Source organism: Cottoperca gobio, unplaced genomic scaffold (genome assembly GCF_900634415.1).
Source record: "Cottoperca gobio unplaced genomic scaffold, fCotGob3.1 fCotGob3_272arrow_ctg1, whole genome shotgun sequence".
Taxonomy (NCBI): Eukaryota; Metazoa; Chordata; class Actinopteri; order Perciformes; family Bovichtidae; genus Cottoperca; species Cottoperca gobio.
This window is the reverse complement of record NW_021166888.1, coordinates 115,120-185,303: the sequence shown is the minus strand read 5'-3', so window position 1 is coordinate 185,303 and position 70,184 is coordinate 115,120. Positions and strand designations below refer to the sequence as shown.

Here is a 70,184-nt window from a genome sequence, read left to right as displayed (position 1 = left end):
CTCCGTATCACCGCCGTCCCCTTGGGTTGGGCTGATGTGTTTATATAATATTCTCCATGGGTGTAGTAATAAGTGGAAAGTCGTATAAAGCAGGGGAATGAAGAAATTGGATGAGCAAAGAGCCCTTCATCTTTCCATTCCTCCACCTAGCTCTATCTTTCTGTCTTTGCCGACACTCTCGCACACAAACTCATTAAATTACCGGCTGCTGCTGCGGCTCAGTGGAGGACGCACATCAACCTCTTGACCACGGCCAAGGTTAAAAAAAGTTAATCATGAGGTGGATGCTGGCTTTCTCACATTTTCTCTATATTTCCTTCCCTTCAAAGAGAAGAGCTTATTCAAACTTTCTTTGATGAAATCTCATTTGGAGCAGAGTGATAGATACATGTTTCGCTCTCTTTGTCAGATAATTATATTTATGTTATTCAATATGTGAATAAAGAGGCGATGCCCCTTTTGATGGATCACCATGGGACTTTATTTCGGAAAGAAATACCTACGGTACAATTTTTATGATCCCGTTGAAATTGTGCCAAGAATTACACAAATCATTTTGCAAGTCAAGAAAGTTGCAGTTGTTTTAGTATAAGACCATGAAATGACTACACAACTAAAAATCCGTAAGTAACTTTCTCTCCCGCTGAAGCTACGATGCCTGTGTTTCGTATCGGGATTTACTCAAACAATCAGATCGTTCTGTCGCTCGGCTGGCTGAATATCACACATTAGGTGAGATAACGTTACATTTTTGTGTGGAACATCGCTAAGTTACATAGCTAGCGAGCAAGCCAAGGTAACAGCCGCGTTGGTGACGTATATTGTGTGAGATGAGAGCTGTAGCCTGAGTGGCATTACTACGCACCACATACTCTATATGTGTACTATTGTTCTACATACTTTTGTGTAGATAAACCTTATTTGAAATTGTCAATGTACATAGTGTCAACAGGAAACATCAGAAGCTACCGACGAAGCTTTGAGAAAATTAAACGAAAAGCAATGCTGAACACAAAAAGACAACAAAAACCAACCAAACGTAAAATAAATATATTATGCCTTTATAATTGTTGTTGTTATGAATTCTGTCGCCAGTACTGCATTGCATTGTGGGATATAAATGCCGGCGTTGTGTCCAGTATAAATAGTATGCATTTGGAGTTTCGCACGCAACTCAAATGATACTACGACAAAGTGCAACTTTCTTGACTTGCAAAATTAATCTTTTTCAAACGTCATATGTGTAATTCACGGCACAAAAGCATCAAACATTATTTGTTATCATGTTGAATAACGGTGGTACCAGAGCACCCTAGGCACCCTAGGCCAAAGGTCAATGATCGATTTTGTAATCGTATCATCTGATCTGAGGCCGCATGTTTTGGACACTCGGGTGAAGAGAGGGGCGGAGCTGTCGACTGATCACCATCTGGTGGTGAGTTGGATCAAGGGATGGGGGAAGACTCTGGACAGACCTGGTAAACCCAAACGGGTAGTGCGGGTGAACTAGTGAAGCCCATGTCCTGGGGATCTTTAACTCACACCTCCGGCGGAGCTTTTCAGACATCCCTGTGGAGGTTGGGGGCATTGAACCTGAGTGGGCGATGTTCAAAACCTCTATTGCTGAAGCTGCGGTGATGAGCTGTGGTCTCAAGGTCTTAGGTGCCTCAAGGGGCGGTAACCCTCGAACACCGTGGTGGACCTCGGTGGTCAGGGAAGCCGTCCGACTGAAGAAAGAGTCCTTCCGGGTTATGTTATCCGGGAGGACACCGGAAACAGTTGCAGGGTATCGAAGGACTAAAAGGGCGGCAGCTTCTGCCGTGTGAGAGGCAAAGCAGCGGGTGTGGGAGAAGTTCAGAGAAGCTATGGAGAAGGACTTTCGGTCGGCACCAAGGTGCTTCTGGAAAACCATCCGGCACTTCAGGAGGGGGAAGCGAGGAACCATCCAAGCTGTGTACAGCAAGGGTGGGACCCTGCTGACTTTGACTGAGAAGGTTATCGGCCGATGGAAGGAGCACTTTGAGGAACTCCTGAATCCGACTAACACGCCCTCTATGGTAGAGGCAGAGCTGGAAGCTGATGGGGGATCATCGTCAATTTCCCTGATGGAAGTCACTGAGGTAGTCAAACAACTCCACAGTGGCAAAGCCGCAGGGGTTGATGAGATCCGTCCAGAAATGCTGAAGGCTTTGGGTGTTGAGGGGCTGTCTTGGTTGACACGCCTCGTCAACATTGCGTGGAAGTCTGGGACAGTGCCTAGGGGTTGGCAGACCGGGGTGGTGCTTCCCCTGTTTAAAAAGGGGGACAAGAGAGTGTGTGCCAACTACAGGGGTATCACACTTCTCAGCCTCCCTGGTAAAGTCTACTCCAAGGTACCAGAAAAGAGGGTTCGGCCAGTAGTCGAACCTCTGATTGAAGAGGAACAATGCGGATTCCGTCCTGGTCGTGGAACAACGGACCAACTCTGTACGCCCATCCTGTCTACATGTGTTTTGTGGATCTGGAGAAGGCGTATGACCGGGTCCCCCGGGTGATACTGTGGGAGGTGCTGCGGGAGTATGGGGTGAGGGGGTCACTTTTGAGGGCCATCCAATCCCTGTACGCCCAAAGCGAGAGTTGTGTCCGGATACTCGGCAGTAAGGCGTGATTGGGAGGAAGGGCCTCCCTGATCTAAACCCGAACGGTCGTTTGTTGTTGGACTTCTGTGCTAGTCATGGAATGGCCATAACAAACAACATGTTCGAACATAAGGATGCTCATAAGTGCACGTGGTACCAGAGCACCCTAGGCCAAAGGTCAATGATCGATTTCGTAATCGTATCATCTGATCTGAGGCCGCATGTTTTGGACACTCGGGTGAAGAGAGGGGCGGAGCTGTCGACTGATCACCATCTGGTGGTGAGTTGGATCAAGGGGTGGGGGAAGACTCTGGACAGACCTGGTAAACCCAAACGGGTAGTGCGGGTGAACTGGGAACGTCTGGAGGAAGCCCCTGTCCTGGGGATCTTTAACTCACACCTCCAGCGGAGCTTTTCAGCCATCCCTGTGGAGGTTGGGGGCATTGAACCTGAGTGGGCAATGTTCAAAACCTTTATTGCTGAAGCTGCGGTGATGAGCTCAAGGTCTTAGGTGCCTCAAGGGGCGGTAACCCTCGAACACCGTGGTGGACCCCGGTGGTCAGGGAAGCCGTCCGACTGAAGAAGGAGTCCTTTCGGGTTATGTTATCCGGGAGGACTCCGGAAACAGTTGCAGGGTATCGAAGGACTAGAAGGGCGGCAGCTTTGCAGGGGTTGATGAGATCCGTCCAGAAATGCTGAAGGCTTTGGGTGTTGAGGGGCTGTCTTGGTTGACACGCCTCGTCAACATTGCGTGGAAGTCTGGGACAGTGCCTAGGGGTTGGCAGACCGGGGTGGTGGTTCCCCTGTTTAAAAAGGGGGACAAGAGAGTGTGTGCCAACTACAGGGGTATCACACTTCTCAGCCTCCCTGGTAAAGTCTACTCCAAGGTACCAGAAAGGAGGGTTCGGCCAGTAGTCGAACCTCTGATTGAAGAGGAACAATGCGGATTCAGTCCTGGTCGTGGAACAATGGACCAACTCTGTACGCCCATCCTGTCTACATGTGTTTTGTGGATCTGGAGAAGGCGTATGACCGGGTCCCCCGGGTGATACTGTGGGAGGTGCTGCGGGAGTATGGGGTGAGGGGGTCACTTTTGAGGGCCATCCAATCCCTGTACGCCCAAAGCGAGAGTTGTGTCCGGATACTCGGCAGTAAGTCGCTTCCAGTGAATGTTGGCCTCCGCCAGGGCTGCACTTTATCACCAATCCTGTTCGTGATTTTCATGGATAGGATATCGAGGCGTAGTCATGGAGGAGAGGGGTTGCAGTTCGGTCACTTGAGGATCTCATCGCTGCTCTTTGCAGATGATGTGGTCCTTATGGCATCATCGGTCTGTGACCTTCAACAGTTACTGGATCGGTTCGCAGCCGAGTGTGAAGCGGTTGGGATGAGGATCAGCACCTCAAAATCTGAGGCCATGGCTCTCAGCAGGAAACCGGTGGATTGCCTACTCCGGGTAGGGAATGAGCCATTACCCCAAGTGAAGGAGTTCAAGTACCTCGGGATCTTGTTCGCGAGTGAGGGGACGATGGAGCGAGAGATAGGCCGGAGAATCGGAGCAGCGGGGGCGGTATTACAGTCACTTTACAGCACCGTTGTGACGAAAAGAGAGCTGAGCCAGAAGGCAAAGCTCTCAATCTACCGGTCGATCTTCGTTCCTACCCTCACCTGTGGTCATGAAGGCTGGGTCATGACCGAAAGAACGAGATCACGGGTACAAGCGGCCGAAATGGGTTTTCTCAGACGGGTGGCTGGTGTCTCCCTTAGAGATAGGGTGAGAAGCTCAGCCATCCGTGAGAGACTCGGAGTAGAGCCGCTGCTCCTTTACGTTGAAAGGAGCCATTTGAGGTGGTTCGGGCATCGAGTAAGGATGCCACCTGGGCGCCTCCCTAGGGAGGTGTTCCAGGCACGTCCAGCTGGGAGTAGACCCCGGGAAAGACCCAGGACTCGGTGGAGAGATTATATCTCCTCACTGGGAACGCCTCGGGATCCCCCAGTCGGAGCTGGAGGATGTGGCCCGGAGAAGGGAAGATCGGGGTTCCTTACTGGAGCTGCTGCCCCCGCGACCCGATCCCGGATAAGCGGTAGACGATGGATGGATGGATGGATGTTGAATAACGAACATATTTTTAAGGAAATAAGGAATAAATGCTGCGTCCTACGTTTCTCTAAAAATACAGTGCAATTAATAATAGTCTATGAAATAATGAGTCACATGGTTCCCACGGGTCCTTACAATTCTATTAGAATTTTAGGAGATTAAAAAATGCCTTTGTACATTTTTAAAAATGGGTCACTGAAAGTGCTATAATTTATATATTTTGTGCAAGAATCGATTTTTAACTTATTTTCTTTACTTAACGTTAGTAAAAAAAGGCTACGTCCCACAGTTGCAGATCCCTGTCTCAAATTATGGTTAGGTCCTTGAATTTCAGGGAATTAGGCCTGGAAAGTCCTTGAAAAGTCCTTCAATTTGATATTTAAGAAGGTATTGTAACCCTGATTACAGTGCATTTCCTATATACGGACTTACATGTACATGTGCTTTGGCAACATGTTTGTTGATGACACATCATGGACATAAAGCTCAACTGAATTGAGACACTTGTGTCATTATCCCCGCAGGCTTTTATAATTTCCACTGGCTGCTTGACTGTTTGAAACACAAACAGGAGGCTTCCTCCTCCTCCTCCTCTGTCACGTCCTTTTGTACCATTTTCTCTTTGTAACCATCTCTCTCTGTGTAGTGGAGGACTGAGGCATTTCCCCCTCTGGGAGCTGAGGCCCTTAAGAGTGAAAGACACCTCCCCTACAGCTGAGCTATTAGGAAATACCGTCATAATGGTACAACTGTGTGTGTACCTCTGTTAAAGCTCCATACGACCTCAGCCAGTCCTGCTTTTATATCTCCTCCTCTCCTCCGAGGCCTTTCCCAGCGCCACATTCAGACTAAATGATGCTTCAGAGGAGGATAAACCACATTTCACTCATTAGAGCATCAGATAAGATAAATCGCCCAGCCTGGAGTGTGTGTGTGTGTGTGTGTGTGGGTGGGTGCAAACTCGCCCTCCCTAAAATGGACACCTGCGAGGTGCCGCGTCACGGAGGCCCAATTTGACACAAATCCACAGAGCTTTGCATCAAAGCCATTTCCAAGCAGTGTCTCCCCTTCAAAGTCTCCCTAAATAGGAAGGCAGCTCCGAGGTTTTCAGAGTCACGCTGGATGGAGGCTCGTGCCCCCTCTTTGTCTTTTGCCCGATGACGATGATGAACGTCAGAGAGTTGAATCATCTCCTGACCTTCTCTCGGCCCCCACCATGTAATCACCAACACATAATTGCGGCTCATTATTTCCAGAGAGAACGATTAAAAAACAACGTTCTCCTCCTGCTGTTTTCCAGAAGGTGGTTTGATTCAGTGTGAGCGGAGGTGAGGAGGCGGTGAAGCGATGTCCCCCAATACAGCCACAGAAGCCAACAGAGAGATATGTGCACGTGCAGAGCACATAACTGGATGGAGATTAATGATGCAGCTCCTCTGTTCTCACTATATTGAGTTAGCGGTGGTCGATTATTGCTTATTTACACCGCTCAATTGTCTCATTATCGAGCCAAAAACAGGCGTTAATCAAAGAGTGGGTGTTTGTAATTAAATGACATTGCTAAGAAGCTGCGACTGTGGCTCAGGGTATTTGTGTTCCTGTTTCTGAAAAGCCATTTAAAATGTAATGAAAAATATCTTTGTGTTTCACGGGGTTTCCCACACCTTCTTAAACAGCAAATTCAAGGACTTCATTCAAGTGATTAAGTGTGGATACATGACAGTGTTTTAATATTTAACATTGCGTGACGGATAAAAGACACAAGCGATCAACTCGCCTGTGAATATTATATGTGTGGGGCTTTTATTGTGAAAGGTAAGAACAGAAGGAGGCTGACGCCTTTGTCGATGTTGAAAGGAGAAATAAAGTTTGCCGTCTTGGTTTGGACTTCAGAGCCTCATTGTTGTAATATAATAACAACAATCCTTCATATGTTTTATATTTCTTGTTCCAGGGTTTAGTAGATTCCTCCCGACGGGAGCTTTGCTGAAGTTCCACGTCTTCCGCTGTGAAATCATTTCAGAGCAGCTTCCCCAACACTGTTGTTTGATGCCTTTATTCGTAGTGCAAAGAGCTCATCATTTTAATATTCCTGTTCTGTGTGAAAGTATTCAAAAACAACAGAACAAATAACGTGCGACTTAATGGCACGGAAAAATCCGTCCCCGGTGTGAAACGGGCCGAGAAATGTTAATATTGAGACTTTAGTCTAAACTTCCTCTAACGTCTCCGCAGGATGATTTACATCACGAGCTGGGAGTGTGTGTGTGTGTGTGTGTGTGTCGGGTCTACAGGTTGTTATATAATGACCTAGATTCTAATAATCATGGTGTATTATTAAATGCTAATATGACTCTTAGTGCTAATTATATTATACAACCTCCTCCAGCAGCCCTGACATTTACACAGGAAGTAGATAACAAGCAGGCAAATGAACCGTCATGCTCCAGAGGATTCCTCTTCTTCTCCTTCCTCTTCTTCTTCTTCTTCTTCTTCTTCTTCTTCTTCTTCTTCTTCTTCTTCTTCTTCATCTTCATCTTCTTCTTCTTCTCCTTCCTCTGCTCTCCTAAATGTTGTGTTATGTTTTATTAGCACATTTGAAAAAAGAAAGAAGGTCAAACAATGAAAGAGTAAATATAAATAAAATCAGGTAGAAACCTGCATGTTACCTGCCTGTTACCTGCATGTTACCTGCATGTTTCCTGCCTGTTACCTGCCTGTTACCTGCATGTTACCTGCATGTTATCTACCTGTTATCTACCTGTTACCTACCTGTTACCTGCATGTTACCTACCTGTTACCTGCATGTTACCTGCATGTTACCTGCCTGTTACCTGCCTATTACCTGCCTATTACCTGCCTGTTACCTGCCTGTTACCTACCTGTTACCTGCATGTTACCTGCATGTTACCTGCATGTTATCTACCTGTTACCTACCTGTTACCTACCTGTTACCTGCCTGTTACCTGCATGTTACCTGCCTGTTATCTGCCTGTTACCTGCCTGTTACCTACCTGTTACCTGCCTGTTACCTACCTGTTACCTGCCTGTTACCTGCCTGTTACCTGCATGTTACCTGCCTGTTACCTGCCTGTTACCTGCCTGTTACCTGCCTGTTACCTACCTGTTACCTACTTGTTACCTACCTGTTACCTGCCTGTTACCTACCTGTTACCTACCTGTTACCTACCTGTTACCTGCCTGTTACCTAACTGTTACCTACCTGTTACCTGCATGTTACCTGCATGTTACCTGCCTGTTACCTGCCTGTTACCTGCCTGTTACCTGCCTGTTACCTGCCTGTTACCTGCCTGTTACCTGCCTGTTACCTGCCTGTTACCTGCCTGTTACCTGCCTGTTACCTGCCTGTTACCTACCTGTTACCTGCCTGTTACCTGCATGTTACCTGCCTGTTACCTGCCTGTTACCTGCATGTTACCTGCCTGTTACCTGCCTGTTACCTGCCTGTTACCTACCTGTTACCTACTTGTTACCTACCTGTTACCTGCCTGTTACCTACCTGTTACCTACCTGTTACCTACCTGTTACCTGCCTGTTACCTAACTGTTACCTGCCTGTTACCTGCCTGTTACCTACCTGTTACCTGCCTGTTACCTGCCTGTTACCTGCCTGTTACCTACCTGTTACCTACTTGTTACCTACCTGTTACCTGCCTGTTACCTACCTGTTACCTGCCTGTTACCTGCCTGTTACCTGCATGTTACCTGCCTGTTACCTGCATGTTACCTGCCTGTTACCTGCATGTTACCTGCCTGTTACCTGCGGTTTGTGGTTTCAGTTTTATTTGTTACTTTGTGTTTTTGATTCAGCTTTGTTTAATTAAAGGTTTGCTTTGTGTTACTACCTTCGTCTGTTTGCTGCATTTGGGTCCTCCCCTGTCCTGAACCGTGACACCCTCGAACAGATTCATATCGTTGTGCATGGCCACAAGATAAAAATGCCTAAAGTAGGACTTTGATTTCATTTACTTCACATTATAGAAAAGTGAACGCTATGTTCTGGAGTCAGCACACAGCTGAATTCCTTTTTAACCCACTGAAAATGAAGCTTAGAACCTGAAGTTTTATCTGTATGAGTTAATTTACTCCCTTTACAAATATACCTTGTAAATCAGCTACAGGTTTCATGTCCAGTTAAAGGGGTGCAGACAGTTCATAATGTTAGAAAATACAACATGTGCCTGTTTTAACGTGACTTCCAGGATAAACCACGCCTACCTCCGATCCCACAGATACAGATAATGTCTCTGGACATCTTTAAAATCAGAACATTTATTCACCGTATGCTGCCCCACACATTTTCTTTAAACTTCCGGTCCAAACTCTATTGTGTTCGTTCTTGCGGTTCAACACTAGCAGCGTTGTAATCAATGAGTTATATTTGGAAACGTTCGCGGCTACACTGCAGCCATCGGACGGTCTAACATCACCACATCCATCAGCGGCAGGAAGACAGGAAAATGGCCTGAAATCAAATATGAGGACATTTTTAAATACTCCGTAAGGCCTCTTGGTGTAGCTCCGCTTTAAAGAACTAAAGTACTGAAGCGTATCAGCCCAGCGGCTGGGCGAACTCCATACAGAAGCTTTTGTCGACAGTGTTTTTAACATTACTCTCATGACCAGAAGGTCGACAAAGTTCTTGTTAATATTATTTATCTATAGACCAAATTAAATCAACGTGTGTGTGCTCGTTAGACAGCTAGCTTATGTTCGCTGTCTTTCTAACAAGCTATCTATCCAAATCACTGGTTCTGGATGTGAGTTATTGTTATTTAATTCCCCGTGGTTACACCTGCAGTAACTTGTGTCTACACATATTACATAAACACAAAGCTGCTCCTCTCAGCTCAAGAACATAAATTCCCACAGGTGCATTGTTTGGATAAGCTAATCACTTATTGGGAATCTAAATGGTTACTGTCATGCCTAAATATTACCAGTTTTTTCCTTTGCCAAGTAAAGGATGATGAAGCTGGCGACGCGAAGCAAAGTCATCTCAGTCTGTCTCTCAAATGAAAAGTGTAGTAATCTTTACTGACACCAGAAGGATCGTCCAACGCAGCACAGGGATCTAACCAACAGCCATAAACATTCATCAGACATGAGAACATTAAGAAATACAATCCAAATATTATAACAGGGAAACCTTTCATCCATAACTCCCAGCTGCTCGTGTTCATTCAGATAATTAAAGAATATAAATCCTGCAAATACATCCAATGAAATGTTAATAAGGTCATTTCCAGTGGAGCGATTCAGCCGCGGTCTGATTACTTCCATTACTTCTGATTGTCGTACTTAAGTTTTGTTTCCGTGCACTGCTCATCCTTCACTCAGACTCAGTCACCTTGATTCTCTGACTGTCCTCACACACCGGATCCATTAAAGTAATAGCTGTCTGTGCTCGCTCAAAAATTGGATTTGGCTCACGTCGCTCTCAGGCCTGAACTGATTTACAGGTGCAGCGACGTGCGTCGTAATCAGCATCACAAGGTAATTCCCGAGGAACACACAGACTGGGAATGCCAACGACAAGAGGACGGGGACGCCAGAGACGGATGTACGAGGACTTCTTTACATTTCTTGAATAATATTTCAATTTTCAAGTGTAGACACTCGTGTTTAGAGTCGTAACAATATTGTGCACAGACTTGAAGCCCTTTCTGAAATGACAGCTGTGAGGAGGCAGGTCACCATGGCTACGTGGCAACCGGCCATCGAGAATAGTGTTTCTGAGCAGATTTAATTTAGCAATCAACGGTCTGAAAGAGGAACGCCGACTGAGGGAAATAAAGAAGTGAAGTGGAAGCGACCAGCAGAGAACACTGCCGGCTCTGTTGTGACCGTCCAACTGGAAACCAGCTGCTGTGACATTTCTGAACACTGAGGTTATCTTTGCAGATTGTGGGAGGAAAGTAAAAGTGAAGGAGTTACATCATAAAGAGTGTAAAGCTGGTGTCTCCTGGAGTTCATACCAAGCTTCCACCAGCAGCTAGCTAACTTAGCTTAGCATGTTTGTTGCACTAACAAGATCTGACGGGCTGGTTAGTGAGTTTTAACGCTGCAGATTGTGGTTTTTTGCCAGCTGGCTGCTGTTTTCATAGTGGTTGTAATCTTCTCATCTCATCGCTTTTCAAACATCTTTGTTCTTCCATGAGAAAGGTCACACTCAGCATTTATCCCCGGGACAGTCACGGTATTTATCAGTGAAACATGAAACCCGGAGAATTCTATGTGAATATAGAAACTTGTAGATATTATTAAACCAGAAATGACAACAGGGATGAAAAGTGTAAAATTCCTCTCTGGTTATTTGTCAGTGAAGATCTATTAAAAAATGAAAATTTAATCCTTGAATAAATAAATAGCTAAAAACTGAGAGAGCAAAACCTTAAACCCAAAAATGTAGAAACAGGTTTTCAAGACTGGAATAATGTGTCAGTTTTCTAAAAACGTTTCTTTGTAAGCGTCTGTTCTGCAGGCCGAGCGAGCTGCAGGTAGCGCTGCAGGATTAATGAGAATCATGGCGTCTTCCTCTCCTTTCTGTTTGTCTTCATCTGTCCTCGCTGGTGACCGACGGCTGCTTCATGCGCGCTTCGTTAAAGAGCTTTTCTCTGAGGATAAAAGGCTGCGAGGAGCAGAGGGAGGCAGATCCAGATGTGGAGATCTGTTCACACTGACTCTACAGATGTACTCTGCATACACTCGACCCTGTGTAGTGTGTGTGTGTGTGTTTCTGCTCTCCCACAGGTGAGGGCTTTGTGCCAGTGAGCCTTCACTAATCCGACAGTTCACATTAAATCAGTCTGAAGTGTGTGTGTGTGTAATACATTGTGCTGCTCAGTCCAACCTCGCAGGTTCTTTACCATCAGCATGAGGCTCACTTACTGCAGTTCAGTGTCTTTTGCTCCTCCATAGGATCTGTTCTGTTCTCACAGTCCGGTGGAGTCTCTACAGTTTGTCCTGATGGGAGCCAGCAGCTGATTTAATCACAGATAACATGTCAGCGGTAAACGAGCGCTGGCCGAAGCTTTTCCTCCCTGAGACGACCTGATTCATCACCAGCTGATTCTCATGGTGGGGAATCAGGAGGATGTGGATGTGAGAGGAGATTCCTGATTATATTGTGATACATACTGTCTGCACATAGTTGTTGTTAGTACTAAATATGAACTTAAAGCTGAACTCAATAGCTCAGGATTGGATGTTGGAGGTCAAAGGTCACTGTGACATCACAAAACACGTGATATAAAATGATGAAGTCAGACGTGGATATAAAGTGCAACGTGACTGTTTGGCGGTAATTGTGTGTGTTCAGATGAACCGTCTGTGCACACAGACACAGACGTAGAGTAGAACGTGGAACATGGAGCAGCTAAACACAGATACAGAGTCCAAGTCGTCTTTAAATGTCTTGTTCTGTCACTTTAATATAAAACAGAGAAAATCAGCAGATCTCCACATTATGATTAATTACTAATAACAAAATATATATAAATATATAAAATACTTGATACCTTCCCCCAAGCCCAAAGAATATAATATGTTATTAATAAAATGTGCCACAAATCAATTCTTATCAACGAACGCGATTCATTCCCAGCAAGTCGACACTTCATTCCTCAGAACCACAGTTAGATGAACAACAGCAGCAGAGGAACATGCAGAACTCACGTCACGTTACTGAGCGCCGGCTGGGAAAATTTTACAAAAACTGCGTCAGGGTCAATAAAGAGGAATTGCATTACGCAAAACATGCAGGTTGAAAATAACATTTGATGAAGAGCTCATTATGACTCGTTCAGGACTCAATGTCTTTGCAGAGTTAAATCTGATCAGACACAATAAGAAGAACTTCCTGTGTATATGTTGAGCTTCAGCCTGCACACATTCAGACCAAACCTTCACATGCTTCATCTTTTCAAAGTGAAGCTCTCAACAGTTTGCTCGTCGCAGTCTTTTATTTTGGAGGTCGCAACTTTAGATGTAAAATAGATTTGAGCAGAGAAGCTATAGAATACTTCAGCACGGTGTTTGGTGAGCTCTCACTCTTCTTTGTTTTCCTTCTTGTGCCTCCGTCAGCAAAGTGATGGATGTGTTTATATGAAGAGAACACATCATGGGCTCATTTAAATATATATTAAAATAAGAAATATGTATCTTTCGGAAGCTGTGGTTGATGATTAGTCATCTTTTATTACTCAGAAATCATTTGTAGTGATGAAAAACATCTCCGAAGCTAAAACCTTCAGCAGTGCACATCTATTTAAACTAAGAACAGAGATTACACTTCGTCGCCTAAATAAAGAAATTCACTGTTGGTCCGATAGTTGTCGAGATGTGAAGCTGCTGATGGAGCAAAAGAGATTCTTCTGACTTCGTGTGTTGATGAGCTTTAAGTCATAACAACATGGACGCTACGAAGACGTTGTGTTTGTTTCACAGTTGAAGGACGTTCACTTGAACTTTCCCCGTCTGGAACTTGTTTTTCCGATAATTCTGCTCCAGATCTGCTCCAACATGTAGCGTGTTCTTCCTCGGCCCGTGCTTCATCCTTCCACCAAGTGTCACAGAGTTGTGCATATAGTTAACCTCTAACCCAGGGGGGGGAACCTTTTTCCTATCAAGGGCCATTTTTTTTTTTACAACATCCTTCGAGGGCCGTACTAATTATTGAACTCATAACCTCTGCACAGCCCGTTCATTTCACCTTTCTTTATGCTAAATGCAAAAAATCAACGTTTGTATCCTGTATCTTTGTTTTATTATAAATCCTTTATTAGTCCCACAACGGGGAAATGTATCTCGTCACAGCAGAAGAACTTATGAAGTAAAAAGGCAGTAAACAATAATTAAATATAATAAAACATAATATAAGTACCAAGTGATATAAATAAAGTGAGTATTGCACATGGCAGTGATAACTGCACAGCAGTGGTGCAACAGTGTGTTCTTGGTGTGGGGGTCTACCTCTCTATCTGTCCATGTTTGTATGTTCCGCTCTGCAGAGAGCTGCTTGTTGGGCCAAACTCCACCGAAGAGCGTTAACTTTATCCAAACACTCGTCCTCTCAGCTCGTGCAGTTTGACATGTTTCCACACAAACTAGACACACTGGCCTTTAACTTCCTCAAACAAATAATCGTTCGTCCATTTCTCCTGGAAAGAGCGACATTCCACATCCACCTTTCTCTTGTTTACACTCGCCACGCTGCGTTCACTGACGTCCCTGACAGTCTCGTTTAAAATTGTTTACGTTTTTTTACATGACATGACCACGTGATGACACGTTCCGCTCGTGTTGTGTTCAAGGACCCTGACCTTGGCTAGGAAAAACAGTCAGTCAGCGGTTTTTTTTTGCTAGTGGATTTTTTTTGCGTGCGTTTTACGAATTACCTCGAGGGCCAGGATCAAATGGTCTCGCGGGCCGTATACGGCCTGGAGGCCGGAGGTTCCCCACTCCTGCTCTAACCCAACAGACCAAAAACATTATAATCCTCTTGACTCATGAACATTACAGGATCCGGGCAGCAGTTTTCCAAACACTTCACTTAGTTGGACGGACAAAGAAGGGAAGTTAATAAAACAACAAGAGATCAGTTCCATCACTTTAATCCCTTCTGTTCTTTTCTGTTCCTGTTCCTGAAAATGGAGCTTTTGTAAAACAGAAAGCGTCTGTCCAGAATATCTGCTGCTTCATCTTCCCAGAATCCCTTTTGGCTCTGAATTATTAAATCGACCAGTACTTTGGGCAAGAGACTACTTTTTGGAAAACCACTTTTCTTTCAAGACTACACACACACACACACACACACACACACACACACACACACACACACACACACACACACACACACACACACAGATGAACTTTCCACCTGAAAGAGTTTCTAAATGTGTTGTGAAGCAGAGCGCTCATGCAGAAGGTTGCACCGGTCGACCTCACCCTCCTCCCGTCCTCCTGTCCACTGGTTCACTAAGTCCAGCAGACCTGTAACTTTACACAGACTGCACAGAGCACTCACTTCCTGTTAACCCCCCCCCCCCCCTTACTGGGTGCATTTTAACCCGTCGTGTGTTTTCTCCGACGTGTCGCATCGTCTTTTGTCCGGCCCATAAAGACCAGAATGGGCCTCATGGGGACGAGGACGGCAAGCTGCAGCCATGAGGTTCGGACTTCTCAGGCGTTACGAGCTGGAGCCCTCAGATCACCATGGAGACAGATGTTTCTCTGGAAACCTTTGTGGTGCTTTGAGCGGGCTGTCTGCCTGTTAACCACGGAGGTGTCTGTTGATATGAGGCTTTAAAAGCAGCTCTCGTAAGCCGTCACATCACAGCTCGCAGTGTAGATGTGTGTGCTCGGATGTTATCGAGTTGGAGGAAGCTGTTCGTAAAGATATTTATATAAAGCTTCTTCTACATCAGGAACTTAACAACCCTTATCATGGGCTCTGCTTCTGTCTCCGCTGTACTCCCCGGGATATTCTCATGTGCTGTTCAGACCTACGAGAAGTAATGCACTGATGTAAACATCCCATGAAATCACTTTGTGCGTAATCCACAAATTATGAAGCAGGAAGTAAGTGAAGTGAATGAAAAGGTCAAAAGACACCGCAGTTCATGTCCCGTGTGAAACCACAATAGATTCATTAGTCACGTAACTTCCGTTCTGAAACACCACTTCAGTATTGTTATTATTATTATTATTATGATTATTATTATTACTATTATTATTATTATTATTATTATTATTATTACTATTATTAGTATTATTATCATTATTATTTTGACCCAAACCAAGACCAAGTTGCTTCCTGTGAAGTGTATTTTTGAAAAGACTGCATGTATGCAACAAGCAGACATTGACACGTGTTAGTAGAACACACGAATATGAGGAATAACCTTTCTAAAGAAATCATATATTTCGTTGTTTGAAGATACGAAGTCTTGAAAGGCATCAAATTCATCTAAAAATAAGACCTTTAATTCTATTAAAATGTCTTAAATTAATCTTTCAAAAGCCATAAAAATGCCAAGACATTTTATTTTGAAATAATTGGTAACATCGATTTAAAAAACGTATAATTGACTGAATGTCTTTCACATTAACAGTTCGGGACACATCTGGTTTGTTATCTGTGAAATTGATGTTTACTGCATGAAATATAAAGTCGGGTTCGGATCCAGGTTTAGCTGCAATTTTACATTTGTCTGTGCAATCTGATTACACGTTACACGTTTAATTACATTTCCCAGCATTTAATGGGTGTTTTAATAAGTAATGTAACATCTCCAGCAGTGAACTATTTACCTTCGTTCAGAAATAAAATAAAGAGATAAAACACGTCTCTGTTTTTATATGTTCTGTCTGGTGCCGACCAAGTGATGGATGTGTTAATCTGAAAAACACACATCAGGGCTCATTTTTAATATGTATTCAAATGAAAAATATGTATCCTGAGGATTCTGTGGTTGATGATTAATCTCTTCTGCTGCTGCAAACATTCTGCACATTGTTTGTTAAAGGTTTAATTACTTCATGTAACATTTAACACCCACATCGAGCACGAAGAGTTGAGGTGTGTGAAGGTGAGAAACGTCTTCCAGCTCCTGGATGTGTTGAGTGTGAAAGCTTCGTCTGATTCACTGCATTGAGACTACAAACACACAAACACACAGCAGTTCTTGGAGAGAGATCAGGGAGCCAGGAGGGGATTTAGCTGCCAGTCTGCTTCTTCACAAGTTGTCGGATGGGCAAACAGCTTCAGCTCGTCTCCCTGCGCACCTTTCTGACGTCACACCTTGTGACAGACTCCAAGACCAAATGCTCTTAGTGCATCTTTCATGTGCAGCTGTAATCACGCAGCTGATGATCATCCTGAGCAGTTCTCTTTAGCTTCTGCTCTCAGTAAAAGCCTGATGACAGATTCTGAGGGAAGAATTGATTTAGGCAGCGGGTCACCTGGGAACACACCGGCTGGTCTGCTTAAACCTCAAAGTGCAATTCACTGTCCTTCGCTTGTAGCTGCAGAAGAATCATTTTTTAACAATCTACATAACTCCGTAAGGGTTTTTAATATTAAAAAAACGCAATGGACTTAATGTGCTGCAATGTGTTTTAATGTGAGTCTCACTTTTTCTGCTGCATGCACTTCCCTGTCACTGTGGATCAGTGCTGCTCGGCTGCACAGACCCGCAGAGGAACTTTGGATAATTCAAGCTCCCGTCTGTCTCGTGATGGTGAGACAGCAGGAGAGACACCAGTCTGGGGTCGTATGTATGCTGCATGTATACAGAGCGGACCTGTTCACACGGGATGTGATATTTAAGGCCTGAGGCAGGTTGAAGGGCAGCTCCTGTAGTTTATTATCTGTAAACATCTGTAGTTCTCGCAGCATGACCTCATCATCGAGCGCCACGGCTGTCAATTTGATCTAATTCAGACTCATTCTAGGTGAATAACTCACAGTGAGGTACATGAATCTCATTTGGCTCCAATCAGTTTATTATGTTCTTGTGTAATCATTTGCAAAATATTGTTTTTATCAAGCCGGCTGGAGCCTCTATGAGCATAAACAAGAGTAATCAAAAGGGCAATTACAGACCTCCGCCAAGGCCGTTTTCAGAAGGGAAGAATCACGTGTGTATCCGCCCCGTGAGTCGGAAAATGTGACGCTATTAAATATGCGTTATTATCATAAATAAATAAAATGTTGGCAGGTTTACGACCCGTCTACAATTTTGCATACAAACAGACTTTTCTTTTTATCCAGATAAGAACATCAGCAGCGAGATGTTGCTCAGTGTTGACTTGTGTTGTATGTGTTGCCTCTGGCCTCTGGTGTCCTCGACTGCAGCTTCCTGCCATCGTTTGTGTAACCTCAGCTCCTCTTCACATCTCTGAGCTCACTGCTGTGTCTCCGTGAGGTGGAGGAGACACTCGGAGCCTGCGAGGGTCTGCAGCAGCGAAACATAATCAACACGACCAGAGAAATGAAAATATGAGTTCAGGCGTCATTAAGGTGTCAAGCAGCGAGAGGCGAGTAAGAGACGGGACAGGAGGAGTCGAGGGAAAGCATTAATGAGGAGCTCTTCACACCAAGAGACGTAGGAGAAGGTGATTCATAAGAAAATCATAAATGAAATTAATAAGATGCTTTAAGATATTTTCAGTTGCAAAAATTACTTGTGGGAGTTATTTTGTCCCGTGAGGATGTTTGAGATGATACTCAGGTACTGACCAAGAAGACTGTCAAATAAAATACTATACTATTTATAAGCCATTTTTACCATCCAAGTCTTTTTAGTGTTATTTCTCCTGAGTTCACTTCGACTAGTAAATAACATGTTTCCCTTTGTGGTGCGACAGCAAGAGAAAACACAAGCTAAGTGTTTACACTAGTCTCTGAGACTACATGTCTAACAATGAAGGTGGACCACCTTCATTGTTAGCAGCGGTGTATCATGGGGGTTTGATGTGGTGGTGCAGCAGCATTGCATCATGGGAGTATGGTGTGGTGGTGCAGCAGCGGTGCATCGTGGGATTTTGATGTGGTGGTGCAGCAGCATTGCATCATGGGAGTATGGTGTGGTGGTGCAGCAGCGGTGCATCGTGGGAGTTTGATGTGGTGGTGCAGCAGCATTGCATCATGGGGGTTTGATGTGGTGGCGCAGCAGCGGTGCATCATGGGAGTATGGTGTGGTGGTGCAGCAGCGGTGCATCGTGGGAGTTTGATGTGGTGGTGCAGCAGCATTGCATCATGGGGGTTTGATGTGGTGGTGCAGCAGCGGTGCATCATGGGAGTATGGTGTGGTGGTGCAGCAGCGGTGCATCGTGGGAGTTTGATGTGGTGGTGCAGCAGCATTGCATCATGGGGGTTTGATGTGGTGGTGCAGCAGCGGTGGATCATGGGAGTATGGTGTGGTGGTGCAGCAGCGGTGCATCGTCGGCGTTTGATGTGGTGGTGCAGCAGCATTGCATCATGGGAGTTTGGTGTGGTGGTGCAGCAGCGGTGCATCATGGGAGTTCTTCTCCCGTGAGGATTTCTTCAGGTTTCCTGGTTTGATTTCTCACCTGTTATATTTCTTTAGGATTTATTGTTTTGTTTTGCAGAAACCTGTTAACTGTACATAAAATGATATGTAGAATATTTCCATTTGATTCCAGTGGGGCATAATAATAATATGTTCTGCAGGATTTCATCATCTCACTCAGTTTAAAAGTGATGTGCCACATCTCAAGAGTGTTGAAAATAATCTAAGTCTGAAGCTACTGAAGGGAATTTAAAGGGATTATGTGAACATAGGGCTCAGAGACTATAATGGTTTTACAGTATAAGAGATTATTCACCGCTCAAATAAAAAGCCACTTCTGTAACACTGCTGGTATAATGTGAATTGTGTTTTTAATGTGAAGATCAGTGGCAGGTGACAGGTAATAAAACGATCAATCAAACATACTGTCAAACGAATCACCTGTAATACATGTTTCTCCCCGGACTACATGGCAGCCTGGAGAGAATACAGTGCGCCTCTAATAATAACTTAAACATCGAATCCTTTTCTTCGAGCTCGCCCGCTGAGTGCTGTTTTATTAACGAAGGGCCCAACGCACAAAGAAGTCTCATTATTTCTTCATGTTTATCTACAGAGAAAATGAAATCTTCTCCCGCACCTTTCAACCTCACCTTCCCACCGAAGGGAGGAAACAATAATCGGGACGGGAAGCGCGTCGAGTGCTTCATTCACAACTCAGCAGACCTCTCGCAGAGCAGAGAGAAACACAATTTATTCAGCTCACTGAGAAAGTCTTATCTGAGAGGCAGAATAAAAGGGAATTAATGAGACACACACACACACACACACACTCGGAGCCCTACAGTGATGAGCTCCAATCAGCTGGCTCGGACTCTCTGATGTTGCCGCTCTCCGCCACTTTATTCCTCCTTATGACCGTTTTCACAGCAGCTTTAAATCGTAATCATTTGATGAAAGTTTCCATTAAACGGTGTCATATTTTAGTCATGCAATATTAATTCATCTGTAAATGATTTACTGATTAAAATGGCTCCAGACTTAAGTCTAATTGAAAAAGATTTTCTGCTTTTGATCTCTACTTTCAACATTTTATTTGGTATATTATCCCCGTTAGCTGGACAGCACAGCACAGTCATTTAAAAATAACACATAAAGTCCCGAAAATAAAACATTGAATGTTATATTAGCAACCCAAACACTCCTGACAGCGAGAACGATGGCTAGCAGTAAACGTACACCTTTAATTAAACATCTCAAATAACAGTTATGATAAATGTATCTGGAGGTGATGGTCCAAAAAGAGGCTTCGGGAGTCGATTAAAGATGGCTGTTAATATTTGCTGAGTCACCAAATTGACAAAATGTTGGTAGATAAGATGCGTTCAGACCAAACGCAGGGCAAAGTTTTCATGATTACATACGAACTTGATGCAAAGACGCAACTTTGCAGCAGGCGAAGTGAATTGGCACGAGCTGTAATGTATCAACCGACATATTAAGTTCTGATGTGTTTGTTATTCGCTTCGAACCGAGTTACCTCTGACGTTAGCGTTAGCTGCCATTACGACAAAAATACTCCAGCGGCTGTATTCGCGCGAATAAAGACCACCAAACCAATAATGCAAAATACTCGTCTGTGAGTTTCATGCGTCTCGAGATTTCATTGTTGAAGGTAAAATAGAAGATTGTTGTTCCACGCAGCGTGATTGGTTGATGCCTTATTTGCGAAAGCTCAGAAAATCGACGTTGCTCTGAAAAACGTTTTTGTAGTTTTCCAGCAGCGAAGCATTTTCATTCTGTTTGAAAGACGTTGTGACAAAAACAATGTTTGGAAAAAAGATTATTGAAGTTCGGATTAATCGGACGGGAAAAAACGCCTTCATCCATCCATCCATCGTCCACCTGTTATCCGGGGTCGGGTCGCGGGGCAGCAGCTCCAGTAAGGAACCCCAATCTTCCCTTCTCCGGGCCACATCCTCCAGCTCCGACTGGGGGATCCTGAGGCGTTCCCAGTGAGGAGATATAATCTCTCCACCGAGTCCTGGGTCTTCCCCGGGGTCTCCTCCCAGCTGGACGTGCCTGGAACACCTCCCTAGGGAGGCGCCCAGGTGGCTCCTTACTAGATGAACCACCTCAACTGGCTTCTTTCAACGTAAAGGAGCAGCGGCTCTACTCCGAGTCTCTCACAGATGGCTAAGCTTCTCACCCTCTCTCTAAGGGAGACGCCAGCCTGTCTGAGAAAACCCATTTCGGCCGCTTGTACCCGTGATCTCGTTTTTTGGGTCATGACCCTTCATGACCATAGGTGAGGGTAGGAACGAAGATCGACCGGTAGATCGAGAGCTTTGCCTTCTGGCTCAGCTCTCTTTTCGTCACAACGGTGCGGTAAAGCCTTAATGCGAGACAAAATATTCTCTGTGTATTTAATAATTTGAATGATGGCTGCTTTCACTGACTCACTAATGGCTCTCTGGGACACTGAGCCAACGTTATCAAGTTTATCTTTTCTCTTTCTACTGTGACCCGTTAGGAGTCCACTGTTTGTGTCCGGAGGAGCTCCAAGGTTTTCTCCTTTTATCTCTGCTTTGGTCTCCACCAACTCCTGAGGCGGATCTCCGTCTCTTCAGCTGGATGTTACACCTTCCTCGCCAGCGAGTGTCTAACTGTGTCTGTTTATCAGAGCCGGATTGATGGAAATAGCTGGAAACACTGAGACTGAATCAGAAATATGTTCTGAAGAATCTCCGTAAAGCTGCACAGTTTGTGAGAATTGATTTTGGATTCTCTGCCCGTTCGCGCCACTTTCCTGGGGCTATTCCTTCACTGGCCCCTTTTATTTGTAGTTGAGCAGTACATGCTTCATGCTATAATCTATAACTGTTATGCATAATTTAAATATCGACGTTTAAATATTGCCTCGTTGATTTTTTGCCTATGTTTGAAAATGATGTGAAACGTGTCAGGAGAAGGTGTCGGGCTGCAGGTTCATGAAGGTGTCCTGATGTCTGTGGGTTTGTCTCTGTGACTACTCTCACTTTATATAAAGATAGTTTGTTGTCCCAGTTTGATAGCGATTTGGCAGACGATTTCATCTTAAACCAAGAAAGTTTGAGTGACAGCAGAGTAATAATCTAGCCTTTGATTGCATTTCTTCATATTCTCCATTCCCCGTCTGACACTCGTATAACAACAATCAAGAGAAGATGAAAAACACAGGCGCAAATATCCCCTCTCGTTTATTTCACGTGTTGTGTTTGGATGGCCTCTCGTGGGTAAACAGGAGTTTATGGAAACACGGCATCAGGCCGGAGTTAAATGTGAACACCTCATCAGGAAACATCCCAGAGAGAAGCTGCGTCCCCGTCAACTGCCTCACTTTACATTCATCCGCTCAACTTTAACGTTATCTGTGGACCCCGGCAAGAAATCTTCTCCATGTGAGTAACAAATTGAAAAAAGATTGAAATCCAGCAGCAGCAGTAAATGAGTCTGGAGGAATAAACTGAACAGAGAGGAAGATTTCTGACTTCCGTTAAACTGAATATGTGCTTCACTCCATCCGTGTACCTGTTGCTCTGTTCAGGCAACAAGGAAACCATCGGGTTAAAATAACGTAATGTTTCTAATTTAAAACCTAAACACAGAGTGTCATATAACATTTGTCTCTGGCAGAGGGGGAGTGCAGAATTTTTGAAAAGTTTAGAGATTTTCAACCAGAAGCCGCAACTAGTGCTCCGAAAAAACCCTCTATATGGATAATGTCAACGTCTTTTAATTTGTTGTCATTTTTAATACACTGTTGAAGTAGGAGGACGGTTTGTTTATGTCTCGTGATGTTTATGTTTTGTTTATGACCGGGGAGTTCTTCTGAGTTTTATGTTTTGCGTAAGCGATGCTTGGTCATTTACGTTTCTGAAATTTAAGTACAAACGGCGTTTGAGAAAAGTCTGAACTCTGAGTAACTGCTTTCAGCTCGGTGTTTAACCGTAACATGTATAGCTGCATTTTGTACTTACAAGATTCTTACTGTTCAGAGTTGTATCCCCATGAATGTTTGCACTTTTTGTACGTCGCTTTGGACAAAAGCGTCAGCTAAATGAACTGTAATGTAATTTATTTATTCTTCCCTTCCGCTCAATCCTAAACAAAAAAAGAGTTTGTGAAATATAATGACTCACCGAAGAGTTACAGTTCAGGACACATATTTCTGTCCTGAGAGATTAGGAGGTTTTAAGGTTTTAAACACAGACTGTATGTAAGAAGTTGACGTCGTCAGAGTGACATCACCCGTTGGTTTGTGGACTACGTTCTGAAGCCTCGAAATCGGCTTTTTGGTCGCCGCCATCTTGTTCTTTTTAGTAGTCCCTACAGTCTGTAGTGTGCACGTTTTTTAATAAATCCACATTAACTTCTCCCCGGTCCTCTACAGAAGTTTAATCCACGTACACTTCCAGAACAGTCTCATAAATGCTTCGTTCCTGCAGCACACTCTGCAGACCAGCTGTCGTTACTTTTACCTTTACAGAGAGAAAGTTGTCCTGAATGTGTTGAATTATATATTTCTACCTCAGGATCTTTATAAAGGATGATAAAATGATTGCTGTTGTGATAACTCCCCATAGTTCTATAAACCTTAAGCCTTCAAACGCACTGTCCTCATCATCTCACCTGAACCTTTACAACTACTGTTAGACTCTGCAGGGCTGTGAGGATGCAGCTTATCAGACACCTAAACACTGCTCATGGTTTATAATCCTCTGAGACAGGATTTAACAACTCAAAACTATCACAGCGGCAATCATTTCATCTTTTGTTGCAATGATCGGGAGGTAAACAGCAGAATTACAAGGTTCTTGGGATGTGACTGTACCATTTTGATTTAAAGGACATTAATCAACATTTCTGCAAAAGCACCAGCGTCATTTTCAGCTGCAGTCTTTTGTCGAGATGTTTTGAAACCAGTTATAATTTCCTCCTCCTAAATCAAACCAAACTGTGGCAGATCAGGAAGCATTAATAGGAAACTTTTTTGTCAAGCTTCACATGAAAAACCGCCCGTCTTGCCTGTCTGTGGTTAAAAGGCTTTTCCACTCAATAATTTAGTTCTTCTTTTCCTAGAAAATGTTTCATCCAAAGAAGCTCTTGAGAATAAGAGGCAACGCTTTCTGAAAGCGGGCACTTTCTGATCTCTTTTTAAAAATAACATTGTGCTTTTAAATGAAGAGTTTGGACTGTAGAGTCTAATTAATCACATAAAAGCCTCGCAGACACAAAGTGTGAATAACTGATCACAAACCTGGAGTTTGGAAAGTTACTGTGACGATGACCGGAGGTTCTGCAACGTGTGGGAGTCCGGCTGATGCATCAGGTAATTTAAACAATAACTTCAGGAGTTTAGGACAATATGTGGAGGCCAATAACCACCGACAGCTGCGAGGAAACCCAGCAGAAACCACGTAATAAAACAAAGCAGAGCTGATTAATTTACTGTAAAGTCTATATCAGTGGTTCCATAGTGTAGTCGTTATCAAGTCTGCTTTACCAGCAGAAGATCCTGGGTTCAATCCCCAGTGGAACCTAAACTCTGTATTATTACCACAGTCCACAAATGTAAGATTATACCACATAACGAGTGCTATGTGAGTGTTGACAAAAAGATGTTTTCTGCAATAGAGTCCAACCAAGAAACAACAACTGCCATGTTTTTGTAAGACTTTGAAGGCAGCTTCTTTAACTGCTGAACATAGTTAAAGAAATTGGTTCCATAGTGTAAAAGTCATCACGTCTGCTTTACACGCAGAAGGTCCTGCGTTCAATCCCCAGTGGAACCAGACTTTAGTCTTGCTTTTCACCTTCCCTCCTGGTATGGTTGTCTAAACTGTAGATCTGAAATGTAACTTTCCAGGATTATGTCATTGGCAAACAAGATAGTTGGTAACTCCCAATGCCAGTTTCTTTAACTACCAAACAATGTTCAGAACCACAAATATGTCCCGATCGGGTTAGAACTATTTATTTATCAGTGGTTCCATAGTGTAGTAGTTATCACGTCTGCTTTACACGCAGAAGGTCCTGGGTTCAATCCCCAGTGGAACCTGACCTCTGTATTATTACCACAGTCAACAAATGTAGGATTGTACCACATATCCATCCACTGAAAATAACTCATAAAGAACTGTTGTGTAAAGCCCATTTGGACTGGATGTATTGTGTGTCTGTTGATATTTGTCATAGGAATACGAGTGTTGTGTGAGTTTTCACAAAAGAAGATGTTTTCTGAATTAGAGTACAACCAAGAAACAACAACTTCTATGTTCTTGTAAGACTTTGAAGGCAGCTTCTTTAACTGCTGAACAAGGGAAGAGAACTTAGTTCCATAGTGTAAAAGTCATCACGTCTGCTTTACACGCAGAAGGTACTGGGCTCAATCCCCAGTGTAACCAGACTTTAGTCTTGCTTTTCACCTTCCCTCCTGGTATGGTCATCTAAACTGTCGATCTGAAATGTAACTTTCCAGGATTATGTCAATGGCAAACAAGATAGTTGGTAACTCCCAATGCCAGTTTCTTTAACTACCAAACAATGTTCAGAACCACAAATATGTCCCGATCGGGTTAGAACTATTTATTTATCAGTGGTTCCATAGTGTAGTAGTTATCACGTCTGCTTTACACGCAGAAGGTCCTGGGTTCAATCCCCAGTGGAACCTGACCTCTGTATTATTACCACAGTCAACAAATGTAGGATTGTACCACATATCCATCCACTGAAAATAACTCATAAAGAACTGTTGTGTAAAGCCCATTTGGACTGGATGTATTGTGTGTCTGTTGATATTTGTCATAGGAATACGAGTGTTGTGTGAGTTTTCACAAAAGAAGATGTTTTCTGAATTAGAGTACAACCAAGAAACAACAACTTCTATGTTCTTGTAAGACTTTGAAGGCAGCTTCTTTAACTGCTGAACAAGGGAAGAGAACTTAGTTCCATAGTGTAAAAGTCATCACGTCTGCTTTACACGCAGAAGGTACTGGGCTCAATCCCCAGTGGAACCAGACTTTAGTCTTGCTTTTCACCTTCCCTCCTGGTATGGTCATCTAAACTGTCGATCTGAAATGTAACTTTCCAGGATTATGTCATTGGCAAACAAGATAGTTGGTAACTCCCAATGCCAGTTTCTTTAACTACCAAACAATGTTCAGAACCACAAATATGTCCCGATCGGGTTAGAACTATTTATTTATCAGTGGTTCCATAGTGTAGTAGTTATCACGTCTGCTTTACACGCAGAAGGTCCTGGGTTCAATCCCCAGTGGAACCTGACCTCTGTATTATTACCACAGTCAACAAATGTAGGATTGTACCACATATCCATCCACTGAAAATAACTCATAAAGAACTGTTGTGTAAAGCCCATTTGGACTGGATGTATTGTGTGTCTGTTGATATTTGTCATAGGAATACGAGTGTTGTGTGAGTTTTCACAAAAGAAGATGTTTTCTGAATTAGAGTACAACCAAGAAACAACAACTTCTATGTTCTTGTAAGACTTTGAAGGCAGCTTCTTTAACTGCTGAACAAGGGAAGAGAACTTGGTTCCATAGTGTAAAAGTCATCACGTCTGCTTTACACGCAGAAGGTCCTGGGCTCAATCCCCAGTGGAACCAGACTTTAGTCTTGCTTTTCACCTTCCCTCCTGGTATGGTCATCTAAACTGTCGATCTGAAATGTAACTTTCCAGGATTATGTCATTGGCAAACAAGATAGTTGGTAACTCCCAATGCCAGTTTCTTTAACTACCAAACAATGTTCAGAACCACAAATATGTCCCGATCGGGTTAGAACTATTTATTTATCAGTGGTTCCATAGTGTAGTAGTTATCACGTCTGCTTTACACGCAGAAGGTCCTGGGTTCAATCCCCAGTGGAACCTGACCTCTGTATTATTACCACAGTCAACAAATGTAGGATTGTACCACATATCCATCCACTGAAAATAACTCATAAAGAACTGTTGTGTAAAGCCCATTTGGACTGGATGTATTGTGTGTCTGTTGATATTTGTCATAGGAATACGAGTGTTGTGTGAGTTTTCACAAAAGAAGATGTTTTCTGAATTAGAGTACAACCAAGAAACAACAACTTCTATGTTCTTGTAAGACTTTGAAGGCAGCTTCTTTAACTGCTGAACAAAGGAAGAGAACTTGGTTCCATAGTGTAAACGTCATCACGTCTCCTTTACACGCAGAAGGTCTTGGGTTCAATCAACAGTGGAACCAGACTTTAGTCTTGCTTTTCACCTTCCCTCCTGGTATGGTCATCTAAACTGTCGATCTGAAATGTAACTTTCCAGGATTATGTCATTGGCAAACAAGATAGTTGGTAACTCCCAATGCCAGTTTCTTTAACTACCAAACAATGTTCAGAACCACAAATATGTCCCGATCGGGTTAGAACTATTTATTTATCAGTGGTTCCATAGTGTAGTAGTTATCACGTCTGCTTTACACGCAGAAGGTCCTGGGTTCAATCCCCAGTGGAACCTGACCTCTGTATTATTACCACAGTCAACAAATGTAGGATTGTACCACATATCCATCCACTGAAAATAACTCATAAAGAACTGTTGTGTAAAGCCCATTTGGACTGGATGTATTGTGTGTCTGTTGATATTTGTCATAGGAATACGAGTGTTGTGTGAGTTTTCACAAAAGAAGATGTTTTCTGAATTAGAGTACAACCAAGAAACAACAACTTCTATGTTCTTGTAAGACTTTGAAGGCAGCTTCTTTAACTGCTGAACAAGGGAAGAGAACTTGGTTCCATAGTGTAAAAGTCATCACGTCTGCTTTACACGCAGAAGGTCCTGGGCTCAATCCCCAGTGGAACCAGACTTTAGTCTTGCTTTTCACCTTCCCTCCTGGTATGGTCATCTAAACTGTCGATCTGAAATGTAACTTTCCAGGATTATGTCATTGGCAAACAAGATAGTTGGTAACTCCCAATGCCAGTTTCTTTAACTACCAAACAATGTTCAGAACCACAAATATGTCCCGATCGGGTTAGAACTATTTATTTATCAGTGGTTCCATAGTGTAGTAGTTATCACGTCTGCTTTACACGCAGAAGGTCCTGGGTTCAATCCCCAGTGGAACCTGACCTCTGTATTATTACCACAGTCAACAAATGTAGGATTGTACCACATATCCATCCACTGAAAATAACTCATAAATAACTGTTGTGTAAAGCCCATTTGGACTGGATGTATTGTGTGTCTGTTGATATTTGTCATAGGAATACGAGTGTTGTGTGAGTTTTCACAAAAGAAGATGTTTTCTGAATTAGAGTACAACCAAGAAACAACAACTTCTATGTTCTTGTAAGACTTTGAAGGCAGCTTCTTTAACTGCTGAACAAGGGAAGAGAACTTGGTTCCATAGTGTAAAAGTCATCACGTCTGCTTTACACGCAGAAGGTCCTGGGCTCAATCCCCAGTGGAACCAGACTTTAGTCTTGCTTTTCACCTTCCCTCCTGGTATGGTCATCTAAACTGTCGATCTGAAATGTAACTTTCCAGGATTATGTCATTGGCAAACAAGATAGTTGGTAACTCCCAATGCCAGTTTCTTTAACTACCAAACAATGTTCAGAACCACAAATATGTCCCGATCGGGTTAGAACTATTTATTTATCAGTGGTTCCATAGTGTAGTAGTTATCACGTCTGCTTTACACGCAGAAGGTCCTGGGTTCAATCCCCAGTGGAACCTGACCTCTGTATTATTACCACAGTCAACAAATGTAGGATTGTACCACATATCCATCCACTGAAAATAACTCATAAAGAACTGTTGTGTAAAGCCCATTTGGACTGGATGTATTGTGTGTCTGTTGATATTTGTCATAGGAATACGAGTGTTGTGTGAGTTTTCACAAAAGAAGATGTTTTCTGAATTAGAGTACAACCAAGAAACAACAACTTCTATGTTCTTGTAAGACTTTGAAGGCAGCTTCTTTAACTGCTGAACAAGGGAAGAGAACTTGGTTCCATAGTGTAAAAGTCATCACGTCTGCTTTACACGCAGAAGGTACTGGGCTCAATCCCCAGTGGAACCAGACTTTAGTCTTGCTTTTCACCTTCCCTCCTGGTATGGTCATCTAAACTGTCGATCTGAAATGTAACTTTCCAGGATTATGTCATTGGCAAACAAGATAGTTGGTAACTCCCAATGCCAGTTTCTTTAACTACCAAACAATGTTCAGAACCACAAATATGTCCCGATCGGGTTAGAACTATTTATTTATCAGTGGTTCCATAGTGTAGTAGTTATCACGTCTGCTTTACACGCAGAAGGTCCTGGGTTCAATCCCCAGTGGAACCTGACCTCTGTATTATTACCACAGTCAACAAATGTAGGATTGTACCACATATCCATCCACTGAAAATAACTCATAAAGAACTGTTGTGTAAAGCCCATTTGGACTGGATGTATTGTGTGTCTGTTGATATTTGTCATAGGAATACGAGTGTTGTGTGAGTTTTCACAAAAGAAGATGTTTTCTGAATTAGAGTACAACCAAGAAACAACAACTTCTATGTTCTTGTAAGACTTTGAAGGCAGCTTCTTTAACTGCTGAACAAGGGAAGAGAACTTGGTTCCATAGTGTAAAAGTCATCACGTCTGCTTTACACGCAGAAGGTCCTGGGCTCAATCCCCAGTGGAACCAGACTTTAGTCTTGCTTTTCACCTTCCCTCCTGGTATGGTCATCTAAACTGTAGATCTGAAATGTAACTTTCCAGGATTATGTCATTGGCAAACAAGATAGTTGGTAACTCCCAATGCCAGTTTCTTTAACTACCAAACAATGTTCAGAACCACAAATATGTCCCGATCGGGTTAGAACTATTTATTTATCAGTGGTTCCATAGTGTAGTAGTTATCACGTCTGCTTTACACGCAGAAGGTCCTGGGTTCAATCCCCAGTGGAACCTGACCTCTGTATTATTACCACAGTCAACAAATGTAGGATTGTACCACATATCCATCCACTGAAAATAACTCATAAAGAACTGTTGTGTAAAGCCCATTTGGACTGGATGTATTGTGTGTCTGTTGATATTTGTCATAGGAATACGAGTGTTGTGTGAGTTTTCACAAAAGAAGATGTTTTCTGAATTAGAGTACAACCAAGAAACAACAACTTCTATGTTCTTGTAAGACTTTGAAGGCAGCTTCTTTAACTGCTGAACAAGGGAAGAGAACTTAGGTTCCATAGTGTAAAAGTCATCACGTCTGCTTTACACGCAGAAGGTCCTGGGCTCAATCCCCAGTGGAACCAGACTTTAGTCTTTTTTTTCACCTTCCCTCCTGGTATGGTCATCTAAACTGTCGATCTGAAATGTAACTTTCCAGGATTATGTCAATGGCAAACAAGATAGTTGGTAACTCCCAATGCCAGTTTCTTTAACTACCAAACAATGTTCAGAACCACAAATATGTCCCGATCGGGTTAGAACTATTTATTTATCAGTGGTTCCATAGTGTAGTAGTTATCACGTCTGCTTTACACGCAGAAGGTCCTGGGTTCAATCCCCAGTGGAACCTGACCTCTGTATTATTACCACAGTCAACAAATGTAGGATTGTACCACATATCCATCCACTGAAAATAACTCATAAATAACTGTTGTGTAAAGCCCATTTGGACTGGATGTATTGTGTGTCTGTTGATATTTGTCATATGAATACGAGTGTTGTGTGAGTTTTCACAAAAGAAGATGTTTTCTGAATTAGAGTACAACCAAGAAACAACAACTTCTATGTTCTTGTAAGACTTTGAAGGCAGCTTCTTTAACTGCTGAACAAGGGAAGAGAACTTAGTTCCATAGTGTAAAAGTCATCACGTCTGCTTTACACGCAGAAGGTACTGGGCTCAATCCCCAGTGGAACCAGACTTTAGTCTTGCTTTTCACCTTCCCTCCTGGTATGGTCATCTAAACTGTAGATCTGAAATGTAACTTTCCAGGATTATGTCATTGGCAAACAAGATAGTTGGTAACTCCCAATGCCAGTTTCTTTAACTACCAAACAATGTTCAGAACCACAAATATGTCCCGATCGGGTTAGAACTATTTATTTATCAGTGGTTCCATAGTGTAGTAGTTATCACGTCTGCTTTACACGCAGAAGGTCCTGGGTTCAATCCCCAGTGGAACCTGACCTCTGTATTATTACCACAGTCAACAAATGTAGGATTGTACCACATATCCATCCACTGAAAATAACTCATAAAGAACTGTTGTGTAAAGCCCATTTGGACTGGATGTATTGTGTGTCTGTTGATATTTGTCATAGGAATACGAGTGTTGTGTGAGTTTTCACAAAAGAAGATGTTTTCTGAATTAGAGTACAACCAAGAAACAACAACTTCTATGTTCTTGTAAGACTTTGAAGGCAGCTTCTTTAACTGCTGAACAAGGGAAGAGAACTTGGTTCCATAGTGTAAAAGTCATCACGTCTGCTTTACACGCAGAAGGTCCTGGGCTCAATCCCCAGTGGAACCAGACTTTAGTCTTTTTTTTCACCTTCCCTCCTGGTATGGTCATCTAAACTGTAGATCTGAAATGTAACTTTCCAGGATTATGTCAATTGGCAAACAAGATAGTTGGTAACTCCCAATGCCAGTTTCTTTAACTACCAAACAATGTTCAGAACCACAAATATGTCCCGATCGGGTTAGAACTATTTATTTATCAGTGGTTCCATAGTGTAGTAGTTATCACGTCTGCTTTACACGCAGAAGGTCCTGGGTTCAATCCCCAGTGGAACCTGACCTCTGTATTATTACCACAGTCAACAAATGTAGGATTGTACCACATATCCATCCACTGAAAATAACTCATAAAGAACTGTTGTGTAAAGCCCATTTGGACTGGATGTATTGTGTGTCTGTTGATATTTGTCATAGGAATACGAGTGTTGTGTGAGTTTTCACAAAAGAAGATGTTTTCTGAATTAGAGTACAACCAAGAAACAACAACTTCTATGTTCTTGTAAGACTTTGAAGGCAGCTTCTTTAACTGCTGAACAAGGGAAGAGAACTTGGTTCCATAGTGTAAAAGTCATCACGTCTGCTTTACACGCAGAAGGTCCTGGGCTCAATCCCCAGTGGAACCAGACTTTAGTCTTTCTTTTCACCTTCCCTCCTGGTATGGTCATCTAAACTGTAGATCTGAAATGTAACTTTCCAGGATTATGTCAATGGCAAACAAGATAGTTGGTAACTCCCAATGCCAGTTTCTTTAACTACCAAACAATGTTCAGAACCACAAATATGTCCCGATCGGGTTAGAACTATTTATTTATCAGTGGTTCCATAGTGTAGTAGTTATCACGTCTGCTTTACACGCAGAAGGTCCTGGGTTCAATCCCCAGTGGAACCTGACCTCTGTATTATTACCACAGTCAACAAATGTAGGATTGTACCACATATCCATCCACTGAAAATAACTCATAAATAACTGTTGTGTAAAGCCCATTTGGACTGGATGTATTGTGTGTCTGTTGATATTTGTCATATGAATACGAGTGTTGTGTGAGTTTTCACAAAAGAAGATGTTTTCTGAATTAGAGTACAACCAAGAAACAACAACTTCTATGTTCTTGTAAGACTTTGAAGGCAGCTTCTTTAACTGCTGAACAAGGGAAGAGAACTTGGTTCCATAGTGTAAAAGTCATCACGTCTGCTTTACACGCAGAAGGTCCTGGGCTCAATCCCCAGTGGAACCAGACTTTAGTCTTGCTTTTCACCTTCCCTCCTGGTATGGTCATCTAAACTGTCGATCTGAAATGTAACTTTCCAGGATTATGTCATTGGCAAACAAGATAGTTGGTAACTCCCAATGCCAGTTTCTTTAACTACCAAACAATGTTCAGAACCACAAATATGTCCCGATCGGGTTAGAACTATTTATTTATCAGTGGTTCCATAGTGTAGTAGTTATCACGTCTGCTTTACACGCAGAAGGTCCTGGGTTCAATCCCCAGTGGAACCTGACCTCTGTATTATTACCACAGTCAACAAATGTAGGATTGTACCACATATCCATCCACTGAAAATAACTCATAAATAACTGTTGTGTAAAGCCCATTTGGACTGGATGTATTGTGTGTCTGTTGATATTTGTCATATGAATACGAGTGTTGTGTGAGTTTTCACAAAAGAAGATGTTTTCTGAATTAGAGTACAACCAAGAAACAACAACTTCTATGTTCTTGTAAGACTTTGAAGGCAGCTTCTTTAACTGCTGAACAAGGGAAGAGAACTTGGTTCCATAGTGTAAAAGTCATCACGTCTGCTTTACACGCAGAAGGTCCTGGGCTCAATCCCCAGTGGAACCAGACTTTAGTCTTGCTTTTCACCTTCCCTCCTGGTATGGTCGTCTAAACTGTAGATCTGAAATGTAACTTTCCAGGATTATGTCATTGGCAAACAAGATAGTTGGTAACTCCCAATGCCAGTTTCTTTAACTACCAAACAATGTTCAGAACCACAAATATGTCCCGATCGGGTTAGAACTATTTATTTATCAGTGGTTCCATAGTGTAGTAGTTATCACGTCTGCTTTACACGCAGAAGGTCCTGGGTTCAATCCCCAGTGGAACCTGACCTCTGTATTATTACCACAGTCAACAAATGTAGGATTGTACCACATATCCATCCACTGAAAATAACTCATAAAGAACTGTTGTGTAAAGCCCATTTGGACTGGATGTATTGTGTGTCTGTTGATATTTGTCATAGGAATACGAGTGTTGTGTGAGTTTTCACAAAAGAAGATGTTTTCTGAATTAGAGTACAACCAAGAAACAACAACTTCTATGTTCTTGTAAGACTTTGAAGGCAGCTTCTTTAACTGCTGAACAAGGGAAGAGAACTTGGTTCCATAGTGTAAAAGTCATCACGTCTGCTTTACACGCAGAAGGTCCTGGGCTCAATCCCCAGTGGAACCAGACTTTAGTCTTGCTTTTCACCTTCCCTCCTGGTATGGTCATCTAAACTGTCGATCTGAAATGTAACTTTCCAGGATTATGTCATTGGCAAACAAGATAGTTGGTAACTCCCAATGCCAGTTTCTTTAACTACCAAACAATGTTCAGAACCACAAATATGTCCCGATCGGGTTAGAACTATTTATTTATCAGTGGTTCCATAGTGTAGTAGTTATCACGTCTGCTTTACACGCAGAAGGTCCTGGGTTCAATCCCCAGTGGAACCTGACCTCTGTATTATTACCACAGTCAACAAATGTAGGATTGTACCACATATCCATCCACTGAAAATAACTCATAAATAACTGTTGTGTAAAGCCCATTTGGACTGGATGTATTGTGTGTCTGTTGATATTTGTCATATGAATACGAGTGTTGTGTGAGTTTTCACAAAAGAAGATGTTTTCTGAATTAGAGTACAACCAAGAAACAACAACTTCTATGTTCTTGTAAGACTTTGAAGTCAGCTTCTTTAACTGCTGAACAAGGGAAGAGAACTTGGTTCCATAGTGTAAAAGTCATCACGTCTGCTTTACACGCAGAAGGTCCTGGGCTCAATCCCCAGTGGAACCAGACTTTAGTCTTGCTTTTCACCTTCCCTCCTGGTATGGTTGTCTAAACTGTAGATCTGAAATGTAACTTTCCAGGATTATGTCATTGGCAAACAAGATAGTTGGTAACTCCCAATGCCAGTTTCTTTAACTACCAAACAATGTTCAGAACCACAAATATGTCCCGATCGGGTTAGAACTATTTATTTATCAGTGGTTCCATAGTGTAGTAGTTATCACGTCTGCTTTACACGCAGAAGGTCCTGGGTTTCAATCCCCAGTGGAACCAAACTTTAGTCTTGCTTTTCACCTTCCCTCCTGGTATGGTCGTCTAAACTTTAGATCTTAACTGTAACTTTCCAGGATTATGTCATTGGCAAACAAGATAGTTGGTAACTCCAAATGACAGTTTCTTTAACTGCTAAACAATGTTCAGAACCACAAATATGTCCTAATCGAATTAGAACTATTTAAATGTCAGTGGTTCCATAGTATAGTAGTTATCACGTCTGCTTTACACGCAGAAGGTCCTGGGTACAATCCCCAGTGGAACCTGAACTCTATATTATTACCACAGTCAACAAATGTAGGATTGTACCACATATCCATCCACTGAAAATAACCCCTAAATAACTGTTGTGTAAAGCCCATTTGGACTGGATGTATTGTGTGTCTGTTGATATTTGTCATAGGAATACGAGTGCTGTGTGAGTTTTCACAAAAGAAGATGTTTTCTGAATTAGAGTACAACCAAGAAACAACAACTTCTATGTTCTTGTGAGACTTTGAAGGCAGCTTCTTTAACTGCTGAACATAGGAAGAGAACTTGGTTCCATAGTGTAAACGTCATCATGTCTGCTTTACACGCAGAAGGTCCTGGGCTCAATCCCCAGTGGAACCAGAAATCTGTATTATTACCACAGTCATCAAATATAGGATTGTACCACATATCCATCCACTGAAAAAACCCCATAGATAACAGTTGTGTAAAGCCCATTTGGACTGGATGTATTGTATGTCTGTTGATATTTGTCATAGGAATACGAGTGCTATGTGAATGTTGATAAAAAAGATGTTTTCTACAATAGAGTCCAACCAAGAAACAATAACTTCCAGGTTCTTGTGAGACTCTGAAGGCAGCTTCTTTAATTACTGAACATAGGTAGTGAACATGGTTCCATAGTGTAGTAGACATCACGTTTGCTTTACACGCATATGGTCCTGGTTTCCATCCCCAGTGGAACCAGATGTTAGTCTTGCTTTTCACCTTCCCTCCTGGTATGGTCATCTAAACTGTAGATCTGAAATGTAACTTTCCAGGATTATGTCATTGGCAAACAAGATAGTTGGTAACTCCCAATGCCAGTTTCGTTAACTACCAAACAATGTTCAGAACCACAAATATGTCCCGATCGGGTTAGAAATATTTATTTATCAGTGGTTCCATAGTGTAGTAGTTATCACGTCTGCTTTACACGCAGAATGTCCTGGGTTCAATCCCCAGTGGAACCTGAACTCTGTGTTATTACCACAGTCAACAAATGTAGGATTGTACCACATATCCATCCACTGAAAATAACTCATAAAGAACTGTTGTGTAAAGCCCATTTGGACTGGATGTATTGTGTGTCTGTTGATATTTGTCATAGGAATACGAGTGTTGTGTGAGTGTTGACAAAAGAAGATGTTTTCTGAATAAGAGTACAACCAAGAAACAACAACTTCTATGTTCTTGTGAGACTTTGAAGGCAGCATCTTTAACTGCTGAACAAAGGAAGAGAACTTTGTTCCATAGTGTAAAAGTCATCACGTCTGCTTTACACCAGAAGGTCTTGTGCTCAATCCCCAGTGTAACCAGACTTTAGTCTTGCTTTTCACCTTCCCTCCTGGTATGGTCGTCTAAACTGTAGATCTGAAATGTAACTTTCCAGGATTATGTCATTGGCAAACAAGATAGTTGGTAACTCCCAATGCCAGTTTCTTTAACTACTACACAATGTTCATAACCACAAATTTGTCCCGATCGGATTAGAACTATTTATTTATCATTGGTTCCATAGTGTAGTAGTTATCATGTCTGCTTTACATGCAGAAGGTCCTGGGTTCAATCCCCAGTGGAACCAGATTGTACCACATATCCATCCACTGAACATAACCCATAAATAACTGTTGTGTAAAGCCCATTTGGACTGGATGTATTGTGTGTCTGTTGATATTTGTCATAGGAATATGAGTGTTGTGTGAGTGTTGACAAAAGAAGATGTTTTCTGCATTAGAGTCCAACCAAGAAACAACAACTTCCATGTTCTTGTGAGACACTGAAGGCAGCTTCTTTAACGGCCGAACAATGTTCAGAACCACATATACCCACATATATCCATTAAAAATATTTTTTATATTACTTGTTCCATAGTATAGTGTCACCACGTCTGCTTTACACGCAGAATGTCCTGGGTATAATCCCCAGTGGAACTTGAACGCTGCATTATTGTCACACTGCTGAAGTCAGATATCAAGTAAACAGAGGAAAACCATGTGCAAAACCTGACCTGAAATGTGAAACAGCTTGTGTTGCTGGATTACAGAATAAAGTCTCTTGGTTTCTTATACATCTCCCTCCCCCCTAACTATTCCACTGATTACACAGTAAAGCTTGTGTTAAATTAACTTCCAGATAGATGATCATTCAGCTCGGACAGCGCTTCTCATAGAGAGCAGCATGTGCAGCAGGAAGTGATTTTCACGTTTACTGATCTCAAACCAACTCAACAGAATGATCAATGGAGGTGGATGAATTGTAAGTGAAGAGTAATTTCACAGTCCACTTCCACTTCGTCTAGATGGTTGCATCCTGTCATGTGACCTGCGAGAGCTGCTGCAGACTGAAGCTAAAGAAGAAATACATTTCCTGTCATTACAGGAGAACTCCCTACAGTAAGTGCTGTGATTAGCCTGCTGTGTTAGATATCTTTGATTTATTGTCATAAAGTGACACAAATCAAAGACCTACCGAAAACCCTCTTCGTGCAAAAACTGGATCACATCCGATAGATTCCTAAAGTGCATACGCACCTGATTCCAGGTATTTTCGACTTTAAATATTTCCTTTTTCTCTTGTCGTAAAACTGCGTTATTTATAAACTTCCAGGCTCACAGTTAGTAGTTTCCAATTCAAGAAAAGTAGAATTAAGGTCATTCTTTTGTAAATGCAAGCTGTCACAAAATGGATCAAAGTGTAACTCGCCTGTTAAACGTTTCACTGGGTGAACAGCTTCATGTAGGAACTATTTCTACTGGATCACCACGCAGAAGTGCATTGATTCATTTGTGTCTTTAAAATTGAGGCTGAATGGCTTTAGTTCTGCAGCTATTTGGTCTTTAACCAAAGTTTTGGTCAAGTTCTGAACTTATTTCGATCGTCCTGAGGGGAACATGAAGGTCTGAAACAAATGTAATCACAATCCATAGATAGTTGTCGAGACCTTTCAGAGTAAATAAGATTTAATCTCCATTAATATCTTCATGGCGACACTTTTGACAATGTGTCTCAGAAGTCGAGCAACAAAAAACTCCAACTTTATTGATCATTGAAAAAACACATTTAATCACAATCCATCCAATAGTAGTCAAGACATTTGCTCACACTGCATCTACTCATGGACGAGAGACGTCCTCCTGCTTTACATTTCTCTCCGTGTGATTGTCCAACTTTAGTGCCAAATGTTCACCAGCATCAGTGTTAGCTGTGAATGTGTCGGCTCCTCCATCCTCTCCTATATATACTGTATATATATATGTATATATATATATATATATATATGTATATATATATATATATATATATGTATATGTATATATATATGTATATGTATATATATATATATATATATATATCGTGGGCAGTGGACAGAGGAGTAAGAAGACAACTTTGATGTTCAATGAAGCACTCGACTTCAAAGTTGTGTGCTGTGGGATTAGCAGAGGAAGGAGATTACTGTAATTGGGGACTGTAGAGGTGGAACAAAAGGTTCTTCTCTCTGTCAGAGAGGTGGAGGTTGTACAGTAAACACACACACACACACACACACACTCACACACACACACACACACACACACACACAGTTACAGTGGAGGATGTTAAGCTCCAGAACACATGAACACAGTCAGTATTCATATTGTTCTGGATGAGCTCTTGGTGAGCAGCACAGTCTGTATACTGCAGTATACTGCAATACACATAGAGTAAACATGAAATAAACATACAGTAAACATGCAGTAAACATGCAGTAAACTTACAAGAAACATGCAGTAAACATACAGTAAACATACAGTAAACATGTAGTATACATACAGTATACATACAGTGAACACACAGTATACATACAGTATAAATACAGTATAAATACAGTAAACATACAGTTAACATACAGTATAAATACAGTATAAATACAGTAAACATACAGTAAACATACAGTAAACATGCAGTAAACATACAGTAAACATACAGTATACATACTGTAAAATACAGTATACATAAAGTAAACATGCAGTAAACATGAAGTATAGATACAGTAAACATACAGTATACATACAGTATACATACAGTAAACATACAGTAAACATGCAGTAAACATACAGTATACATACAGTAAACATACAGTATACATACAGTAAACATACAGTAATAATACAGTAAACATGCAGTAAACATACAGTAAACATGCAGTAAACATTCAGTATACATACAGTAAACATACAATAAACATGCAGTAAACATAAGAGTATACATACATTAAACATGCAGTAAACATGCAGTAAACATACAGTAAACATGCAGTAAACATACAGTATACATACAGTAAACATACAGTATACATAAAGTAAACATGCAGTAAACATGCAGTAAACATACAGTATACATACAGTAAACATACAGTATACATACAGTAAACATGCAGTAAACATACAGTATACATACAGTAAACATACAGTAAACATACAGTATATATATACAGTAAACATGCAGTAAACATACAGTATACATACAGTATACATACAGTATACATACAGTAAGCATGCAGTAAACATACAGTATACATACAGTAACCATACAGTAAACATGCAGTAACCATACAATAAACATGCAGTAAACATACAGTATACATACAGTATACATACAGTAAACATGCAGTAAACATACAGTATACATACAGTAAACATACAGTATACATACAGTAAACGTACAGTAAACATACAGTATACATACAGTAAACATACAGTATACATACAGTAAACATGCAGTAAACATACAGTATACATACAGTAAACATGCAGTAAACATGCAGTAAACATACAGTATACTTACAGTAAACATACAGTAAACATACAGTAAACATGCAGTAAACATACAGTAAACATACAGTAAACATGCAGTAAACATACAGTATACATACAGTAAACATGCAGTAAACATACATTATACATACAGTAAACATGCAGTAAACATGCAGTAAACATACAGTATACATACAGTAAACATGCAGTAAACATACAGTATACATACAGTAAACATACAGTATACATACAGTATACATACAGTAAACATACAGTAAACATGCAGTAAACATGCAGTATACATGCAGTAAACATACAGTACACATACAGTAAACATGCATTAAACATGCAGTAAACATGCAGTATACATACAGTAAACATGCAGTAAACATACAGTAAACATGCAGTAAACATGCAGTACACATACAGTAAACATGCAGTATACATACAGTAAACATGCACTAAACATAAAGTATACATACAGTAAACATACAATATACATACAGTAAACATAAAGTAAACATACAGTATACATACAGTAAACATGCAGTAAACATGCAGTAAACATACAGTATACATACAGTAAACATACAGTATACATACAGTAAACATGCAGTAAACATACAGTATACATACAGTAAACATGCAGTAAACATGCAGTAAACATACAGTAAACATGCAGTAAACATACAGTATACATAGAGTATACATACAGTAAACATGCAGTAAACATAAAGTATACATACAGTAAACATGCAGTAAACATGCAGTAAACATACAGTATACATACAGTAAACATGCAGTAAACATACAGTAAACATGCAGTAAACATGCAGTAAACATACAGTAAACATACAGTAAACATGCAGTAAACATGCAGTAAACATACAGTATACATACAGTAAACATACAGTATACATACAGTAAACATGCAGTAAACATACAGTATACATACAGTATACATACAGTAAACATGCAGTAAACATACAGTAAACATACAGTAAACATACAGTATACATACAGTAAACATGCAGTAAACATACAGTATACATACAGTAAACATACAGTATACATACAGTATACATACAGTAAACATGCAGTAAACATACAGTAAACATGCAGTAAACATACAGTATACATACAGTATACATACAGTAAACATGCAGTAAACATACAGTATACATACAGTAAACATACAGTAAACATACAGTAAACATACAGTATACATACACTATACATACAGTAAACATGCAGTAAACATACAGTAAACATGCAGTAAACATGCAGTAAACATACAGTATACATACAGTATACATACAGTGAACATACAGTAAACATACAGTAAACATGCAGTAAACATACAGTAAACATGCAGTAAACATACATTAAACATACAGTAAACATACAGTATACATACAGTGAACATGCAGTAAACATGCAGTAAACATGCAGTAAACATACAGTATACATACAGTGAACATACAGTAAACATACAGTAAACATGCAGTAAACATACAGTAAACATGCAGTAAACATACATTAAACATGCAGTAAACATGCAGTAAACATACAGTAAACATACAGTATATATACAGTATACATACAGTAAACATGCAGTAAACATAAGAGTATACATACAGTAAACATGCAGTAAACATACAGTAAACATGCAGTAAACATGCAGTAAACATACAGTAAACATGCAGTAAACATATAGTATACATACAGTATACATACAGTAAACATGCAGTAAACATGCAGTAAACATACAGTAAACATGCAGTAAACATGCAGTAAACATGCAGTAAACATAAAGTATACATACAGTAAACATGCAGTAAACATATAGTATACATACAGTATACATACAGTAAACATGCAGTAAACATGCAGTAAACATACAGTATACATACAGTAAACATGCAGTAAACATGCAGTAAACATACAGTAAACATACAGTATACATACAGTAAACATGCAGTAAACATGCAGTAAACATACAGTATACATACAGTAAACATACAGTATACATACAGTAAACATGCAGTAAACATACAGTATACATACAGTAAACATACAGTAAACATACAGTATACATACAGTAAACATACAGTATACATACAGTATACATACAGTAAACATGCAGTAAACATACAGTAAACATAAAGTATACATACAGTAAACATGCAGTAAACATACAGTATACATACAGTAAACATGCAGTAAACATGCAGTAAACATACAGTAAACATGCAGTAAACATGCAGTAAACATACAGTAAACAAACAGCAAACATGCAGTAAACATGCAGTAAACATGCAGTAAACATACAGTAAACAAACAGCAAACATGCAGTAAACATGCAGTAAACATACAGTAAACATGCAGTAAACATGCAGTAAACATACAGTAAACAAACAGCAAACATGCGGTAAACATGCAGTAAACATACAGTAAACATGCAGTAAACATGCAGTAAACATGCAGTATACATACAGTAAACATACAGTAAACATGCAATAAACATACAGTAAACATACAGTAAACATACAGTATACATACAGTAAACATGCAGTAAACATACAGTATACATACAGTAAACATGCAGTAAACATGCAGTAAACATACAGTAAACATGCAGTAAACATGCAGTAAACATACAGTAAACAAACAGCAAACATGCAGTAAACATGCAGTAAACATACAGTAAACATGCAGTAAACATACAGTATACATACAGTAAACATACAGTAAACATGCAATAAACATACAGTAAACATACAATAAACATGCAGTAAACATGCAGTATACATACAGTAAACATGCAGTAAACATGCAATAAACATATAGTAAACATGCAGTAAACATGCAGTAAACATGCAGTAAACATGCAGTATACATACAGTAAACATACAGTATACATACAGTATACATACAGTAAACATGCAGTAAACATACAGTAAACATGCAGTAAACATACAGTATACATACAGTATACATACAGTAAACATGCAGTAAACATACAGTATACATACAGTAAACATACAGTAAACATACAGTAAACATACAGTATACATACAGTATACATACAGTAAACATGCAGTAAACATACAGTAAACATGCAGTAAACATGCAGTAAACATACAGTATACATACAGTATACATACAGTGAACATACAGTAAACATACAGTAAACATGCAGTAAACATACAGTAAACATGCAGTAAACATACATTAAACATACAGTAAACATACAGTATACATACAGTGAACATGCAGTAAACATGCAGTAAACATGCAGTAAACATACAGTATACATACAGTGAACATACAGTAAACATACAGTAAACATGCAGTAAACATACAGTAAACATGCAGTAAACATACATTAAACATGCAGTAAACATGCAGTAAACATACAGTAAACATACAGTATATATACAGTATACATACAGTAAACATGCAGTAAACATAAGAGTATACATACAGTAAACATGCAGTAAACATACAGTAAACATGCAGTAAACATGCAGTAAACATACAGTAAACATGCAGTAAACATATAGTATACATACAGTATACATACAGTAAACATGCAGTAAACATGCAGTAAACATACAGTAAACATGCAGTAAACATGCAGTAAACATGCAGTAAACATAAAGTATACATACAGTAAACATGCAGTAAACATATAGTATACATACAGTATACATACAGTAAACATGCAGTAAACATGCAGTAAACATACAGTATACATACAGTAAACATGCAGTAAACATGCAGTAAACATACAGTAAACATACAGTATACATACAGTAAACATGCAGTAAACATGCAGTAAACATACAGTATACATACAGTAAACATACAGTATACATACAGTAAACATGCAGTAAACATACAGTATACATACAGTAAACATACAGTAAACATACAGTATACATACAGTAAACATACAGTATACATACAGTATACATACAGTAAACATGCAGTAAACATACAGTAAACATAAAGTATACATACAGTAAACATGCAGTAAACATACAGTATACATACAGTAAACATGCAGTAAACATGCAGTAAACATACAGTAAACATGCAGTAAACATGCAGTAAACATACAGTAAACAAACAGCAAACATGCAGTAAACATGCAGTAAACATGCAGTAAACATACAGTAAACAAACAGCAAACATGCAGTAAACATGCAGTAAACATACAGTAAACATGCAGTAAACATGCAGTAAACATACAGTAAACAAACAGCAAACATGCGGTAAACATGCAGTAAACATACAGTAAACATGCAGTAAACATGCAGTAAACATGCAGTATACATACAGTAAACATACAGTAAACATGCAATAAACATACAGTAAACATACAGTAAACATACAGTATACATACAGTAAACATGCAGTAAACATACAGTATACATACAGTAAACATGCAGTAAACATGCAGTAAACATACAGTAAACATGCAGTAAACATGCAGTAAACATACAGTAAACAAACAGCAAACATGCAGTAAACATGCAGTAAACATACAGTAAACATGCAGTAAACATGCAGTAAACATACAGTATACATACAGTAAACATACAGTAAACATGCAATAAACATACAGTAAACATACAATAAACATGCAGTAAACATGCAGTATACATACAGTAAACATGCAGTAAACATGCAATAAACATATAGTAAACATGCAGTAAACATGCAGTAAACATGCAGTAAACATGCAGTATACATACAGTAAACATACAGTATACATACAGTAAACATGCAGTAAACATTCAGTAAAAATGTTCTCCTCAAAGCCACCAGACTCCATTGACAGATACAATATTTTTACCTCGCTGATAAAACACATTTCATTCAGACTGAAAATAAACTCATCAAAAGCGTCTTTGAAGAGATTATGTTGCCTATTTTTAATATTTGTTCCCGTGTTTAAATCCCCACATTTAAGCACGATTTTTTTCTGTGAAAAGGGTAAAAGAGACCAGCTGGTGAACATCGTGGAACATTTATAGCAACTAAAGAACCAGATTTTAGTAGAGACAAACCAGAATTTTTTAATGCAAATGTTCTTCCTTTGTCTTTGTCTTAGATTCCAGTAAACTGGATAATTTTGGAGTTTGGTCTGTTGGTTGGTACTATGGTATTTCACTGGTGAACTGAGTATCTACTGCAAGAGAGTAGTTAGTCATTTATGTTCGTCGGGGGTTGCACGCCTGACTTTGATGCAGGAGGCCAGATTCAACATCCTGTCACACAGCAGCAATTAATGTTTTCATTTTTATAAAATGATTTGCTGTATCCTCGATCTCTGCCTGAACTTAACCGGTTAAAACTCTTCAAACCACTGACGACTTCCAACAAAGACATCTAGTCAGGCCATACGATTTCTTTCTACCTCGTCAGCGATGCGTGTTTCATTCCTCCGCACACACGTGTTGAACCGGGCTGAATCACTCCTGCTGGGAAAGAGGAGGAAGAGAGGGAAGAGGAGGAGGAAAACCTTGCAGTGATATCACAATAACAATGCATTGTACTGTGTCCAGGAATAACAGAATTATGTCCTCGTTACTGCTTTGTTTTTAAACCGCTGCCTGTTTGTGCAGCGAGCTGTTGAGGTGGCAAATGTGTAACGATTTCTAATTGTCGGACTCGCTGTAGAGATTATGGACCGAGTCCCTGGATGAATTCCTAAGTGGTTTTGTGCTGCTTGGCTTCTCCCCAATGAACTGTTCATCTGTAAATATTCACAGAATGAGACGGGGAGCCAGGTACGCTGGAGAGGCTCAGTTATCCCTCGTCATCAGTAACAGCTCACTGATGCAGACAGGAGCAGCTTATTCAATAAACGCAGTGTTGGAGAAGATGGCACACATTACTGGAAAGCTCCACCATATTGATCCTGGATGGAATTTAAAGTGAGGGAGGCTGTTCTCCTGGAAATAATGAGGTGATAATCAAGTTCTTCTGCACTATTTCTGTCAGAGGACTTCCTGTGTATGCGTATTATTTTCATAAAGTGATGCTACACAAGTTTCAGCTTCCCTTGACCTCATTTAAAGATTGTAAGACAATCTGCACGAGGGGGGGGGGGTTAAACCAAACTGAGCACCTCTCTGTGTGGGAGAATGTTTGATAAGAAGCACTGAAGCTTGAGGTTTAATGTTGGGTTTATACTTATATTTGCCTTTCATAATCTAAGCCAGTCTTTCTCAAAGAGTGGTCCGCGGACCACTGGTGGTATATTGGTAAAATGTCACGTTTTAAATTAATTTATTATAAGTTCAAACTGTTTCTCAAACTGTTTAAAAATGACTAGTCTAAAATACATACATATAGTCTAAAATGACTATAGAGTGTAGCATAGATGTAGCCTAGTTACGCAGCTATGTGTAGATCTTACATCGTAAAACGAACCTACGCAGCTGCGTAGCTACGTAGGTTCGTTTTACGTTCTTACGTCATAAATGATCTGCGCGGTCAATTTGAGCGGTCAACTGACAAGATGGATTGATAGCTAAAGACACTGTCAGTTAAAAGAAAATTAAATGAACAATCTGACGCGACAGGCAAGGTGCATCGTCCTGATGCAGGTGATTCAGCAGCTTCAAGTGCTTCAGCCGCAGCAACAAGTCATTTTGTGTGCGTTACTGAGTCCTAGGAGAGCGGTTCGCCGTGTAACCACCACCCGCCTGAAAGCTGTGAAACTCGGCTTGAACATGGAAAGTCCAGCGCTAAAGTGAAAAGAAAATATCACAACGACTACATAAGATTTGGATTTGTTTGGACTGGAGATGAAGATGATCTTAATCCACACTTTGCTTTGTGCTACGAGTCGTTGGCGAACTCAAGCGACATTTTGAGAGCGAACACAAAGATTACGTTGGGAAACCTTTAAGTGTTTTTGAGAGAACGTGATGAACTCAAGAAACAAATGACGAAGTGGCATCACAGTCTCTTTCACCGGGGGAAACTGTGAAGGCTACAGAGGCATCATACGGGGTATCCCTTCTCATCTAACAGGTACACCTCATTCGATAGGTGAGGATTGAGTCAAGCCAGCTGCCAAGATCATGACTCATTTATTGTTTGGGGAGAAAGCAAGCGACGACATTAACAGGCTGCCCCTCTCCAATGACACTGTCCGGCGGTGAATAACAGCCATGGCTGAAAATGTGAAAGATCAGCTGATCACACGTTTACGCCAAAGCCAGTTTCTCACACTGCAACTGGACCGACTGATATCGGGAATTAGGCAAATCTGCTGTGTTTTGTACGGTACATTTATGCTACATTTAATAATTAACTTGTGTTTATGTTAAATCCCTGTTAAACTTGGACCTGCAACCATAGTGTTACTGTATTTTATTTTTGAAAATCCACAGCGTTAGTTTGTGTCGTACTAAATGTGGTGCATCTTGTGTATCTTGCTGAGGGTAAGTTCACTCTGACACTCAGCAATAAACTAAGTAATAAATGTAGTCTACGTTTCATTTGATGTGTACAATCTATCAGCATTTACCATTTATACATAAATAAACCCACGAAGTCAGGATCAAAATAAGAGTTTTAATCAATATTCTTGCAAGAAGGAGCAGAGTTATACATAAAACAAGATGTACAAACTCTCACACGTAAGCTTGTAAGACTGCCACGTGCTGCTCAGAGGAGTGAATCCTCTGCTGCAGTATTTATACTACATTCAAAAGTCAGCAGGTAGTTCAGGTCAGTCCCTCTTTTGTTTACACAACATGATGGTTTGCAGGAGAGACAGATGGTCTTCTTATCTGGAGTTAAATCCCATATGAACGAAATGCTTGTAGAATGCTTGTTGTATTTGTGTTGATTTAATGTGTGAAGGAGCGATACAGAGAAGGTCACATAAAGCTCATTATTAGGCTGTCATTTGTAATATATTGTTGGAGTGGTAAGCAGGCCTATTGTTTTTGGATATTTGGGGAGTTAGGTGGTCCGTCAGTGTTTTTTTATTGGTTAAGTGGTCCTTGGTCTGAAAAAGTTTGAGAAACACTGATCTAAGCAGACCACCAAGGCTAATGGTGCATTCAGGGGCTCCTAGGATCGTCCCATTTCCCCAGTTGCATGGGAAGTCGTTCTTCATGAGCTTTAAGCTGTAATGTGGAAACAACACGGACGCTACAAAGAAGATATTTTATATTTCATTGTTCAGTGTTTCCAGTATTTGTGTGACAACGAAGAGCAAAGGAAACAAATGAATTGTGGACCAGAACTTTCCAAGTTGTTGCTCCGACTTGAGGGCGTTCAGGTGGATTTTCCAAATCGGAACTCATTTCTTTTCGATTATTCCGACACCACATGCCCTATTCTGCTAACTTGGTTTGTGTACCCGCCCTGTGGTTTGGGTCTGCTCCAAAATGTACCATGTTCTTCCTCGGCCCATGCTGCATCCTTCACTAAGTGTAATGAAAATCGGTTCAGAAGTTTTTCTGTAATCCTGCTGACAGACGGACAAATGAAGGCGAGAACAAAACCTCCTTGGCGGAGATAATAAAGTGTCTGTAATGAAGCGTGCACATTTTCATGGCTACATGATCCCCTTCAGCCCCACCTGTAACACCATCAGTGTGTTGTTTATTCGGTATCAGACACTTTCCTGCTTGGAGCTTTAAACTTTAAGTCTTGTTTTTGTTGAATATTGTATGTGAGGTTGTTGGTCCTTGAGTGCGTCCGTGTCCCCTGAACACAAAGTCCCTTTTCTAACCACTGAAGGGTAAACTGAGCAGATTTATTCAGATTTATACAGCAACAAAACATTTGCTGAAATGAAGACAGCACAAACAGAACTGTGCTACTACACAGTGGCACTTTACAGCCAAGAGGAAGATACATTAAGCATGTTTGATGCACTTTGAGATAAGAGTGTGAAGCTTTTGATTCTCACAAGATCAAGTTCTACAAAAATAAAAACGCTGCCTGTTATATAAATGAAGTTCGTCTCGCTGCCTTTTTATTTCTCCCATTTAAAACATAAATTGCACACAAAACAACATGTTGACTTGTTGTGTAGGATTACTGTTAGTCACGATATCTCGCTCTTTTAGAAAACACGATTTGTTCTCCTCATAGCAACAACACACTGTACAAACAAACTGCACATGGAGACGCATATAAACAAGAAGATCGATCTACGTGTTCGTTAGCAACATGGCTACCGCTAGCAGCTTAGCTAACGTTACTGTCCACAGCAGTGAACTACCGTAATAATCTTACATAACTATAAAGCCCGGCGTCAGTGAAACACCTGCAGTGTTTATAAGGAGGCAGGTTTTGTTACTTACTCATGTAGCTTCGTAGAAACAACGTTTTTTATTACTTTCCCTTCTTCCACAGTTAGCATCACTCTGGTTGTTCTCCTGGAGATAGAAACTGTGAGTTGTTTTGTTGAGTTTCGTCTCAGTGAAATGCTCTCTGGTACGCATGTCTAGGGCTTTTATTGTGAAAGGGAAACAGGGCCCCCTGGCAGGCTGAACTGCGTTGTAAAGCGATAGTTAATCGCTTTATCTAATCATTATTTTACATTATTATAAAGCAATTTCTTTTAGTTTATGAGGGCAAATGTTTAACAAACTGTGCACAGGATTTAAACAGGATTTAAACAAGTCCTTATTTTCCGGCCGTTCATAAAATCTAAAAATGGCAAAAGTACAAAATGGTAAACAGCGGGAGAACTTTCCGTCTCAGGTGACTGGTGCAGATATCTTCCTGTGTAATGACGGCGTTAGAAGAGATGCTTCTTGTAGGGCGGCGGTTATTGAGGTGTGACAGTAACACAGTCTGAACAGCCCACAGGCTTCAGTGGAATCACTTAGTGAAGCTGTTTTCAGCCCGGCCTGTGATCCTGACTTGTGTGTGCATGTGTGTGTGTGTCTGCTTAAAGCATCTGAGAAGTGTAGAGTGAGATTTCCCTCCAAGCCTGTTTGAGATTCATAGCTTTAGAATTGGACTCTAAAGTGCAGGGCGGCCACTTTTTAAAAGCAGGCACAAATTCTGCCGCCTGTCTGCCGTTTATCCTCTGGAGACCCACTTAAAAGTTTTGGGCTTTTCAAAGTTTTGCACAACAACAACAAGTAAGTGAGGGAGAGACGGCGTCTTCAGGGTGTTACCTGAGCAGGAAGCTCTCCGGCCTCGTGCTGTTAACTCAACTGCTCTGGATGTAAAACTACAAGTGTGTGAGTGAAACTTTAACATGTCCACCTGTGAACAGCAGAGTGAGGACAAAGAGAGAAACTGAGAAACGCACTTCACTCACACGGCTCTCACTTCACACATGAGCGACTGCAACACATCCAGCCATCAGAGCTTCAAGAGGGGATTCAAGCTTTTTTAATTCAGATGGAAGTTAATGGCATTTTGCAGTTTGACTCGTGTGCTTGTAAAGTCAGTTTCAGTTACGGTGAGTTCAGGCGTCTCCTCCAGATGTCTGTCCGCAGAAGTGGGGACACATTGGAGAGACTGTTTACATTCAAAGAGTAAATCAACGTCAGAAACCATCAACGAAAGCACACGATACAACATCACATGAAGCATCATTTGGGAATCAGGTGCAAGTTTAAAAAGGTGCCGAATGCAGACAAATGAAGCCTGAAGCTTGTTTTACGTCCTGAAAATAAAAGTGCATCTTCAGGCCTGAGAGGGAGCAGCGGCTCCGCTCTCCTGTGAGCTCACTTCCTGGTGTGTCATGTAAGTCATGCTGCACAGGAACCTCTGCAAGCCTTTTGCGTCTGTTTCTCGTATGTGAAGCGTCGTGTGTGAAGCGTCGTGTGTGAAGCGTCGTGTGTGAAGCGTCGTGTGTGAAGCGTCGTGTGTGAAGCGCGTCGTGTGTGAAGCGGCGTGTGTGAAGCGTCGTGTGTGAAGCGCGTCGTGTGTGAAGCGCGTCGTGTGTGAAGCGGCGTGTGTGAAGCGTCGTGTGTGAAGCGTCGTGTGTGAAGCATCGTGTGCGAAGCGTCGTGTGCGAAGCGTTGTGTGCATCTTAATGATGTTTGTGCTGCTACTGAGCCAATCACTAACTTCTCCTCCTGAAACTCTGTAACCCGTGGACTCACTCTATATTACAGCACTGAAAGAGTTCCCTGCCTTCTATTTATTATATTTATCATCTCACGCTGATGAACTGTTATGTTTGGTGTTTTATGTAATTGTTATGTGGTTGTGTTTTGTCTACCTGCTCAGGGACAACGGATGCAAATTAGCTTCAGGCTAACTCTGCTGCAATTACTTTTATTTGTTCGCTGTGCCTGAAAAATAAAGGATAACATTTATTTTGAAGAAGAATGAAGTGATTCCAGACGTCTGAATCTACGGTCACATCTCAGGTCTGTTGTTCGCTGAGCTGCAGAAACTGGATCAGAGCGTACGGACATGTTGTCTCACAAATAACAACTCTTAAAGGGCCAGTGTGTATCATTAGGGGGATTGAATAGCAGAAATGGAATATCATATTCATAACTAAGTTTTCATTAATGTACAATCACCTGAAACTAAGATGTGTTGAGTTTTCGTTACCTTAGACTGAGACCTTCATATCTACACAGGGAGTCCGCCATCTTGCACCGCCATATTCCTGCAGTTTAGAAGGAACCAACCAAACTCTAGAATATAATAATAAATATTTTAATGGCGCCTTTCATCACATAAACACAAGCAATTAAACATCTAATGGAGTCAATAAAAACACATACAGTAGGCAGGAGTAGGGATGTCATGAACCGATACTTCGGTACCAAGTCGATGCTAAAATTCTGAAAACATGACGGTACTTGTATTTCTACAGAACTATATCCGCCTGATAAAGCTACACTGTAAACAACACATCCGTGATGAAATCAGCAGGAGAGCTAGTTAGTGTTAGCTGTTAGCTGTTATCAGCCAGTATTAGAGCTGCAATTGACTTGCAGCAAGAGGCGTTCAGGCTCTATTCAGTAATAATGTGTACTGGGAAGTGAAGTTTAACTTTATCATGGTGTGTTCAAATGTAGTTTTTCCCAGAAACGTATTCAAGTTTCCAGATGTTTGAAGATGTTTTCTCAGCAATATAAAATAGATATTAAATGAATTATGACGTGTTGAACTTCTGTAATAAAGGAGTGTTTGTTGAAGCACGAGGGATTTTGTGGTACAAAATCAGCATCAAGAATCGTGGCAGTTCACTGGTATTGGTACTAAATGTCTGGTACCGTGACCAGAAGAGCACCAGTAATACACATCAAAGAAATAACACATACAATAAGCAACAAATGATAGCTCAAAGAAAATAAGATGCATTTGTTGTTGTTAAAGTGGTCGTTTTAAAAGATGAAGTCTTCTTCTTCTTCTTCTTCTTCTTCTTCTTCTTCTTCTTCTTCTTCTTCTTCTTCTTCTTCTTCTTCTTCTTCTTCTTCTTCTTCTTCTTCTTCTTCTTCTTCTTCTTCTTCTTCTTCTTCTTCTTCTTCTACTTCTTCTTCTTCTTCTTCTACTTCTTCTACTTCTTCTTACTTCTTCTTCTTCTTCTTCTTCTTCTTCTTCTTCTCTTCTTCTTCTTCTTCTTCTTCGGTGGATTCCCAAGGTGCAGCTTTGTCTGCGGTCGTAGGCTGACTGACACTCTGATGTGTTATAAACTTTTAAAATTTTGAACAAAAGCTCGCTCTACAAAATAAAACGCAGCCTTCAAGCCGGGATGAAAAGTCACGAGTGGAGAATCACTTGAAGACACTTTCTGATGCCAAGGCCTGCAGTGTACACGGAGGGTAACGCTCACACAACACTAAACGGGTCACAAATCTTTCACTTCACAGACAACGTGAACTGTTTACTTCTTAATTCTGTTCAGACAAAAATAGCATTTGGTTTGCAGCCGCCTCTACCTGCGTGTGTCAGGGAGTATTTTTACAGACGGCTCTGAAACACATCTGATGACAGGAAGCTTTGAGCCAAAATCAATTTGAGAATTGAAAGCCTCTTTGTGTGAAACACTATTGCTAACTGACCTAGTACACAGCTATTCAGGCACTTTATTTTGGGCTTCAGTCAGATTAATTGTATTCCCGTCCTGGTCTCTGTGTGGGAAGCTGCTTCTTCACGAACACTGACACAGTTTGCTCAGCCTGCAGCCCACAGACGCGCTGCAAGTTGCCAGCTCTGCACTTATTATGTGCGTCTTAATATAAAACGTAAGATTCCCATCTCTCCTCAGCTTTTACTCCTCATTTCTTTTGCTCACATTGCTCTGCTCCACTTGTAATTCTCCGTTATAACTTCTGCAGCTGACTAACAAACACTGAGCTTCACTAGTGAGCTGACTTTGTTGTTTCCTCTTCCTATGTGCATATTTTAATTTAATGTTCTCGCCTTTGAAATATTGTCAGAATTTTTCAAATGAAAAAAGAAAAGTTTGGATTCATAGAGCTTTGCTTTTATTTTCCAGATGGACTTTTATTTGATGCACTTAAACTAAAGAAACGTTTAATCTTCAAAATCTCCCCGAACAATGTGTGTGTGTGTGTGTGTGTGTGTGTGTGTGTGTGTGTGTGTGTTAGCGTGCATATTAAACACACATTGTGAGGATTTGTTTTGTGATGTCATGATGGCAGCAGGATGTTCAGGCTCCTCACACACTGAGCTACACAGCTTCCACCTCGCAGCTTGTTTAGATGTCTTCACCTGTGAACTGACACGTTCACCACAGGAGCCTTCAGAGACGTTTGTTCTGTTTACCTGAGTGTTAAAGGAACACTGTACCCAAAACCTTGTGAAAAAGTGACCAAGACGTGACCTCAAAATAAAAGTGACCAAGAACTGACTTCAAAATAAAAGTGACCAAGAACTGATTTCAATATCCGGTTCACCTTTATCCAATAAGCCATCCAGCCAGTCCTTCATTAATTAGTAATTAAATCAAATATCATCAAATATTAAATAAATAAAATGCATGATAATAAAATAAATAGAGGAAGAAATTTGTTTCAATTGTGTGAATAATAAAAAATACATTTCTACAGACCAATTTCCCTTCATAATAAAGCTGACCATCTCAGAGTGTCACTCAGACAATATCAGGACTTCCTGATGCGAAATTTCAAAATTAAAGCCCTCTAAAATGTCATCTACAAGCCGTGTTCCCTCTTTATTCAGATTACTAGAATTATCACGCTGGTATGATGATATGCATCAAAGGGTTAAATCAAACAGTTTTTTTTAAACTATGAAAATAGCGAGAGATATATATCGTATATCTCTGCATTGCCTAAAAATATGAAGATATTATTTCTAAGCCATATCGCCCAGCCCTCGCATGTGAGTGGATTGTTGTTTTCTGCTGTGAACCTGGTGACTTCATTGTACCAGCTGTGGTTTGTGCTCATTGTGTCAGAGCAGGAAACGTGCTGAATTATTTTTAAATATGTCAGATTCAGTTTCAGAAAATTGCAATTAGGCATTTTTTAATTTTCTGATATTTAATAGACCAAACAATTTTATTTTTATTACAATAGAAAGCCTGTTGTGTATGTTCACCCTTATTTGTTTTTCTTTGTGTTTATTATTAATGTTTTTTTAATAAAGTATATTTTTAATTATTACAAATAAAATGTCTAATGGGGATGATTAATTAACATTTTGTGTAAAAAATGAGACAATAAATCTGTTTATGGTTTATTCCCACCTTGATTCTTCGTCATCTTCCTCTGCTGTGTATCAAAGGAGTATATGAGAACAGATGTGTGTGTGCATGCGTGTGTGTGTGCGTGTGTGTGTGCGTGCGTGCGTGTGTGCGTGCGTGCGTGTGTAGTAGAGACTAAGATCACTTCCCTGACCTCTAACTGTTGATGGATCACCAGGAGCTTCACACGAATGTATTTTACACACATTTATCATCTGACACCAAATATTGATTTTAAATGATTTTTTTTAACACAAACTAACTTGATGTTCATGCTGAGGGACTGTAACCATGGCAACTGCTGTAGCTAGCATCCGTCAGCGGTAACCATGGAGCCCCTGCTGTTCATCCTCCAACCTGGAGTCACAAGTTGTTTCACTCTGAACAGAAGAATGTTGTTATATTTGTAATATATATTATATCAAATATATAATAATATATATTATATATAATATAATAAATTATATATAATATAATATATATTATATCAAATATATAATATATTAGATATAATATAATATATTATATCTAATATATATTATATTATATTATATTAAAGTGTTGAGGAAGACAGACGGATTTATTGTTACCTTCTTCCTCCCCCTCCTCTTCCTCCTCCTCTTCTTCTTCCTCCTCTTCTTCTTCTTCCTCCTCCTCTTCTTCCTCCTCCTCCTCCTCCTGCTCCTCCCCTTCCTCCTCCTCTTCTTCAGCTTCTTCACCCTCCTCTAATTGAGCCTCTTTCTTCACTCTTTCTTTCTTCTCTCCTCCTCCTCCTCCTCTTCCTCTTCTTCTTACTCCTCTTTCTCCTCCCCCTCCTCTTCCTCTCTCCCTCCTCTTCCTCTCGCTCTAATGGAGCCTCTTTCTTTGCTGCTCTCTTCCTCCTCTTACTCCTCTTTCTCCTCCCCCCTCTCTTCCTCCTCCTCTTCTTCTTCCTCCTCTTCTTCTTCTTCCTCCTCCTCTTCTTCCTCCTCCTCCTCCTCCTGCTCCTCCCCTTCCTCCTCCTCTTCTTCAGCTTCTTCACCCTCCTCTAATTGAGCCTCTTTCTTCACTCTTTCTTTCTTCTCTCCTCCTCCTCCTCCTCTTCCTCTTCTTCTTACTCCTCTTTCTCCTCCCCCTCCTCTTCCTCTCTCCCTCCTCTTCCTCTCGCTCTAATGGAGCCTCTTTCTTTGCTGCTCTCCTCCTCTTCTTCCTCCTCTTACTCCTCTTTCTCTTTCTCCTCCCCCCCTCTCTTCCTCCTCCTCCTCCTCTTCCTCTCGCTCTAATGGAGCCTCTTTCTTGCTGCTCTCCTCCTCCTCTTCCTCCTCTTCCTCCTCTTTCTCCTCCCCCCTCTCTTCCTCCTCCTCCTCCTCCTCCTCTTCCTCTTCTTCTTCCTCCTCTTTCTCCTCCCCCTCCTCTTCCTCCCTCCCTCCTCTTCCTCTCGCTCTAATGGAGCCTCTTTCTTTGCTGCTCTCTTCCTCCTCTTACTCCTCTTTCTCCTCCCCCCTCTCTTCCTCCTCCTCCTCATCCTCCTCTTCCTCTCGCTCTAATGGAGCCTCTTTCTTCGCTGCTGTCCTTCCTGCTGAGCAACACTTCTATTGATTTATTCCTCTTCTAGTGTCTCTGGCCTCTAATGGCCTGTTGCTACAATTAACATTTAAAGTATGATAATTTGAGCTGCACTCGTTATTGATCAGCTGTCGTTAGTTCCATATTCACTGGTCTGTTCACCGGCAGGTCTTCCAGTGTTGTGTGTTATGAAGTATATTCATGTGAAAGACTTTTAAAAGAATCTCACAAGCGATGGATAGCGGTGCTTTGGGCCTTATGAACCCGAACGTTGTTAACCTGTAGCATCGAGACTGAAGAGAAAGGTAAACTGGCTAAAACATCCATTTACACCTCATATGTATAATATATAATATAATATATTCATTATCCTAAAACAAGTGTTGTTATTGTTGTGGGAAAAGTCTGAATCCGAGGCTTAAAGTCCGACTGGGATCCAGTTTGATGTTGTTTTGTTTCCAGCTGTTGGAGGTGCACACATCTGTCTTCTCTGCACTCATTCGGTTTTATTTCTGGATCCAAACTGCCTCGTTGGTTTTCTGTCCTATCAGGCGATTAATTGCTTTCACCTGCATCTCAACTGAGCTCCAGAGTCATGATTGAAAACGGTCTTTTTCTCTTCTTTAAGGGGACACTACAGGTGAATAGGGTAAATATTTTAACTACTAGATTTCATCACAAAACTTCCCCAGTTGATTATTGACATTAAGACAATATTTTTTTGTATTACAAGTTTTCTGAAATGTTATGTTTAAATATGCAAATGAGGCATTATGTTATCCTAACATGTGCAGACCAACTCTTCACAGAATCCGTTCTGAGCGATGAAATACAACACACGCGGTTGTGTGGCGTCCGCGTTGTTTCCACATTACAACTTAAAGCTCATGGACACCGAAGTCGGAAAAACGACTTTCCAATTCGGAAAATAGGATCATCAGAGGAGCCCCTGAACGCACCATTAACCTGCCGTGTCATCTGTCTCGACTCAAGTCCAATTCAAACGGTCCCCGCTCGTTCATTCAGCGCCAATGGCTCCATGTACGCAGCTTCCTGTTTTGGCCACTGCCTCCCCCCCCCAGCAGACAGCGTGAACAGTACACCCCGATAACAGCGAGTGGGAAAACCCGGTTCATACTGAAAAGAGTGGTTAAAAAATACTTGTTTGTTCATTTTTGCAAAATAAACTCCTGATTGTGTATTTTGGATGTTTTGTTTCCACACGTTCTGGAAGCTTAAACTCTAATAGTTGAGCAGACAAACATGTGTCTAACTTTTACCTTTAACTCCTCCAGTCGCATGCTGGACGTGACGCACAGTTTCAGAGAAAACATTTAATGAAGAAGTAAATGTTTAAAATACATTTCCATTCCACCGCGGCGTCAGAGACACGAAGGCGGCAGGTGCTGACGTCTCATCGACTGCAGTTACCCGCTCTGACAGAGCTGCTCGGTTGGACCGCCTAACCGTGCTCTTATTTTAATAATGAGGAGAGAAGGAAAGGTCTTGGCAGACCCGCCTTTGTTATTGTGTCCCGGCCGAGTGGTCAGGGGTGACTGACAGGCGTTTTGGTGAAACGGGCCGAGTTTCAATTAGCTTCTCCCTCAGGAGGAAAGAGGCCGCTCGTCTGCAGCGCTGAGCACGGAAACCTGCCAACACCACTTCCATCTCTCCGGGTCCAAACGGAAGAAAAACAAAACTCTTCTTCACTCTCAAAGATACACTTCCTGCTTCTATGTTAGAGCACAACAGCTTCAACTTTTGGCCAATTTCCCCAAATGATCTTTAGGCTGAACCAATCTTACAACGTGCTAGAACCTTAAAGAACCGGTTCTGTAAAGCCTCCTGCTGATGCAAATAAACAACGACCAACATCCACCATCATTGTGTGCAAAATATAATATCTATGAAGTATTTTGATATTTTATAATATGATTATATGTCCAGAAAATGGAAGAATCAGCGGTATTTCAAAATTGTACTAAAGTACAATAGTTTATACTTCTGCATTCTACAGCTCACTGCGGTCTTTAAGAAAGTCAAACTGAAAAGCGTCTACAAATGATCAAATGATCCGAACAAGTCACACGTAAAACTATCGTCTCAGTGTTTCTACATTTCCTGGCTGGTGTATAGAGTTAAACATGTTTACAGTTGGAGATATCGTGACACATAATTATGTTGTCTAAATGAATAATAACTCAAATGTTTCATCATTTAGTTCAATGTGAACTAAAGTATAATAATTAATAATATTAATAAAATGAGAAAATACTTTTCATTTGTCAGGGAATTTTATTCACAAAATAAGCTTTACCATGTGGTTATTTCATAAAGATTATGTTGGGATATCGTTATTGAAATATGAAATGATCTATATCAGGATAGAAGAGTTTCTCCATATCGCCCAGCTCGGCTTTATAGCTCAGGAGAAGTGGAAGGATATACACACCTTTAACAACGGAGGTGGGGACTGAGGAGGGAAGCACACCTTAACTAAGTGGAGAGGAAGGAGAGGAAGGAGAGGATGGAGCGTGAAGAGCATCTTGCGTGTCGTCTCGTTTCTCTCCCTCCATCGCTCTCAGTCGGCGTCATCGTGGCGAGTGGTCATTGCAACCACCTGCAGGCCGGATTAAAAAGGCCTCGCTCTACCTGCTGGACAAGGCGCTGTGTTTTGATTTACTGCGTGTGATGTAGTGTGGGCGTGTGTGTGTGTGTCTTTGTATGTGCACGGTGGTGTGCTATGTATGTGCGTGTGTGTGTGTGTGTGTGTGTGTGTGTGTGTGTTTGTGTGTGTGTGTATACGTGTGTGTGTGTGTGTAGGTGTTCAGGAATGAGAGAGCAGATGGACGCAGATGGCGACTCCTACTGCTGCAGTAAAATGGCATCTCATTACAGCTCTGCCAGTTTAATCTGCTACCAATAATAAAATAAAATAAATTCTTTAATAAAAATAAGAGAAATAAGGCGGGGGTGCTGGGAACAGGTGGTGGTGGTGACGAGATAACAAGAAGCAGACTGAACAGAGATGTATGTGGAAAATGTTCTAACAACGTCCAAACAAGTGGAACTTTATTTTAACTCACGGAGATGTCTCCTCGATAATTTAATACACTATGTTCATCAAATCATAAATCCCCTGCTCCCACAAGGATCTTTACTCCCACTGCTTTTATTCAATCTGTATGTTAACAACCTATAGTAACAATCTCCCTCAGATCCGACTATATGTTGATGACACGATGCTTTATGCACAAAACAACAGGCTACAACGTAATAATGCAATTTCCAGTATTCTTCAGGTTAATGTAATTAAAAACCATAAGCATGTTGCTGTACTCCTCCTATTACACGGCTACTTACTAAATAAATCAACAATTTGTCACAAAATTGATTTAAAACTATTTTATTGCGTGAACTAAAACAAAAAGTCAGAGATCGAAATACATATTGGATGATGATCAGATATAAAGAATGAAGAGTCTCAAATCAGGAGAGAAAGATGCAGTTAGATGAGATAAATATCTAAATATCTCTCCTTCTGATGAAATCTGAGGCACTCAACAGGGAAGTGATTTGTAGGCATGTGTTTAACTGTCACTGTGACTTAATCTCCGGGAGTTATTGAAGTTTAAATCACTACCCTCTTAAGTGCTTCACATTTGTGATCATCATCAAATTAGTGCTGCAATGACTCGCCAATAAATCAATTAGCGAACTGACAGAAACATACATTTGTCAATAAATCCTTTAAGTCGCTCATCAATTCAAAGGTCACACATTAACCCTTTCTGCCTGTTTCTCTCTGTAAACTGAACACCTTGCTGACTGTCGTCTACCTTTTAAAGGTTTGATTAATGCTGATGTATGAGTTGCAGCCATACGCTGAGTAACTGTTTCTTTTGCTTCCTTTTCATGTTCTACTTGAGGGAAAAAAGTTTGTTCCATCTTTGTTAGAGTTTCCTTCCTGGTTGACCTTCTCGTTTTACATCAGGGGGATGATGCTGCCGGAGCGGCTCCCCGGGCCCAACAATAACACGGTAATGGAGGTCGGGGCAGACTCCCAGCTCTTTATTACAGCTTCACTTTGGAAAAGTCACACCCGAGTAACTGTTCACCTCTGCTGCTCCGCCAGCTCAGGAAATGTCTCTGCTGAAAGCCACAAAGCCTTAAAACATCATCACACACACACACATACAGTGTGCACACACACTCAGCGCTCTGACTTCTCTATGGAACGGATCAGGGGGCACACATCCAATAAAGAAGCTGGAGGAAAAGTGCGTCTGTAAATGGAATAAAAAGAGAATATTGGTTAACTGTCATTAGTGTGGAAAACCGTCCTTGATAAAGCTGCGTGGTTTCTAAAGCTGTGAGCTGGAGTGCTCTCCTTTCTCTCTTCATCTCTCCTCCTCTTCGCCTCTTATTAACTTACAAATATGTGGAGGCACAAAACCACACACACCCACACACAGTGAAAGAGAGACTTGCAGGACTTAACACAGTCTCACAACATTCATTGAAATGATCTCTGAGACGCGGCGGTACAGTTTATAATCTGCTCACACCGTTTCACTTTCATGGTCCAAAGATGTCGACTTAGTTTGCTCACTGCATGTATGTTAACATGCTGTTGAATCTTGTACATTGTGAGTGCAGTGAAGATAAATGAAGATTAAAAGAAGTCAGATTGTGTAGAAGTCTATGAGAAAATGTTTCTACTTCTCTGTAACATCCAGCAGGAGGAGACTCATCTGTAACATCCAGCAGGAGGAGACTCCTCTGTAACATCCAGCAGGAGACTCCTCTGTAACATCCAGCAGGAGACTCCTCTGTAGCATCCAGCAGGAGACTCCTCTGTAACATCCAGCAGGAGGAGACTCCTCTGTAACATCCAGCAGGAGGAGACTCCTCTGTAACATCCAGCAGGAGACTCCTCTAACATCCAGCAGGAGAGACTCCTCTGTAACATCCAGCAGGAGGAGACTCTCTCTTAACATCCAGCAGGAGACTCCTCTGTAACATCCCTGCAGGAGGAGACTCCTCTGTAACATCCAGCAGGAGGAACTCCTCTGGTATCTTGGGAGTTTCTATATCCACGGTTGCTCGTGTTCTTGCTGATGATTTCATGTCCATTACTGTAAGTGCTCCGTCAGTCACATTGTCTGTGGGGGGCTGAGCAGTAAAGTGACTTTTACCTGGAAGAATAACGATGATTGTTCAGAACTGTCAGCGAGAAAGTCGTAAATTTAAGGCAGAACATTCACTCAGTCAAGTCTTCAGCAAATCCGATAAAACGTTCTCTGTTTTCTCCTGCTGCTATAAAATGAAGCCAAACTGTCGTATGAAACCTGGACTGTAAAACTAAAGCAGCTTCTGTCCTGAGGTGAGACCCTCTGGATCCCACGCCTCGTATCATGAAAAGGGAGAAAGTGAAGAAGAAGAAAGCGTGATTCTTAAAAAGCCCCGGCTGCGTGTGAGTCAAGAGATGTGAGAAGTTCCTTCAGTTCCAGACGCACGTCCTCATGTCTGTCAAACACTCTTTCACAGGTTTCAAAGCATTGACCTTCAACCTAAACTACACCCACGCTGTGGACGCGTGCTGATGACGCAGGTCAGCTCGCCGCACCTCCCTCGCCCTCAGGACATGTTGTTCTCGCCATCTTTAATCCTTCGTCTGAACGTCAACTTTCTTTTTGATCTGGATCGACCACGACAAAAACTTTTCTTTGGAGCTTCTCAGCATTGTGCGGTGTGCTGCAGGATGCTGCTGACAATATTCTATACTTTCTTTACTTTTCCAAGACGCAGAATGTATAATTGTGTGTCAGTGACGTGCGGTGAGGTTCATGGCTGGGGAGGCACTGACTGTTCGAGTCCGATTTACAAATATATGAACCCAACTCTGTAGCACTTTGAGTTTTGTTTATTCAAATGAAAAGTGCGCTTATAAATACAATTTATTATTATTATTATTATTATTATTATTATAACTGAGGAGCTTATTCACCATTTTCTTGGCAGCATGAACATTGACTACTGGTTATTTTTCATATCTCATATCAGCATTCTTTATACACATTTATCAGGATCCTGATGAGGGTGCGAAAATATTCTCCACTCCCTCCACTGGCTTCCTGTCGCATTCAGGATCGTACAACATCTCCCTCCTCACCCATCAGTGCATACATGGAAATGCTCCTCCATACCTCAAGGAACTCCTCCCCCAACAAACCTCCACACGCAGCCTCCGCTCCTCTAAAACAACTTTGCTCCACCCCCCCAGGACCAAGCTCCGCACCATGGGCGATGGGGCCTTCTGCTCAGCCGCTCCTCACCTGTGGAATCCCCTCCCAGATCACCTGAGGGCTCCACAGGACACCGACTCCTTCAAGAAGAGCCTAAAAACCTTTCTTTAAAAAAGCCTTTCAGTAAAATCTTGTGTCTGATGTTGTTGTTGTTTTGTTGTTGTTCTGCATTTTAGCGCCTTGAGATTGCTTTTAGATTTGAAAGGCGCTTTATAAATACTATTTATTATTATTATTATTATTATTATTATTATTATTACACACACACACACACACACACACACACACACACACACACACACACACACACACAGGTAAGGTACATATACAGCCTCCAGAGCGTGTTTAGTCTGTGTTTAGCTTTGATTGATTTTAATACAGACTACACTATTAACAAAATAATATTTTATTTAAGGTCAAAATGTAGTTTCCATCATCGTGTATCTTTGATGCATCATTTTATCAGATTATTTATTTAAAATCAGAGCCTATGTGTGTGTGTGTGTGTGTGTGTGTGTGTGTGTGTGTGTGTGTGTGTGTGTGTGTGTGTGTGTGTGTGTGTGTGTACATCGGATGAATCCTCCGTCTGTGTTTACGTCTCCGTCGTTTCTCCCGCTGCTCATTTGAAGAGTTTGCAGAGTTCTGCTGTGTTGAAGTCCAGTTGTTTTCAGCACCAGTCAGTCCAGGGGAGTATTTATTTGTCTTCACTGTTTGTATTATAATATCTTCCTCTTCAGTCGCTGTGTGTTTTGTCCCCGTCAGATATATTGAAACTAATGTAGGTTATGACCTAAATGAGGAAATGTAACTATTTATAAACGGAAACAGTGAATAAAACATCTTTTCCAGCGCCTGCTGTTCACTGTGAGAATAAAGATGCATTAATCTTTATGTCCTCTGATACAAACTACAGTTTACACCTGAGACCTGTGTGTTGTTTTTGGAAATGCTTAAATGCTTTCAAATGTGTCTTGATATTTTAAGTATTTCTTGGAGATGACAGGAAACATGTACGGAGCTCCACACTGAATACATTCAGACTCTTCTCATGTTGTTAACCCTCTGCAGCCAGTGGCTCCATAATCACATGGTGTGCAGCCAAACATCTTCAAATGCACACAACGTTATAAAACTTATAGCGGAGCGAAGTTTTCAAAGTTCCTAAACGAGCAAAAATGTGGTAAAAGTTTCAAATAATGCAGAAGAGAAAAGAAGAGAATAAAGTAACAAGTCTTTTGTTTCCAACCTTCCTTTAAACATCAGATAAATTCTTCTCTGCAGAACAAAGAACCAACAAACAAACTTGTTTATTTGCGTTAAAATGCTTTTAAAACTTACTTATTTTGTTGCATTGTGGGAATTTTATAACTTTACATGTATTACTCTGACACTCAAATACAATAACAGGAATTATAATTAATCCTGAATTAATAAAACACTCAACAAACAAATGAAATATTCTGAGAAATAAAAACAAACATTGACAACATTTTAAATCATATTTATGTTTTTAACACCAAGAAGAAATAAAGTAACTTTATGTCTTTCTCAGTTCAAATCAGCTGTTTTCAAAAGGTGTCACAAAATGAGTTTGACAGACACGATTGAAGAATTTGAACAAGGTTTTACAGGTTCTGCAAGTTCTGCTGGTTCTACAGGTTCTACAGGTTCAACTTGTCTCAAACATCTGTTACTGCATGTGTAATGAAGGTGTACTACAGGTGTAATGAAGGTGTACTACAGGTGTACTGCAGGTGTACTGCATGTGTAATGAAGGTGTACTACAGGTGTAATGAAGGTGTACTACAGGTGTAATGAAGGTGTACTGCAGGTGTAATGAAGGTGTACTACAGGTGTAATGAAGGTGTACTGCAGATGTAATGAAGGTGTACTGCAGGTGTAATGAAGGTGTACTACAGGTGTAATGAAGGTGTACTGCAGGTGTAATGAAGGTGTACTGCAGGTGTAATGAAGGTGTACTGCAGGTGTAATGAAGGTGTACTACAGGTGTAATGAAGGTGTACTGCAGATGTAATGAAGTTGTACTGCAGATGTAATGAAGGTGTACTACAGGTGTAATGAAGGTGTACTACAGGTGTAATGAAGGTGTACTGCAGGTGTAATGAAGGTGTACTGCAGATGTAATGAAGGTGTACTGCAGGTGTAATGAAGGTGTACTGCAGGTGTAATGAAGGTGTACTGCAGGTGTAATGAAGGTGTACTGCAGGTGTAATGAAGGTGTACTGCAGGTGTAATGAAGGTGTACTGCAGGTGTAATGAAGGTGTACTACAGGTGTAATGAAGGTGTACTGCAGGTGTAATGAAGGTGTACTGCAGATGTAATGAAGGTGTACTGCAGATGTAATGAAGGTGTACTACAGGTGTAATGAAGGTGTACTACAGGTGTACTGCAGGTGTACTGCATGTGTAATGAAGGTGTACTACAGGTGTAATGAAGGTGTACTACAGGTGTAATGAAGGTGTACTGCAGGTGTAATGAAGGTGTACTACAGGTGTAATGAAGGTGTACTGCAGATGTAATGAAGGTGTACTGCAGGTGTTAATGAAGGTGTACTACAGGTGTAATGAAGGTGTACTGCAGTGTAATGAAGGTGTACTGCAGGTGTAATGAAGGTGTACTGCAGGTGTAATGAAGGTGTACTACAGGTGTAATGAAGGTGTACTGCAGATGTAATGAAGTTGTACTGCAGATGTAATGAAGGTGTACTACAGGTGTAATGAAGGTGTACTACAGGTGTAATGAAGGTGTACTGCAGGTGTAATGAAGGTGTACTGCAGATGTAATGAAGGTGTACTGCAGGTGTAATGAAGGTGTACTGCAGGTGTAATGAAGGTGTACTGCAGGTGTAATGAAGGTGTACTGCAGGTGTAATGAAGGTGTACTGCAGGTGTAATGAAGGTGTACTGCAGGTGTAATGAAGGTGTACTACAGGTGTAATGAAGGTGTACTGCAGGTGTAATGAAGGTGTACTGCAGATGTAATGAAGGTGTACTGCAGATGTAATGAAGGTGTACTACAGGTGTAATGAAGGTGTACTACAGGTGTAATGAAGGTGTACTGCAGGTGTAATGAAGGTGTACTGCAGGTTGTAATGAAGGTGTACTACAGGTGTAATGAAGGTGTACTGCAGATGTAATGAAGGTGTACTGCAGGTGTAATGAAGGTGTACTACAGGTGTACTGAAGGTGTACTGCAGGTGTAATGAAGGTGTACTGCAGGTGTAATGAAGGTGTAATGAAGGTGTAATGCAGGTGCAGGTGTACTGCAGGAGGGGCGGAGCCAAACATTAGCAGAAGAGATTTAAACTCATTTACAGTTTTAGAAATTCTTATTCTAAATAATTATGCTTACATTTTGCATTTCATTCAGTCTGCTGTGTTTAACGAGTCAGAGTTTTGTATCTTTGTATCTCTGATTATTAACTCAAAAGCTTCTCAAATACATAAAACTTTAACCACATTTCACAGGTTTTGCTTCTTTACCTTTACTGAAGTAACGTTGTTCCACTATTTGAAGTGTGTCCTCCTCCTGCTCACAGCTCTGCTCTCTGACTCTTCAGGGTCTGCAGCAGTGTGTTGCTTCTGTTTGGTGGACGGTCGAACATGATGGGATCATTTCAGACAAGCTGTCTGGTGTCTGCCACAGACGGTAAACTCAAATAAATGTGTTTTTGATGTAAATTATAGAGCAGTGTTTGTATGCAGGGTGCAGCGCGGTCACTGCGGCCTCGCAGGGACAGCTACTGTTAGAACGCTCTGCTCTCACTGCTGAGATCTACAGATATCATCATTACTCACATTAACACAACTAACAAGTCTTCTGAAATGGTATGTTTACATATGCAAATGAGGCATTATCTTAGTAAATCTCCAGAACAGAAATTAAAGCAGTTAGTGTCATGTCTGTTGATAAAACAGCCGTATAGCCAATACATTACAAATTTGGAAATATATTTCATAATTAATTATATTCCAATATCAAATGAATTTGATGCACAAAAAAATGCATTGCAAATGAATATTAGGTTAGAAAATACAATATTTGGACATAACTTCTATCTGAACAGATACAGATAATTGTGATGGTTGAACAGATACAGATCATTGTGCTGTTTGAACAGATACAGATACAGATCATTGTGATGGTTGAACAGATACAGATACAGATCAGTGTGCTGGTTGAACAGATATAGATACAGATACAGATCATTGTGCTGGTTGAACAGATACAGATACAGATCATTGTGCTGTTTGAAAAGATACAGATACAGATCATTGTGCTGGTTGAACACATATAGATACAGATACAGATCATAGTGCTGGTTGAACAGATACAGATACAGATCATAGTGCTGTTTGAACAGATACAGATACAGATCATTGTGCTGGTTGAACAGATACAGATACAGATCAATGTGATGGTTGTTCAGATACAGATACAGATCATTGTGCTGGTTGAACAGATAAAGATACAGATCAATGTGATGGTTGTTCAGATACAGATACAGATCATTGTGCTGGTTGAACAGATACAGATACAGATCATTTGATGGTTAAACAGATACAGATACAGATCAATGTGATGGTTGTTCAGATACAGATACAGATCATTGAGCTGGTTGAACAGATACATATACAGATAATTGTGCTGGTTGAACAGATACAGATCATAGTGCTGGTTGAACAGATACAGATACAGATCATTGTGATGGTTGAACAGATACAGATACAGATCATTGTGATGGTTGAACAGATACAGATACAGATCATAGTGCTGGTTGAACAGATACAGATACAGATCATTGTGATGGTTGAACAGATACAGATCATTGTGATGGTTGAACAGATACAGATCCAGATCATTGTGCTGGCTTAACATATACAGATACAGATCATTGTGCTGGTTGAACAGATACAGATCATTGTGCTGCTTGAACAGATACAGATCATTGTGCTGGTTGAACAGATACAGATTATTGTGCTGGCTTAACAGATACAGATCATTGAGCTGGCTTAACATATACAGATAACTGTGCTGGTTGAACAGATACAGACGTCTCTATACAAACCTCGAAGGTAAACATTCCTGCCATGAAATAACTGAATTCGTTCTTTAAAGTAATCATTTAAACTCTGTTTACTTCATTTGTGCCCTCAACACACTCGTAAACAGCTAGAGCGGCGAAATAATAACATCATCATGACATCATCATTGTTGAACGCTGACCCACTGATTGTGATGTTCAGTTTGCTTTGATCCACTGCATCAGGACAGAAAGCAGCGCTGCTGATGGCCTGCATGACAGACGTGAGAAGCATTAACTGTATCATATATTAAGATAATGGGAATGCTAATGCATGAAAATACATGTATGTAGGATGAGCCACACACACACACACACACACACACACACACACACACACACACACACACACACACACACACACACACACACCTGTCTGTTTTATGGCTGCAGTTCTGTGTGTGAGTTTATAAACCAACCTGTTCTGATGAAATGTGGTGAAATCAGCGCTGTGTGTTAACATGCAAATGAGAACACAAAGTGAGGAAAAAGGTAAGAAATGTTCCACAACCTGCAGTGAAACATGTATTTGTTTTTGCTTTTCTTTACAGTTAAAGTGAATATGTCTGTAATATATAATAACTGCTTTAGATATTTTTCCAAAATCCCTCCAGATTATTTTATGCATGAGCAGAAAATAATCTAAATTTAACTGTTAAAATGTAATTTTCTCTTTTTTCTCACATCTTGTCTTCAAGAGAGAACAGTGTAATCTCTGAGTCCCTTCAGGGCGGGGCGGTCCAAAGTGTGTTTGTATTTTCTAATTTCATGCTGTTTTAGTTTTTGTGAGGTAAAAATACTTTAAATATGTAACATCCCTAATTATTGATTATTTTTCAGGGAACTTGAGATCCTAGTGTCGTTTTGCATCTTAACAAATTCAATAAAATAAAATTGGTGTTTGCTTTTGTCCACCGTCAAGTTTCAGTTTCACGGTTTGTACTTCCTGTTTGTCTTTTGTGGTCGTCCAGCTCTTTGTTTCTGCTTCCTGCTGATGGAATAACAGACGGTGGGGTTTTTTTGGCCACAGCTGACGTTGTTAAATGTACCGGACTACTTGTGGTGATTGGACGTGGTCCTCCAGAATCTATGAATGTCGGCCAATGAGAACCGAGCCTCCTAAAAACAGATTTTCTTCTGGAACTTTCTTTCCAAAGCGTTGTATTGAAAGATGGCTGCACCTCCTTCAGCTGAAAGCTCATGCGCTCGCTAACCTCTTATTCTCGTGGAGAATCTCTTGGTTCCTGTGCAGCTCTAGAATCCTCTGTCCACAGGTCGTGTCGTCGCTGACTTCGTGTCCAGAGTTAAAACAAAGCGGTTCATTCCCGCTGAGAACATAATCGTCTGTGAAATGAGCTGCTGCTGTCAAATGAATTTGCTCCAGAAGAGGAAACACGTGAAATTGATTGTGTAATAAAACAGTCACGGCCGACAGTCAGCTGATCCAAAGAGAGGCGAAGATAAATAAACGTTTGCCAACACAGAAGGATTCTTGGAGATTCTTATCTTCCATTCACAGCTTACAAAGATGTTTAAAACATTTTGTTTTCTATAAAATATATTTAAAGTTGTGTCACAAATCACAGAACACAGTTTTACATGTTCTGTGTACAATTTATTATCGAAATTGGCAAATAACCATGTGTGTTTACCTTCACATATGAAAACGTAATAATCTCACTCACACTTTATGGAACATCACTTGAAGTGAATTGTTAATACCAAACGATTCAGCTCTCATTACGACTCATAATCATGCATCTGTTTCCTGAACATTATGATGCAAACCAAACGTAACTGAGAGTGTTTGTAGAATAACAACTTTTACTGAGCTCTACAGGCCTGAAGTCTTCAGTTCATGAGCACCTTCCATCTTTCCCATCCATCCCATCTGACATGTTTCAGGTCTCCAGGTAACTTCAGCTGATTCATGGACCAACACGGAGAAAGCAGAACGTCTTACACCAACATCACATCTCTGCTGTGGCTTTCTGTGGATCTGTCTGTGACGTCGTTCACCTTTTCAATCAGAAGAAGATTTACTGTCGAGGAACACTTTGACTTTAAATCCTGGTGGAAGAAGTTTCCTGTTGTATTTCCTGTTTAATCTTCTGCAGTATTATGTGCCTGATGCACGCTCTTCATCAGCACGCTCTTCATCAGCACGCTCTTCATCAGCACGCTATTCGTCAGCAAGTTCTTCATCAGCACGCTCTTCATCAGCACGCTCTTCATCAGCACCGTGGTTCCTCACTTGTAACGTTGTGCTTGAAGATGATCACGTAGCTCCTTCCCACAACGTTGCATCGCTCTGCAGCTTCGTGTTTGAATCATGAACGTCCTCAGCAACATATTTCATAATCAATATGTGAGGCAGTATTTAATTACCTGCTTGTTTTACTGTGTTGTGTTGAAACCCCTAAAGCCTTTTTATTGAAACTCCATAAAGTGGCTTAAATGACTTGAGAAACAACATTCCCTTGACGCCTCCTGAGCTTCAGTCTGGTTCAGCTTTAATGTTTATAATGACATCATTTAAAGCCCCATCGGACGATACGATTTTCTTTAAATTAAGTTGTTCCAGCTCTCATTTTCTTTTGGATCAAAGCCGATTGAAATGTTTGTTTAACAGTTTAAATGCTCAGGAAACGTTGTGTTATTCCTCCTGAAGACCTTCTGAGCACTTGTTCTGCCTCTATCAGTTTAAAATCATGACGTGTCGTTGTAGAGCTGGTGGATATTATATCTCATCCAGTGATGGACACACAGCTGGAGGTGAGCAGTGAGTTCACACCTACTGTTTACCTTCT

The 70,184-nt window shown here is 40.9% G+C and overlaps 34 non-coding genes across 34 annotated transcripts; all 34 read left to right on the top strand.

The window, feature by feature from the left end:
• The first annotated feature begins 24,284 nt into the window (after positions 1-24,284).
• On the top strand, positions 24,285-24,357 carry trnav-uac (transfer RNA valine (anticodon UAC)). The gene has a single exon. It is a non-coding gene; the product is annotated as a tRNA-Val (tRNA).
• A 179-nt stretch (positions 24,358-24,536) lies between these two features.
• trnav-uac (transfer RNA valine (anticodon UAC)) lies at positions 24,537-24,609 on the top strand. Its single transcript has one exon. It is a non-coding gene; the product is annotated as a tRNA-Val (tRNA).
• Positions 24,610-24,802: 193 nt separating this feature from the next.
• trnav-uac (transfer RNA valine (anticodon UAC)) lies at positions 24,803-24,875 on the top strand. Its single transcript has one exon. It is a non-coding gene; the product is annotated as a tRNA-Val (tRNA).
• A 539-nt stretch (positions 24,876-25,414) lies between these two features.
• Positions 25,415-25,487, top strand: trnav-uac (transfer RNA valine (anticodon UAC)). Its single transcript has one exon. It is a non-coding gene; the product is annotated as a tRNA-Val (tRNA).
• A 539-nt stretch (positions 25,488-26,026) lies between these two features.
• Positions 26,027-26,099, top strand: trnav-uac (transfer RNA valine (anticodon UAC)). Its single transcript has one exon. It is a non-coding gene; the product is annotated as a tRNA-Val (tRNA).
• Positions 26,100-26,372: 273 nt separating this feature from the next.
• Positions 26,373-26,445, top strand: trnav-uac (transfer RNA valine (anticodon UAC)). Its single transcript has one exon. It is a non-coding gene; the product is annotated as a tRNA-Val (tRNA).
• A 193-nt stretch (positions 26,446-26,638) lies between these two features.
• trnav-uac (transfer RNA valine (anticodon UAC)) lies at positions 26,639-26,711 on the top strand. The gene has a single exon. It is a non-coding gene; the product is annotated as a tRNA-Val (tRNA).
• Positions 26,712-27,250: 539 nt separating this feature from the next.
• On the top strand, positions 27,251-27,323 carry trnav-uac (transfer RNA valine (anticodon UAC)). Its single transcript has one exon. It is a non-coding gene; the product is annotated as a tRNA-Val (tRNA).
• A 273-nt stretch (positions 27,324-27,596) lies between these two features.
• On the top strand, positions 27,597-27,669 carry trnav-uac (transfer RNA valine (anticodon UAC)). Its single transcript has one exon. It is a non-coding gene; the product is annotated as a tRNA-Val (tRNA).
• A 193-nt stretch (positions 27,670-27,862) lies between these two features.
• Positions 27,863-27,935, top strand: trnav-uac (transfer RNA valine (anticodon UAC)). The gene has a single exon. It is a non-coding gene; the product is annotated as a tRNA-Val (tRNA).
• A 273-nt stretch (positions 27,936-28,208) lies between these two features.
• Positions 28,209-28,281, top strand: trnav-uac (transfer RNA valine (anticodon UAC)). Its single transcript has one exon. It is a non-coding gene; the product is annotated as a tRNA-Val (tRNA).
• A 193-nt stretch (positions 28,282-28,474) lies between these two features.
• Positions 28,475-28,547, top strand: trnav-uac (transfer RNA valine (anticodon UAC)). Its single transcript has one exon. It is a non-coding gene; the product is annotated as a tRNA-Val (tRNA).
• Positions 28,548-28,820: 273 nt separating this feature from the next.
• Positions 28,821-28,893, top strand: trnav-uac (transfer RNA valine (anticodon UAC)). The gene has a single exon. It is a non-coding gene; the product is annotated as a tRNA-Val (tRNA).
• A 193-nt stretch (positions 28,894-29,086) lies between these two features.
• On the top strand, positions 29,087-29,159 carry trnav-uac (transfer RNA valine (anticodon UAC)). The gene has a single exon. It is a non-coding gene; the product is annotated as a tRNA-Val (tRNA).
• A 273-nt stretch (positions 29,160-29,432) lies between these two features.
• On the top strand, positions 29,433-29,505 carry trnav-uac (transfer RNA valine (anticodon UAC)). Its single transcript has one exon. It is a non-coding gene; the product is annotated as a tRNA-Val (tRNA).
• Positions 29,506-29,698: 193 nt separating this feature from the next.
• Positions 29,699-29,771, top strand: trnav-uac (transfer RNA valine (anticodon UAC)). The gene has a single exon. It is a non-coding gene; the product is annotated as a tRNA-Val (tRNA).
• Positions 29,772-30,045: 274 nt separating this feature from the next.
• On the top strand, positions 30,046-30,118 carry trnav-uac (transfer RNA valine (anticodon UAC)). Its single transcript has one exon. It is a non-coding gene; the product is annotated as a tRNA-Val (tRNA).
• A 193-nt stretch (positions 30,119-30,311) lies between these two features.
• Positions 30,312-30,384, top strand: trnav-uac (transfer RNA valine (anticodon UAC)). The gene has a single exon. It is a non-coding gene; the product is annotated as a tRNA-Val (tRNA).
• A 539-nt stretch (positions 30,385-30,923) lies between these two features.
• Positions 30,924-30,996, top strand: trnav-uac (transfer RNA valine (anticodon UAC)). The gene has a single exon. It is a non-coding gene; the product is annotated as a tRNA-Val (tRNA).
• A 273-nt stretch (positions 30,997-31,269) lies between these two features.
• trnav-uac (transfer RNA valine (anticodon UAC)) lies at positions 31,270-31,342 on the top strand. Its single transcript has one exon. It is a non-coding gene; the product is annotated as a tRNA-Val (tRNA).
• Positions 31,343-31,536: 194 nt separating this feature from the next.
• trnav-uac (transfer RNA valine (anticodon UAC)) lies at positions 31,537-31,609 on the top strand. The gene has a single exon. It is a non-coding gene; the product is annotated as a tRNA-Val (tRNA).
• Positions 31,610-31,882: 273 nt separating this feature from the next.
• On the top strand, positions 31,883-31,955 carry trnav-uac (transfer RNA valine (anticodon UAC)). The gene has a single exon. It is a non-coding gene; the product is annotated as a tRNA-Val (tRNA).
• A 193-nt stretch (positions 31,956-32,148) lies between these two features.
• Positions 32,149-32,221, top strand: trnav-uac (transfer RNA valine (anticodon UAC)). Its single transcript has one exon. It is a non-coding gene; the product is annotated as a tRNA-Val (tRNA).
• Positions 32,222-32,494: 273 nt separating this feature from the next.
• trnav-uac (transfer RNA valine (anticodon UAC)) lies at positions 32,495-32,567 on the top strand. Its single transcript has one exon. It is a non-coding gene; the product is annotated as a tRNA-Val (tRNA).
• A 193-nt stretch (positions 32,568-32,760) lies between these two features.
• Positions 32,761-32,833, top strand: trnav-uac (transfer RNA valine (anticodon UAC)). Its single transcript has one exon. It is a non-coding gene; the product is annotated as a tRNA-Val (tRNA).
• Positions 32,834-33,106: 273 nt separating this feature from the next.
• On the top strand, positions 33,107-33,179 carry trnav-uac (transfer RNA valine (anticodon UAC)). Its single transcript has one exon. It is a non-coding gene; the product is annotated as a tRNA-Val (tRNA).
• Positions 33,180-33,372: 193 nt separating this feature from the next.
• Positions 33,373-33,445, top strand: trnav-uac (transfer RNA valine (anticodon UAC)). Its single transcript has one exon. It is a non-coding gene; the product is annotated as a tRNA-Val (tRNA).
• A 273-nt stretch (positions 33,446-33,718) lies between these two features.
• trnav-uac (transfer RNA valine (anticodon UAC)) lies at positions 33,719-33,791 on the top strand. The gene has a single exon. It is a non-coding gene; the product is annotated as a tRNA-Val (tRNA).
• Positions 33,792-33,984: 193 nt separating this feature from the next.
• Positions 33,985-34,057, top strand: trnav-uac (transfer RNA valine (anticodon UAC)). The gene has a single exon. It is a non-coding gene; the product is annotated as a tRNA-Val (tRNA).
• Positions 34,058-34,330: 273 nt separating this feature from the next.
• Positions 34,331-34,403, top strand: trnav-uac (transfer RNA valine (anticodon UAC)). Its single transcript has one exon. It is a non-coding gene; the product is annotated as a tRNA-Val (tRNA).
• Positions 34,404-34,863: 460 nt separating this feature from the next.
• On the top strand, positions 34,864-34,936 carry trnav-uac (transfer RNA valine (anticodon UAC)). Its single transcript has one exon. It is a non-coding gene; the product is annotated as a tRNA-Val (tRNA).
• A 273-nt stretch (positions 34,937-35,209) lies between these two features.
• trnav-uac (transfer RNA valine (anticodon UAC)) lies at positions 35,210-35,282 on the top strand. Its single transcript has one exon. It is a non-coding gene; the product is annotated as a tRNA-Val (tRNA).
• Positions 35,283-35,820: 538 nt separating this feature from the next.
• Positions 35,821-35,893, top strand: trnav-uac (transfer RNA valine (anticodon UAC)). Its single transcript has one exon. It is a non-coding gene; the product is annotated as a tRNA-Val (tRNA).
• A 538-nt stretch (positions 35,894-36,431) lies between these two features.
• On the top strand, positions 36,432-36,504 carry trnav-uac (transfer RNA valine (anticodon UAC)). The gene has a single exon. It is a non-coding gene; the product is annotated as a tRNA-Val (tRNA).
• The last annotated feature ends 33,680 nt before the right edge of the window (positions 36,505-70,184 follow it).